Source organism: Salvia splendens, chromosome 15 (genome assembly GCF_004379255.2).
Source record: "Salvia splendens isolate huo1 chromosome 15, SspV2, whole genome shotgun sequence".
NCBI lineage: Eukaryota > Viridiplantae > Streptophyta > Magnoliopsida > Lamiales > Lamiaceae > Salvia > Salvia splendens.
In genome coordinates, this window is record NC_056046.1 from 30,545,827 (window position 1) to 30,617,915 (window position 72,089).

Here is a 72,089-nt window from a genome sequence, read left to right on the forward strand (position 1 = left end):
TATCTCCTTGACTGCCCAATATGCTCTATGCTCTACTCCGACGGGCAAATGGCACATTTTTCCGAACACCAGCCTGTAAGGCGACATCCCAATCGGCGTTTTGAATGCAGTCCTGTAGGCCCAGAGCGCATTATCCAACCGTTTACTCCAATCTTTCCTTGACGCGTTAACTGTTTTTTCCAGTATGCCTTTTATCTCTCGGTTGGAGATTTCTGCTTGGCCATTTGACTGGGGATGGTAAGGAGTGGACAGCCTATGGTGAACTCCATACTTCCTCATCAAAGCTTCGATAGTCCGGTTACAAAAGTGCGTTCCCTGGTCTGATATGATAGCTCGGGGCACGCCATACCTGTTGAAAGTGTTAGCCTTTAGAAACTTTGCCACTTCCTTTGATTCACAAGATGTGGTCGCCTTGGCTTCTATCCATTTTGAGACATAATCTACGGCCACCAAGATGTATGAATTTGTGTAAGAAGATGGGAATAGACCCATGAAGTCCATTCCCCAGACGTCGAAGATCTCGCAGACAATCACTGGACCTGGGGCATCTCATCCCTTTTCGAAATTGCCCCAGTTTGCTAGCATCTCTCACAACTTTGACATAATTCGAAGGAATCCTTGTTCAGCGTGGGCCAGTAAAATCCACTGTCTAAAATCTTCCTTGTCGTCTTCCTTGGCCCAAAGTGGCCTCCACATGCCAATGCGTGACAGTGGTTAAGTACATCTCTCTGTTCCCACTCGGGAGACATCTCCTTATCACTTGATCTGAACCCATCTTCCATAAGTAGGGATCGTCCCAAAAATAGTATTTGACCTCGCTCTTGATTTTCATGTTCTGGGCCCGGGAAACGTCCTGCGAACTGGGTACCTCTCCCGTGACTAAGTAATTTGTCAGGTCGGCGAACCAAGGCTCTGTATTTAGGTGGGACTCCCCTCTATCCGAGTCTCCTGGGCCAGTTACAGCCATCACTCTTTCCCATTCAATGGGTCTGGAGGATTCTCCTGTATAGTAGAGATGCTCCTCGGGGAATGCATCTGGTATAGCTTCCTCTGTATCTCCTTGAAAAATCCGGCTCAGATGATCAACCACCTTTTTCTCTATTCCCTTCTTGTCTCTTACCTCCCAGTCAAATTCCTATAAGAGTAGTACCCATCGGATCAACATGGGCTTGGACTCCTTCTTTGGCAATAGGTACTTGATAGCTGCGTGGTCGGTAAAAACTATCACCTTCGACCCTAGTAAGTATGGCAAGGATGTATGAATTTGTGGTAAGAAGATGGGAATAGACCCATGAAGTCCATTCCCCAGACGTCGAAGATCTCGCAGACAATCACTGGACCTGGGGCATCTCATCCCTTTTCGAAATTGCCCCAGTTTGCTAGCATCTCTCACAACTTTGACATAATTCGAAGGATCCTTGTTCAGCTGTGGCCGTACCAGTCTAAAAAATCCACTGTCAAACTCTTTGTCGTCTTCCTTGGCCCAAAGTGGCCTCCACATGCCAATGCGTGACAGTGGTTGTGTTAAGTACATCTCTCTGTTCCCTCCGGGAGACATCTCCTTATCACTGATCTGAACCCATTCCATAAGTAGGGATCGTCCCAAAAATAGTATTTGACCTCGCTCTTGATTTTCATGTTCTGGGGCCCCGGGAAAACGTCCTGCTGAAGCCGGTTTCGGCTCTCTCCGTGACTAAGTAATTTGTCAGGTCGGCGAACCAAGGCTCTGTATTTGGTGGGACTCCCCTCTTATCGAGTCTCCTGGGCCAGTTACAGCCATCACTCTTTCCCATTCAATGGGGTCTGGAGGATTCTCCTGTATAGTAGAGATGCTCCTCGGGGAATGCATCTGGTATAGCTTCCTCTGTATCTCCTTGAAAAATCCGGCTCAGATGGGCTTGGACTCCTTCTTTGGCAATAGGTACTTGAATAGGCTGCGTGGGTCGGTAAAACTATCACCTTCGAACCCTAGTAAGTATGGCCGGAATTTTTTTCAAAAAACGAGTACCGACAGCTAAACATTTCCCTCTCCGTTGTATCGGTAGTTCTTCTCTTCGGGCCTGGTTGAGTGATCATTGGAGGCGTAGAAGATCACATAGCTCTTTTCATCAATCCTCTGACCCAGTACCGCTCCGACCGCAAAGTCACTTGCATCATACATAACTTTGAAAGGATGACTCCAGTCAGGCGCTCTGATGATGGGGCAGACACGAGCTTATCCTTTAAGACTTGGAAAGCCTTTTGGCAAGCTTCGTCGAAGCCGAAGTCCACCTCATTTTGCAGGAGGCGGGTAAGTGGCTGTGCGATTTTTGCGAAATATTGTCCACCTTTGCTTTATCCACATGAATTCCACTTTCTGAGACTACGTGACCCAGGACAATCCCCTCTGGCACCATGAAGTGGCACTTTTCAAAATTGAGGACCAGATTCTTATCTTGGCACCTTCTCAACACTAGATCTAGGTTGGCCAGGCAAGAGTCGAAGGAATTCCCATATACGGTAAAATCGTCCATGAACACCTCGATGCACACTTCCAGCAGGTAGGCATGCACAACGGTTCGGAACCGCCGGTTCCGGTTCATGAACCGGCGGTTCCCGGTTCATCATATGCATGAACCGAAACCGGCCCGCCAAGGGTCCCCGGCGGTTCCGGTGTTCCAGTTCAAAAAACCGCCGGTTCACGAGGCGGTTCAAAACCGCTGGTTTTTTGCCTGAACGGCGGTTCAACCGATATTTTAAAAAATATATTTATAAAAATTGTTTTTATATATTCAAAAACAAATTTTACAAATTAATGAATACAAGAAATTCATAAAAGCCCATATATATTTGATGGGCTTGCGAATTTATGAAACCATTCTTGGTTGTTTCTCTTTTATAGAGACATCCTTGAATGTTTTATATTTCACTTTCGATGTGGGACAAAAACATTCTTGGTAGTTTCTCTTTTATAGAGATATCCTTGAATGTTTTATGTTCACTTTTGATGTGGGACAGAAACATTCTTGGTTGTTTCTCTTTATAGAGACATTCTTTTTTTTTTTTTTAAAAAATTAATTCATATATTTATATCATATATATGAAGGAGGAAATTACAATCAACTCCTATAACAAGGAGGAAAGACAAATACACCACCCCAGGGTCGAGACCTCCAGGATGGACGCGGTATCCAGCACCCTTTACCGCTAGGCCAAGGGGCTTGGATTTTTATAGAGACATCCTTGAATGTTTTATGTTTCACTTTCGATGTGGGACAGAAACATTCTTGGTTGTTTCTCTTTATAGACACATCCTTGAATGTTTTATGTTTCACTTTCGATGTGGGATAAAAACATTCTTGGTTATTTCTCTTTTATAAAGATATCCTTGAATGGTTTATGTTTCACTTTCGATGTGGGACAAAAACATAATTGGTTGTTTCTCTTTTATAGAGACATCCTTGAATGTTTTATGTTTCACTTTCGATGTGGAACAAAATATGTTGAAGTATTTTCTTTTATAGCTACAATGTGGGATACAAAACATATTTTGTCCGACATCGAAAGTGAAACATAAAACATTCAAGGATGTCTCTATAAAAGAGAAACAACCAGGTATGTTTTTGTCCCACATCAAAAGTGAAACATAAAACATTCAAGGATGTCTCTATAAAAGAGAAACTACCAAGAATGTTTTTGTCCCACATCAAAAGTGAAACATAAAACATTCAAGGATGTCTCTATAAAAGAGAAACAACCAAGAATGTTTTTGTCCCACATCGAAAGTGAAACATAAAACATTCAAGGATGTCTCTATAAAAGAGAAACAACCAAGAATGGTTTCATAAATTCGCAAGCCCATCTGATATATGTGGGCTATTATGAATTTCTTGTATTCATTTATTTGTAAAAATTGTTTTTAAATATAAAAAATCAATTTTTATAAATAATTTTTTTTTAAATACCGGTTGAACAGCCGGTTTTGAACTGCCGGTTCACGGTTCAAGGTATCCCCTACCCTGAACCGGCCCGCCTGAACCGTGAAACCGCCTGCCGGTTCAAACCGCCGGTTCCGGTTCATGAACTAGCGGGCCCGAACTGGCAGTTAACCGCCGGGCCGGTTCGGTTTGTGCATGTCTACCAGCAGGTCTGAAAAGATGCTCATCATGCATCGTTGAAAAGTGTCTGGCGCATTGCACAGTATAAACGGCATCCTCCTATATGCGTACGTCCCAAAGGGGCACGTAAATGTAGTCCTCTCTTGATCTTCCGGGTCCACGTAAATTTGGAAGTGTCCGTTGTAATCGTCCAAAAAACAGAAGAATTGCTTACCTGCTAGCCTCTCAAGCATCTGGTCAATGAAGGGTAACGGGAAGTGATCTTTTTGGGTAGCCTTATTCAACTTCCTGTAGTCAATACACATCCTCCAACCTGTTACAAGCCTTGTAGGCACAAGCTCATTCTTTTCATTCTTCACCACTTGTATCCCTGATTTCTTCGACACCATGTGGACTGGGTTCACCCACTCGCTATCTGGGATCGAATCGATGATTCCCAGGGACAGTAATTTCAACACCTCTTTCAAGACCACTTCTCTTATATTCGGATATAACTTCCTCTGTAAATCCCTGTGGGCTTTCGCACCTTCCTCCAGCCTAATGTGATGTATGCAAAGATCAGGACGGATCACTTCCAATAATCTTCCTTCCTGCTCTTAGGTCAAGTTGCTGTTCAAAATTACTGGGAACGTCTCGTTCTCCTCCAGATATGCATACTTGAGGCCCGGTGGGAGGGTCTTCAATTCTTTCTTGGGTGTACTTGTTTCCTGGGGCTAGGGATTCTTTTCTATCGCTTCTATCATCAATCCTTCGGACCTCAGAGCATTTTCCACACTAGCTACTTGGGCTGATTCCCTTGGCCTGGGATAATCCAGACTCTTACAAAACTTTACAATCACTTCGGCCAGTTCCTCATCTGTTAACTCAAGAGTGTGCATGGCTTCACACCAACCTGCTACCTCTCTGTCAATAGAGTGACTTAACTCTGAATTGTCCATCCGTTCCGGCATTAATTCAGTCTCAAGATATTCCTGGACCAGGGGGTTAATGTTACTTTTTCCTCTCTTATACTTTACTCTCTCCACTTTAACTCAATACATATCAATTTTTTTAATTCCCGTGTCTAAAAGAATTCCATCACTTGTAGTGGGACGAAGAGAGTAGAAAATAAACAAATATAAATAAAATAATAGATAAATACTCCCCCTATGACTAAGACGCCATCCTCTAAAAAGGCCACAACATAAGTAGTTGAACTAAACTTCATTTCTGAACACCGCAAAAGTACATAGCAAAGCCTTATCTATAACACCTAGATAAAAGACTCCAACTTCAATAAAACTAAAAGCTAAATACTGCTATTTAACTCTAGGATATAAGCTTATCTCTAACAAACTAATAGTAACAATTACATAAGTAATGCTATCTCCGCTAGCTCGGGTTTTAAGAAATGTAAAGAAAAGTGATTGGATAAAATTACTGGAATGTGGGTCATACTTTTATATATTAGTTTTATAATTAAATATGAGTTGAATGTGGAGTCCATTTACCAAATTTAGTTAAAGATAAATGAGACGTGTATTTGTGGACTGACCGAAAAGGAAATATGAGACAAGTAATTGTGGACAGAAGGAGTACTTGATTTCCTTCTTTTGCATGAATTAGATTCTTTGTCAGGGGTTTTGAAGGCTGGATGTGGAAGGTCTTAATCTTATTATTGTCATTGTCTTAAATTAAGAATCTTATTATTGTCTCAATCTTATTATTATCACTAAATCTTGTACTCCCTCCGTCCCATTAAAATAGAGACATTTGGAATGGCACGGATTTTAATGCATAATTGGTAAAGTATGAGAGAGATAGAAAGGAAAAGTTATTGGAGTATGTTAGTGAAGAATGGGATCCACCTCATAAGAGAGAGAGAAGTTACCAAAAATAGAAGTGGATAGGACGGACCAAAATGGAAAGAGTGTCTATTTTTATGGGATGGAGGGAGTATTTGAGTTATTCAGCAAATTTTTCATAATCATAACATGATATCAGTCCAGCAGATCCAGTTTATGACCTGTGGCATTGCTCTCTGTATTAGTGGTAGGTATTGAAAGTTTAGCATTTTCAAACAATGTGCCTACTGATTACTTTGTTTGGCAGAATGCTACCAAGTGTCTTATCAGAGTCTTCCAGTAGATTGGCCCAGATTCAACTGCATTGTATGTTCTGCCAAAACTAAAGGAGTTATTCGACGAGTTTGCTTTTTCTCAGAAGAACACATATTCTGTTAATTTGACTGGGAACATGTCAGGGTCTAAAGTGAAGGTGGGTGAGGAAGATTGCATTGAAAACCGAATGGACTTGGTGTGAGTCTCTGTCTCCTTCTAATAAATTGTTGATTAAAGATGCCGATGCGTAAGCTTAGATACAAGTATAAGAAAGCGACTCTCGGCAGGTTACTTTTAAATCCTCAATTTGCTTCTCTACTTGGAATAGAGAGACTCCGCCAGTGCTGTGCTACATGGTTGCTCATTGAGCAGTTCCTTTTACGACATCATAATTGGAGGGTATGATATTTTTTTCTAACTACTTTTGTTCGTATACTATAATATAATCTAAATTTTTTAGCCATTGCCCGAAAATACTGTGTGCCCAAGCTGAAGAGGGAATTTTAACTTATAGTAATCTATTTGTTCAAAGTAGAGCAACTAACCACTAAACCAGTATGGTAATTCTTCAACAAACAGTGCCAGATTTTGAATAACTAATGCTACTAAATCAACTTCTGTTATTTGCACTTAGACCTTTGTATTTCAGTGGGAATGTGCAGGGGATTCCTATCGAAGTGTTCCAGATATCCCAAGTGGTAGAAGACTCTCTCAGAAGGGCTCAGCATCAGAAAATACATCTGCTAAACACTTACTCAATGGGGTTGGATGGTCAAGACCACAATCACATGGTAAAAAGAGTACCAAAACCATCACACCGAGTAAAAGTATGTATGAGTTGTACCAGAGTCCGGCTGAGAGGATTGGAACAACTTCAAGTTTAGGAGTGCAGGAACCTTGGTATTGGTTTCCTAGTCCTGCATCTAATTGGAATGGGCTTGATTTTGCAACTCGTGCTGGAGGTCTGAAGGTTGAACTTCCATGGAAAATCAGAGCATCTATCGTACAATCTGTTCGTGCACATCATGGAGCTCTGAGATCTTTTGTTGTTTGTCAGAATGAGTATACTGTTTTCACAGCAGGAGTTGGGCCAGGATTCAAGGGAAATATTCAGAAGTGGGATTTGTCAAGGGTGGACTGCATGTCAAGCTATAATGGTCATGATGAGGTTTGTGTCAGTGATACCGATATGCATCTTAATAGTTTATTAGTTTTTCAGATGTCATTAGTTTGTTAAAGATAAGTTTATCTCTTAGAGCTTTATTTAGATTAGGAGTCTTTGTTTGATTAGGAGACTAGTATATATCTTTATAGTTTTATTGAAGTTGAACTCCTTTATAGAGTCTCTACAATAGGGCTTTGCTCAGAATTAAAGTTTGGTTCAACTATTTTTACTGTGGCTTTTTCGGAGGATGGTCTCTTAGTCACAGGAGGAGTATTTAACCTTTACTATATTGATCTTATTTTTTTCGTTCCATGTCTTCTTCCTTGTTATTGTGTCACTTATACAACATGCTTCGTATGATGAGATATTAGTGAATGCTTATGGTAAGCCAACCTATCACTCTGTGTCAAATGGTGTGGTGAACATACCTTGCGGGAGGGAGTATGTAGTATGTACCTTGCATGAGGTAGAACATTGACGGATCAGAGAAGACGATTGAGGATCTGTACGCAGACGTGCGGGGAGACATCCAGATGGTGCTCACTATATGCAAGCGCATGCAGTGGCACCTTGCCACATGGTCTAACCATCCGCCCCACCATTGCTTGCGAAAGTAGCCCCTGCCCATGTCTTTTCCCATAGAGATTTCAACTTACAATGCAAAAAGTGAACTAGCCACTCTTTTGCAGTCATGCCCTCCGCCACCACCACCACTACCACCTCAGCGCGGGAAATTCCATTACTTGTGGTTCCATCTCCTGACATTGCGCTAGCACCCCTGCAGTCCAACCCTCCTCAACCATCACCACCACAATTTGGGACAACACCTTAGATCTTGTCGCCACAGCCTGCCGCAATCGTGGTTAGTTTTGGTGCAATTGTGCCTCACTGTGCCACAACCACTACCCCAACCATAGACATTGTCGCTACCTCCATTCTATCCATTGTCTTCCATCCAACTGCCCACGCCCAACGGGCTTTGGCTCATTGTGCAGTTTTTGTTCCTTGCTCTTTTGAAGTTTCAATGGATATAAACATTGATTCATGCTACCAAGCATGAGCCTCTTCAGTCAGTTTTCACTGCAGCCTTGAGGCAACGCTGTTTCGACAGCAGGAGTAATGATACTGATATGAATCTTACTAATTTATGAGTTATTTAGATGCCATTAATTTTTATGCTAAGTTTATAACTTAGACATTTTTTTTGTTTTCGCGTCTCTGTTTGACCAGGAGCCTAGTATTTATCTTTTAGAGATTTATTCAATTGCAATCTTTTATAGTCTTATAAGGCTTTGTTCCCTAGTTTTGCATTATTCAGAAATAAGGTTTGGTTCAGCTATTTTTTTGTGGCCTTTTCGAGGAGTATATATCTTTTATTATATTATTTGTTTATATTTCGTTCAACCTCTTCTTCGTTGTTATCATATCTATTTTGCGATATTCTATTAGAAATGGGCCACTCACCCCTTAAAAGGCCTTATAAGGGAGAGGGTTATCCATACTTATATACAGGAGCTAGGATCGTTACCAAGTCGATAAGGGAAAAGATATTAGGAATTTTAATAGTTACTTTTTTGTGTTATAACTTGATATCTAGACAACAACTAAGAGGTCAACCATTATGCAACATGAATGCAGCATTAACTTCTTCAATCTGTGTATTCACAAGTTTCCCTTTCTACTTTCTTTTCCTTATTCAAGCCTTTAAAATAAATAACCTGAAATCTGTAGTGTAAATTATTTTGAAGTAAACACAACCAATCCCTAAACCCTGAACTATTGAAAATTTGCATCATTTCCACAGTAACCGGTTTATAAAAGACAATTGAACTACGTGCTCCCAGATTCCATCTAGTTCCAATTTTCTCTGCCTGGATGAGATATGGTGTGTGCATTTTCTGTTTATCCTGCTTCCTTTTTCCAGATGGTTCTGTTGTCAAATTATGTGTAAAATTGCCATATGTCTATTTTGGATTGCATTGTCGTTTACCTGTAGAGTTAATATTAACTATTCTTGGTAGGGTATGTTCTTTGTTGTGAATTTTGCTTAAGATTCTACACATTATTTAATGCATAATGGTTGGAATGATGGTTGACATTTGCATGGTCTGTTACAGAGTTGCTTCATCTAATAAACTCCTTTAGCTTTGGTGACCCATGTGAATCCTAAAAAGACACTTGCTAGCTGGAAATTCTTATGCCTCTGTTACTGCCTGATTCCTTTGACAGGTTGTAAATGACATTTTTGATTTGGCATCCTTTGGACGTGTAGCTTCTTGTGATGGAATAGTACATATATGGAATGGACAGACTGGAAGACTGATTTCCATGTTCTCTGAACGGTCTTTGGCATCCTCGACACAATTGGCAGAAAGATATGAAGATAACATGCTTCATTTTAATCCATTACCAAGTGGAATGCTAAGTAGTGCTTTTCACGGGAATTCTTACACTACTATGGACTTTCTGGGGTTCAGTGATAGACTTATTGTGGGTACTGGAAATGGATCTCTAAGGTACTTGAATAATTTGACCACAAATTCACGTTGTATCCACCACATTCTTATCTAATTGACTATTTTGGGCACAGATTCATTGATGTCAATCAAGGTCAGAAACTTCATCTATGGAGGAGTGAATCTGTTGATTCTGATTTCCCTCCCCTTATATCATCCATTTGCTCGTCTAGCTCTAATAGAATGTCTCCCGAGGAAAGTATGGCATTTCCGTCGTGGATTGCGGCTGCGTCCAGCACTGGGCAATGTAGGTTGTTTGACTTGAGAAGTGGAAAGATTATTTCTTCTTGGCAGGCTCATGATGGATATGTGACAGAGGTATGGACAGGTATGAGTATCCAAATGCTTAAAAGATAATAGTGTTTTGACATGAGATTTTGAATTGTTGCAGTTGGCTGCAACTGCAGATTATCAGCTTGTTTCTAGTTCTCGAATATGGGATTTGAGAAGGTAATCCTTGAGCTTAAGTAATTGTGTTGCTTACAGTAAGATGTTGTTTGCTTAGGGGTATAGCTAATGTATGTTGATAGGAATTGGAGCGCGGAACAGAGAGTATTCAGAGGATACAGCGACGGGGTTTCTGGTTTCTCTGTGTGGGGGCAAAACATAATCTCAATATGTAGAAATAAAATTGGCCTTTCTTCTTTACAAAGCCCGGCCGATGAAGTAAATCTCTCTCTCCCTCTCTCTCTGTGTGTCTCTGGTGATGGATTTGATTTGATTAGTATGTAATGCAACAGGATGGGCAGTATCGTGCGAGCCTTCAGCATGTGTACATGGCAGATGAGGAAGCAAAGAATGCATCGGTGCTGTCCGCAATTGCTATTCTACCCTTTTCGCTCCTTTTTCTTCTAGGAACAGAAGACGGCTATTTGAAAATTTGTTGTTAGTACCATTTTCATATACGAAACACCCTGGCCTCGTATTTATTAGGAATTTCTGAGCCCACAGCCTACTTTTATCGTGTACAAAATTGTAAAACAACAACTAAGAAAACTACATTTATTGTTATTCACTACTTGAGTTAAACACAATTATTTTGAATGTTTTTGGGAATTTTGTTACGACTTTACCATGTGATTTCCCTATCTTAGCTCGTAACACACAAGTCCACCAATACTTCAGCGAATTCACATGCAATAAGCAACACAATAATGATCGAATAAGAGAAATGTATTGATCGAAGTTCAGTCGGAACGATTACAACAATAATGCGTAAGAAAGTAAGATAAACGCTCTAGATCCACGATCTAAGCACAACAACACTCATCATTCAACAACACATGAAATGGCTGTGACTTCTCTCTTTTATACTTTGCTCGTCATGCATCTCGCGCGTCTTTTCCATGTCTTCTCCACGTCACCTCTACTTATCACGTGTTCACACCCTTTCCACGTCACTCCCACCACGTCACACCGCCACCTCAGCATTTTACTTAAGATGTCGCATGCACCAATTATTGATCTAGCATGGCTTATTAACTCTTCACTACTTAAGTTGTTGCCTGCATGTATGGTAGCATATAGTATAGTCATGCATGCAACAAATTTCACTTAATTATATTGCGCTTTTATGTTTATGATTCTTACCTTCGACCAAAAATGAAGGAGAAACAAGAGAATTATTGCGCTTTTATGTTTATGATTCTTACCTTCGACCATCGTCGTTGGGGTTTTGCAAAAACTGAATTAGTTTATATTTCCTCCGTTTCAAGAAATATGACCTCTTTATTGAGCAGTACAGGTTTATGCAGCTTTATTTTGTTTATTAATTGGGGAGAGAGTAAAATATTCCCTCTGTTCCTCTGTAGTAGAGACATTTATTTTCGGCTCGGGATTTAAGAAAAGTTGTGTTAGGTGAGGTAAGTAAATGAATAATAAAGTAGAAAAGGAAAGGGGTAGAGAGATGAAGAGACAATAGAGTAAGAGAGAGTAAAGTAAGAGAGAAGAAAAGTTGTCGCTTTTTTGCCAAAAAAGGAAACGACTCAGCTACAATTTGACAACCCAAAAAGGAATACGACTCAGCTATAGAGGGACGGAGGGAGTACAATAGTAAATAAAGTAAAGATAAAAATGTTTCTATTTTTAGTAAGAGTAATCTTAATTGGGACAAAAAAAATAAGTCACCTTCGAAATAGATTAGTAACTAGATTAATTTGTAGCTTCTCAAAAAAGAAGTGACTTGGACAAAAAGAAACGAAGTGGTTGGGTAGTTAAATGTTGGGATTTTTGCGATTATTTTTTAACTGGGGTTGCTAAACATGAAAAGCTTATTACACGAAATTCGAAAACTTCTGGATAGGTATCCTACATCTGTACCGAATTCTTTCTGGTTAAAGAATCTCTTTTCTAGTTGCCTTGGAACAATTAGGAATAAACTTCTTCATCATTAATATGTTTGCTCGCGGCGTCCGCGTTCGAAGGCTCCCCTCTCTTTCAAGAGGATTCGCGGCATGTGAAGCTTTGGTAAGGTTGTTCGCTTTGCATCGAATTAAACAGTATTATGCCTTGAAGAGGACTCGGAGCTCCACGCTCTTTAGCACGAGATTTTGAGCCTCCTCCAATAAAATAAGAACAACCCCCATATTCAAACCCCTTTTCTTACCATTAATTAGCAAGGACTTGTGAAAATTGTAACAGGTGTCCCTGAGGCTATTCATATAATAGGATCGCCACAAATATAACTATTGCACTGAAGTACATGTGTGGGACAATCCAACTTAACTCATTTTTATGGGCTGAGGAAATAATACTCTATAATGAAAGTAAGAACATGAGTTGTGTATTTTCTCATGGGCTTTGGCCACAACAGGCGACGCGCATGACAGCGAATACGACGACATGGCCCTTTCAATCTCACTCTCTCTAATTAATTAATGTGTCACACGAGGGCTATAAACTTATTTATAAGACGACATGACCCTTTCAATCTCTCTCTATATCATTAATTAATGTCTCAAACGATGGGGCTATAAGCTTAGAAATGTAATCAAATACAAACTTTAAATATTGTAAAAACCCTAAATGGTGATCTGGACCGTTAGAAAATGTCAATAGATGAAAAAATAGTAGCAACAGAAAATGTCAACATAGTCTCAACGGTTGATGCTGTGTTGATATTGTGTTGACATTTTCTATTACTACTATTTTGTCATCAGTTGATATTTTTTAACGATCCAGAGACTGAGTAACCAACCCGTAACCCTTAACCCTTTCAACCGAACAATTCGCTGAATTCATGAGACTGAGTATGTCTCAGAAAAACCCAAACCAGCAGCCTTCATCTGTTGAATCACTAGGCGAGGTGCGCCTGGCAGAAAAACTCAACGGGGATAACTATCCCTTATGGGCGAAACTGATGAGAAGGGGGATCTGTGGGAAATGTCTGGCATCTGACATAACTGGAGTTACAGATCCTCCCCCACCAACAGAACCAAACTACAACCGATGGCAACAGCATGATGATTGCTGCTTCAACTGGATCATAAACAACATCGACGCCAGCCTCGTCAATGAGGTCTCCCAATACGAAACGGCCTACGACTTGTGGGATAGTATGGCCACAACGTATGGAAGCGGCGCCGACCAATTCTAGTTTCAGACCTGCACAGACAAGCATACAACATCAAACAAGAAGACTTATCACTGGAGAGTCTATGCCAAAAACTTAAAGATCTCTGGATTTCAATCGACACCAGGGATCCAAACCCGATGGACACTCCGTCCAGCAAAAATACAACCAAAACACATAGAGGCACAGATTGTACCAGTTCGTATGGGCATTAGATGACCACAAATACGACAAAATCAAGAGAGAGATCCTAAATATGGATCCAATTCCGACAGCAAGGAAGGCATACGGACTAGTCAGACGAGAGTCTGTCAACGAGAAGTTACTCAACCCAGAAACCAAGGAATCTGGAATCGGAGTAGGCCTCACCGTATTCGACAGAAATCGAGCACCCACATCACAACACCACCAACCAACGAGAAATCCTAGCTACCGAAAGGAAGAAGACAAGAGCAAATTAGTATGCAGCCACTGTGGAGCTCATTCTACATGACAAGGAATGCGGCCGCAAACCAGGTCACTAGACCGGCCAACCCGTACGCTGACACACGGTCTAACATTGGTGTACACTAATCCAAGTAGGGTTTGCTGCCCTACGAGGATCCGAATTCGATTTAATAATAGTGGCAAGGCCACAACGGATAGGCACGACAAAACAAATCACGGCATGATAAACACAAATTTCATTCTCAACGATAAAGATTTAGGGCGTTGTCCTTATTTTAAAAGAAAGCCCACCTCGACTGCTTAGATCTCAAGTACTTTCTTACCTTTGCTATCACGCTTTGAGCGCGAGTTATCACATTTAAATAATACTCCCTCCGTCCCGGGCTACTCGCTCATTTCCTTTTCGGCTCGGAGATTAAGGAATGAGTGTATAGGAAAGTCAAAAATGACGGCTGTAGGTGAAATTTTTACTAAAAATGGAAAGAGTGCAAGTAACTTGGGACGCCCAAAAAGGAAATAAGTGCGAGTAGTGCGGGACGGAGGGAGTATGTATCACAAATCAGTCTCGATTAACGACTCAAAATCATGCATGTCCCCAAACGTTTCCCTTTTCCCATTGATTTGTTTTATATTAGTAATCACAATCAAGACATGCTCTTCATATCAATTTATTCATACTACAACACCAGATCTATCATCAAAACATGGTCACGCATGAGTGTTCTTCACACAACACATATCACACGCACACACACGCACACACGCGCGGCACACACACACGCACAACACTTCTAATTCACCAATTGTTTCCCCTTTTCGCTCGATCTATATGCATGAGGGTTCAAGAACACCAATTAATCGGTTAGACGAAAAAAGATAGATCAAAAATACCTTTTCTTGATAGAAATGAACGGTAGAACAATGTATTAGCCTTGATTCTTCAACAATTCTTGAGTTTCAACTTCAATTCTTTGCAAAGAATGAAGAATTCTTGGAGAAAAGTAGAAGAAAAATTGAGAGTGAGAGGGAGAGTGGACAGTGGAGTAAGGGAGAGAAGTAGGCGTGTATTTAGTGGGGGTTAGGGTGAGGTTTTCTCTCTTATTTATAGAGTGCAAGAATATATTCCCATAATTAATTAAATAAAGATTTGGGAAGATATGGGAGAGAGAAAGTGGCGTTAATTCTGGTAGAGAAATAAGGGATTTCGAATTCTACGTTGTTTAATCAACATATGAATTAACTTGGAATTTACTTGGAATATCACAAAGTAGAATAAAATATCACGTAGCAGAATAAAAATAAAAATTTCCACTATTAAAATAGGGAAGTAGGCGATTTTTATTCCTCTCCCACAAGGAATTAAATTCAAATCCTAATTTAAATAGGATATGACAAGATCTCCTTAGATATGGTAAGATTTGCTAGGATATTTATATTTATTCTTGCAAGGGAATAAATAAGGGATCAAATAATATAATAAAATAATTCCTTCTCCCATAAATAGGAGATTTTCGAAATCTCCATAGTATAAGCATAGGGGTCAAAAGTTTCATGGAGGAAATGGAGAATAATCGGACTTTGGATTTAATTTGGATGAATATCCCAAGCAAATAATTAAATCCAAGAAAATAGAATTCCTTTCCCATAAATCATAGTGGTCGAAAATTCCAAGAAAAATATGTATGATATTTATTGATGAACAAATTTAATCTCACTCGCCCTTAGGAAATAATTCGCCACAATATATTTCACCCCGCATCATAATTCACACGGTCACGTCACATATTCAACGATATTGACCATACAACGGCCACGTCATTTCTTCAATAGTATTGACTATTCAACTGCCACGTCATATACTCAGTGGATTTGACTATTCAAACCAAATCTCAACTCCAAATTGCAATTAGGTCACAAAGAATTCATGCAATTAATTCACTCATCATTTAATCCACATACTTCACGGCATTAAAAGCATTTAATGCAAAAATTTTATGGTTCGAAAATTAGGGTTCAGAGAGTGGGGCGTTGCAAGATCTCACTTGCATATGTTCCGACGACGTTCGGATGATGAAATTTGATGATTTTTGTTTTAGTTTTCGTATATGTTGATAAGCATATTTTTTATCAACAAATACATAAAAAAATCTCAATATAATGCATATAAAATATCAATATATTGCATGTAAAATTTCAATATAATACATGTGAAATCTCAATAAAACTGTGTTGATATTTTGTCTACTATTTATTGAGAATCGTAAGATTTAATCTCATCCACTCATTTTAAAATCTAAGGGTGGAGATTTGGTCTTGATTTTGGATTATGATGCTATAAGCAATAGAAGAGGACCCCATCCCTATAATAAATATATGTATGTATGTGAATGTAAATACAAAATATGGGGTGTTACAACAATTGATCTATGTCAGTAGGTGAAATAATTCTGCGACACGTTCTACCATCACACTAATAAAAATATGAAACATCTATGTCAAAAATAATTCCGTTGGTGGATAACTTCGACCTGAGCTCGATTAGGATGGTTCTGTCTGGGGCGGTGCCGCTGGGGAAGAAGCTGGAAGTCGCAGACGGTTTTGGACAGGTGAAAAGTGAAAAATAACTTATATTCCTCACTTCATTTTTCATGTCCTTTAAATGATCATTTAATACCGGAAACACTAAATTCAATTTAATTAGTCTCTATATTTGTGTAGAGATTATAAGAATTATACTACTAATTGATTTACTTTATTTTACTCCAAATTCAGTGTTAGGGAAATTAGTTGGGTAGGTGGAGGAATGTGAAGTTAAGTCGGATTAACTTGTCATTACTCCCTATTGATGTAGTGCATATATAACTAAATGCACAGTTCGTAGAGAGAGATATTGCACCGAATTTTCAACAAATTCAACATTTATTTATTGAACAATAGAATGGCATACTTAATTTGATTTCATTTTATTTAACCCTTTTTTTTATAGTGATGCTCCCATCTTAGTCTGCCAATATCTGCAGTTGCTACCACGTAACATGCATGTTAAAAATTTGTACAAGAAGTTATGTACTTAGCCATGTATGATAATAATAATAATATTATCATAATTTATATCCTTTTTTATTCTAGGTGGGTTAGATAGACCACGCGGAATTCAAAGATATTGGACAAAAATAATAAATTCATGGGCCGACTAATAAACATAAATTTCCTAGCCCGTTTGTCCATTATTCTAGGTGGGTTAGGTAGACCACAAGGAATTCATGATATTGGACATAAATAATAAATTCATGGGCTGACTAATAAACATAAATTTCCTAGCCTGTTTGTCCATACTATATTTTTTCGTAAGTTAATTTAGTTATATTATAATTCAAAATTGTCAAAGTATTAGATGCAAGTGGTACCATGATAAAGATTCGAATCGATTAGATATATATACATCACATCAATGAGGAGTAATGACAAATTAATCCGACCTAACTTCGCATTCCTCCACCTACCCGACTAATTTTCCTAACACTGAATTTAGAGTAAAACAAAGTAAATCAATTAGTAGTACAATTCTTATAATCTCAACACAAATATAGGGAGTAATTGAATTGAATTTAGTGTTTCTGGTATTAAATGATCATTTGAAGGACATGAAAAATGAAGTTAGGTATATCAGTTATTTTTCACTTTTCACCTGTCCAAAAACCGCATGCGACACGCGGCTCAGCATAGCCGCTTCCAGCTCCTTCCCCAGCGGAGCCGCCCTCGGCATAACCATCCTATTCGAGCTCAGGTCGAAATTATCCACCAGATTATTAGTGACATAGATGTTTCATATTTTTATTAGTGTGATGGTTGAATTTGTCGCATAATTATTTCACCTATGAAAATATATCAATTATGTCTTGAACTAGTCTTTTCAAGTGATGTTTAAAAGATAATAAAGATGATTTTTATATTTCTACGGCCGAGGGCTATATTTGTAAATTCTATGTAATTTAAGATTGAAATAGTGTTGCACATATTATTATCACTGAATTTTTCATGTTAATAAAACACTCATTTTCAGCCTTAATTCAACGGGCCCTTGCCCATTAAACGAGTCACATAGAAAATTTAACCAACAAATCAAACACTATAGCGGGCCGCCGTTAAATGCACTATGAATGCCCCTATTTACCAATTCAACCACGCCCTTATTTTATAAATAATAACCCTCTCAATCTCAACTCCTCTTTGTAGTGCATAGACATCACATCCGCCACAACCAGAAATCGAAGATGTATGGGACAATGTCCGCTGAGATGACGGTTGATGTACCGGCAACTGAAGCGTGGAAGCTCTACGGCACTCTACAGCTCCCCAAAGTGGCGGAGGAAGCCAACTCCGACTTTATCAGCCAGGTCGACGTCGTCCAAGGGGACGGCGGCGCCGGAACCATTCTCGAGGTCGTTTTCCGTCCAGGTACCATCCACATTCAGTTCAATCAACTTCCGCTATATTTATGTAATTATCCTAATTAATTTAATTGATTAATTGAGCGGGGATGGGAGGGGGAATGAAGTCGTTCAAGGAGAAATTCATGGTGGTGGATAACGAGAAGCGTGTGAAGGAGGCAGAGGTTGTGGAAGGTGGATTTCTGGATCTAGGGTTCACGGTGTATCGTATGAGATTCAATGTGATAGAGGTGGAGGGAAACGAGAAGCAGTGTATAACTCGATCTACTATCGAGTACGAGCTCAAAGAAGAAGCTGCAGCTAATGTTGAAATCGCTTCCATTAAACCATTCACTGGCCTCATGCTACTTTGTGCTAAGTATTTGCTCCGCAACAATGACAATTGATCAACTATAGCCGCAACAATGACAATTGATCTACTATTAACTTGGGACTGCGTGTTTTACTTTCATGTTTGCTAAAATAAATTTCTATCCTCCTACTATATATCTCTGTATTTCATTTTCTCTTTTTCCATGCTTTTAATAACAACAATCAATATGAATCTACATATTTTATCAACTCATAACTATGAAATCTTGAAAAAGCTGCCACAAGAAAATCCTGCTCCCTACGTTAGCTATTAAAAGTCACACTTTATCCGCCACGAATTTTAAAAAATGTTAATAGAAAGTGAATTGAAAATATTAATGAAATGGGAGTCATACTCTTTGATACGCTCGGTTTTTGCACTATTTTAGGGCCTTTATTTGGTCCATTTTGAGTATCAATGTTGCATTACATGTCCAATAATTACATATTTTATCTATTTTGGTGTTTTGACGTGTTTTGTGAGAAATGTGCAAATTTGAGCCTAAAAAGATAGCTAAAACTCGAAGATGAAAATCTGGAGCATTCGACCCGCCCAGCGGACCGCTGGCGGCCAACGATTGTTGAACAAATAGCAGTCCGCTTCGAAAAAGTTGTGCTGAAAAGACTAGTTCAAGACATAATTGTAACATACCAAATCAGGGTTTAGTTGGAAAATTCCTTTCTACACAAATTTGTCAATTTAGGCTGAAATTCTTATAATTTGTGCACAACACTGAATGTTATTTTATATAGAATTGGGGTTACACAAGTATCACGTCAGTAAGATTGAGCAAGAAAATAGAATTAAATCGGAAATTATATAGCGTATACAATAGAAGGGAGAAATGGACATTTTGCATAAAAGATGCTATGTATATTTTTATCGCCAAAACCCTTCGAGAGGCACGATTTTTTTAGGTTTGTAAAATTTTTTTTACTACAATCAAGACAATTATACATGGAATCATCTAGAAAGAATATGCATGATCAAAATAGTGTCATTTGTCATTTACTATTCATAATTAATTAAATAATGTGGCTCTTGCTATAAAATCAAATATAGCTACTAGCCTACTATTCACCCCACTTTGGAGAATCAACTGATTAGTAATCAAAGGAGGAAGAAGAAGTTGCAATCTATGAAAGTTTCACTTAATTTGTGTTGACGCTTTGAACCAGTCGAACCAACGTATGGTTATCAAGGTAGGGCTCTCTTTTATCCTATTTTTCTTTTATTTGAAACTTATGATAGGTTATGAGGTAAAAATTTTCCGACCTCGTTTGGTTGTCAAATAAGGTGTGTTACGTTTTGAGTTTATCTATCAATCCTTGTCCGTAGACGTCAGAAACATAAGTTTTTCCATTGAACTAAATTGAGTTGAACCTATGTATGATTTTGGGTATGAACTGACTATCTTAATGCATTAATCCATGAATCTTAATTGGTCAAATTGTTGTTGAAAATGAATAATATATCTTATTTAGTGAATAAAATAAATTTATTAGAATTTATAATGGTCATTTGATATATTTTGGAAAATTGATTGGAATATTGAAGTGAAAGATCATTTTTTGAGTAAGGAATTGAATATGGTAATGACTAATAACTAAGTGTGATTATGTGAGTGGATTAACCATAGAAATGAGACTAGAATTGATGATTGAAGCATATTCTAACGATTGCAAATAATTGAGATTAAAGAAATTTAGTTGATAAGGTTAATGAGTTTTATTTATAAGATTTGGTAAAAGAAATATGATTTAGAATGACTATGGATGTTAAACTAAATTTGAGGATTTACTAAGTAAGATTAGTAATTACGGAGTATAAAGTACCTAGTGGAAATAGTAACTTAGAATTTGATTAAGGGAATAAAAGACATGAAACAAACATGGAATGGATAGATAAAATGAGTAGTATATGGAATGCATTTAATTGATCTTGAAATTTATCTGTGATTATTAATATTTTTAAATTAGTATTAAGTTGACGAACATAAAACTGTGAATAGTAATAGAATATTTGGTGATTTTTTTATTGGAGGATTTAATTAGGAGTAATTACTGCAATCTATATATATATATTGTTAGGGTTTGTATGCTAGAAATCACCTTTCGAGTGATTGAATACTGTAAAACTCTAATTATTCTTTTCCAAGTAATGCAACAGATTATTTTTGTCATAATGTTGTTATGTTTTACATTTAATGGATGTTTATTGCATATTTAAATGTATAAGCGAACATAATAAAGTTTAAGTCTTTGTTTTAGTAGACCGGTTGTGGGCTGCGCTCAATTTAAGGTACGCGGTCAGTTCTGAACAAAGAAAAATAATAATTTCACAACCTAGATAGGGCTAGACTACCTATCGTGAAAGGTTGCAATGTCAGTCCGATTATTTCTAAGCCTTATTGAAATAAGATGACGTTGGTGTGGTATAGCACTGAATGGATCTAACAGCAAGACGAGTCTTTATGCTATCTACTGAAAGACGAGGTCTTGATAAATAATTTCTTAATCAATGTACGTTGGCATTGAGCATACAATATTGAGTATCTACTACTTTGACTTACCAAAGGTGCGGGTTTTTCGTCACCCAACGATCCAGGTATATTGGGTAGTGGTGATCATTATCTAGCGGTGCTAGGATTGCTATTATGTTGAATCATGCGCGAGGAGAGTCTCGTTTGATAACATCCACAAGAGGAGCTCGAAACGAGGTTTTATTTTTCGGAACCTAGCTAGTTGGAGTTTAATTACTCTATGAATAATAAATAAGAGTTTCTTGCTAAGTCCACTCTTGGAGATTAAAAATATGTTAATTAATTAATCCCATAGCAGACATTAATTAATTAATGGATGTTTCTATTTTAAGCGCGGGAAATGAATTAAACAAATTAAAGGAAACCCGGAATACTTGTAATTTTGGATTTGGAAAGACAGTGCAATATTACTTCTGTAGTGGCTGCTCGTAATATTCCAATATAAGCTTGTTTTAAATTGTGGGTTCAATTTAATTAGTAAAAAGCTAATTGGATGAGGCCATGTCCAAATTCTTCCTTAGATCCCTGACTGGGCCCAATATGCGACTTAATATAAATAGGAGAATAAAGGAGACAGAAGACAACTTTTTCATTATTGTTTTTAGTCAAATTTTCGTCCCCCCTTATCCTAGAGGGAGTCGAAATTTTGCTCTCCTTCCATGAGCATAATTCTGTCTGTCTTCTTTATTTAAGTCCTAGTATTCTGGTGAGATTTGCCCACACAAATATCAGTTTACAGTCCGGGACACCAGTCAGAAGATCCGAGGTCTAGTACTCAAGATCTTTACGTGGAGAAGACGCAAGCCATCTTCGACTCTCAAGAGAATCAACGAGGTAATTTGGCTAACTCCGTAGTAATGCTTTTAGGAATTATTTGTGCTAAAGCATGTTTAAATTCAAGTTATGAGCATGATACATGTGATAATTACGCGAATAGAATTTATCTAAATAATCTGCTAAATAGATCAGTTTATGTGATCCGTTACAAGCGCAACGCTTCCGCTGCCAACCCCTTCAATTGGTATCAGAGCCAGTCTTTGGCTCTGTTATTTGGATTTAAGTTTTGCGAAATTCATGTATGCATGTATTAATTGATTGCAAAGCATGTTCTTGGTGACCGAGACACCGAGACGCCGAGCCACAACCCTAGGCGGAAGGTCCGGCACCACCCGACTGAAAGCCTGGCCGAGAGCGTCGCGCTTGTGCGCATGACGCTGGCTCGGGCAGAGGGAGGAGCTGGAGCGAGATGGACCGAGACGGGCGGTCAGAGCTGGCCGAGAGCAGGTGCGCCACCGCGCTCGCTGCAGGCCGAGAGGAGCCGCGCCACCGCCCACGCTCCTGGCCGAGATGCCTGCGACACCCGACGAGCCGTTGGTCGAGACGCTGGCGGGCCACCTGCGCGCCGGTGGCTGTGACGCCGCGTGTGTCGTGGTCCGATGAAGAACTCATCGGATCTTCGTCGTTCATCGTTCATGCACATCTTGATCGATGAGATAACGATGAAAGATTATTTTAATGATTATTTAATTCATTAATTAAAAGATATCATTAAAATATTATTATTTAATGGAAATAAAATCTTTTTGGAAGATTTACCTAGATTTTAGGAATATTTTTATTATTATCTATATCTATGGAAATAAATAATATTATTTTATTCCTAGATGATATGGATGAGAATAATTTAATAGTTTCTTAATATTTTCTTAATATTTATATATCTAGAATCCTAATTAGGATAGATATGTATGAATACATTAAATAATATAATTTCTCTTCCTAATCTTGAACATGGAAATAATTTGTATTTAATATTTCATGTCTAATTAAGAATTAAATACTTTGTTTATTTTAGATATATCTTATAGAAGACATGAACAAGAATTAAATTCTAGAATAATTATTTTCCTAAGATGAGATAATAAAATACATTATAAGATTTAATTATCCAGTCAATTAAATACTAATAGAATTTAATTAAGCCTTTTTCCTCCTTAAGGCTAAGGATAATTAAATAAAAACCATAACCCAAAATATCTATGCTATAATTACGAACTCAACGTTTGTATATGGTCTCCATCAATTGGTCTGCAATTTATGAAGCTTTTTTCTAATATTATCGTCACCTGCTCTGTGGGGACAATAATCCTAAGAAAATAGCGAGTTCGTAAGGGCGGACTTCTCAAATATAAATAGTATGAACTAGAATGTGGTTTCCAATATTATCGCCACCTGCTTTGTGAGGACAATAATCCTAAGAAACTACGAGATTCAGAAGTTCACACAGAATTTATGAGATAGCTTGATCTTGTTAGCAGCACATAAGCATTGTTATGTGAGTGTGTTGTAGGAATGAGATTCTGTAATGCTAAATTCGGTGGTCTTGTTTAGGCAACATTAGGCGGCCATGCTACTCTGTGTCTCTGGACTATGCGTCGATGATTGTGATCAGTAAAATTGTAAGATTTTAATGCGTATTGACCTCATCTGGAGGGTACAAAATTTTAATTTTGCAGTTGTAAGATTTTGAAAAGTTTTATGGTTAATCTAATCAAACTTCTTACATAAGTTTATGACAAATAAGTTAAAACTCTGTTTTGCAATGCAAATCAAATCGTCAAAATGTCATTCTATCCTCTTTCTGCAATTCTTAAAGAAATTAAACTCGAGGGCCAAAATTACATAGAATGGAAACAAAATTTGGACATCGTTCTTACAGCTGAAGAGTACAACTTTGTGCTCACAACCCCGCGACCTCCAGTGCCGGCGGCTAACACTGCGGCAGGAGTTAGAGATGCACACAAACGGTGGCATAAGGCGAATGAGATGACTAAGTGCTACATGTTCGCTTCTATGTCTTCAGTACTCAAGCATCCGCATTCTGCCATAGAAACTGCCACCGAGATCATGCAGAATCTCAAGAATCTTTTTGGTACTCAGAATCGAACGGCCAAGTCTCAAGCCTTTCGGAGTATCATGTCGAAGACAATGAAGGAAGGCTCCTCTGTGAGGGACCATGTCCTCGAGATGATGGGCAACCTCAACCAAATTGAGGTTTTGGGAGGGACGATCGATCCCTAGTCCCAGGTAACAATTATCCTTCAAAGTCTTCCCCCTAGCTTCCAGCAGTTCAAGCTCAATTTCGAGATGAACAAAAGGAATTACACCTTGGCACAACTGTTGACTGAACTTCAGTCGGCAGAGGACCTTATGGTTCAGGCTAAGGCTGCCATGATGACTTCGGCGCCTCGTTCCTCTGGCTTCAAGCCTAGCAAAGGAAAAAGGCAGGCACCGAACACAGAATCGGGCAAAGTGGCCAAGGGAAAGAAGAAGAAGAGGGCTAACAAGAAGCCCACGGGGAAGTGTTTCAAGTGTGGAGAGAAGAGGCATTGGAAGCCAGACTGTCCTAAAAAGGGCAAGGCTACAGGTATGCACCAAGCTCTAGTAGTCGAGTCATGCTTGGCTTCGACATCTACATGCACTTGGGTTATTGACACAGGAGCAACTGATCATATTTGTTTTGATCCTGACTTAATGCAGGTGACAAGACGGCTACATGATCGTGAGATCGAAGTCCAGCTGGGCGACGCTACAAAAGTGGCGGCCGTTGCAGTGGGAGACATTTATTTGCATTTTAGTAGTGATAGATTTTTTATTTTGAAGAATGTTTTGTTGATACCTACTTTTAGAAGAAATTTAATTTCAGTTTCTAAATTAGTTTTTGATGGATATTCGATTTCTTTTAATGACAATTGCGTTATTAAGAAAGATGGTTCTTATATCTGTCGTGGTATCATGGAAAACGATCTGTACACAATCACATCTACACAATATAATAATCGCAAATTAGAACTCAATACAACATCGAAAATTTCAAAGAAACGAAAAGAACCTTCAAGTTCAATGAACGAAACGTACTTATGGAACTTTAGACTTGGTCATGCCAATGAAAGGATGATCCATTCTCTTGTTCAACAAGATCTTATTAAAGGTCTAGAGGAGGAACCCTTTCATAAGTGTGAGTCATGCTTAGAAGGCAAGATGACCAAGAGGCCTTTTCAGGCTAAGGGCAATAGGGCCAAGGAAGTACTTGAGCTCGTTCATTCCGATGTATGTGGACCAATGTAGACTTCTCAAAAATTGGATACGTCTAATTGATGACCCACAAGTCAGAGTCTTTTGACAAGTTCAAGGACTTTAAGGCTCAAGTGGAGAAGTATCATGGTAAGAGTATCAAATGCCTGCGATCTGATCGTGGAGGCGAATACCTCAGTGCTGAGTTTTTGGACTACTTATCGGAGTCTGGAATTCAATCCCAATTGACTGTGCCGGGCACGTCCCAGCAGAACGGTGTGGCTGAAAGAAGGAACATGACCTTGTTGAACATGGTCCGATCGATGATGAGTTATGCACGGCTACCTACTTCATTTTGGGGACATGCCTTGCTTTCTGCAAGCCATATATTAGACAACTTACCGTCAAAATCCGTACCTACTACTCCTTATGAGTTGTGGACTGGGCGCAAGCCCAATCTAGCACATCTCAAGATTTGGGGTTGCCCGGCTCATGTATTGGAAAAGGATCCAACTAAGCTAGGATCAAGGACAGAGGTATGTTTGTTTATCAGATACCCCAAAGGAACGAAAGGTTATGAATTCTTTAGTCTCCGAGATAAGAAAGTTATTGTGAGTACTCACGCAACATTCTTAGAGGAAGACTATGTAATGAATCATAAGCCCAGCAGTGAAGTGGCTCTTGAAGAGCTAACTTCTGTCACAAATTCCATTAACCAAGAACAAGTACCAAGTGTACAAACAATTCCCGAAATTTCAACTTCTACTCCAAGTATTGTAGTGCCGCGTCGCAGTGGGAGGGTCTCTAATGAGCCCGATAGATACATTGGTTTGGGGGAATCTATGGATCACTCCTCGGACAGCAATGTATTAGATCCCTGGAACTTTGCAGAGGCGCTGGTGGATATCGATCATTGCGAATGGGTGAAAGCAATGGATTCGGAACTACAATCTATGATAGACAAAGTCGTCTACGATTTATCCGTCCTACCCGAAGGCTGTACTGCCATTGGGAGTAAATGGATATATAAACGTAAACGTGGAACCGATGGACGAGTTAAAGTCTTTAAGGCTAGACTAGTGGCTAAGGGGTATACCCAAAAGGAAGGTGTCGATTACGACGAGACCTTTTCTCCGGTGGCCATGCTCAAATCGATCCGTATACTATTGTCTATAGCAGCTTATATAGATTGGGATGTATGGCAGATGGACGTTAAGACTGCGTTCTTGAACGGTAGTCTTGAGGAGACCATCTACATGGAACAACCCGAAGGATATGCCATAAAGGGCAAGGAACACATGAAACCAGTGTTTCGATCAAACTGTTCGAAAGTTTGGATTCGAAAAGTGCCCAAATGAAAGCTTCGTTTATAAGAAGATTGAAAAGGGGAATGTGGTGTTCTTAGTTTTATATGTAGATGACATTCTTCTTATTAGAAACAATAAAAAGATGTTGTCATCAGTACGAACTTGGTTATCAAACCAGTTCGAGATGAAGGATATGGGAGACGCGGGACACATCCTCGGGATCAAGGTTCTTCGGAATCGAGAAAAGAAGATGTTGTGCTTATCTCAAGAACCTTACATCAACACAATACTTAGTCGTTTTAGCATGCAGGACGCCAAGAAAGGTTTCTTACCTTTGAGACATGGCATCCATTTATCTCAAGAGATGTGCCCTAAAACGCCGTCTGAGATAGAAGCAATAAGAAGGATTCCATATGCTTCGGCGGTTGGAAGTCTCATGTATGCTATGCTTTGTACAAGACCCGATATTTGCTTTGCCGTTGGCATGGTAGCAAGATATCAGTCCAATCCGGGCTAAGGACATTGGACTGCCGTAAAGAACATACTCAAGTACCTTAAACGGACTAAAGACTATGCTCTAGTTTACAATGCAGTCGAGCTCTGTCCTTTGGGATATACTGACTCAGATTTTCAAGCAGATCAGGACTCGAGAAAATCTACTTCAGGATTTGTGTTCACCTTAGGAGATGGAGCCGTAATTTGGAAGAGTGTGAAGCAGAAATGCATCGCGGACTCAACCATGGAAGCCGAGTATGTGGCCGCTTCGGAGGCTGCAAAAGAGGCAGTATGGTTCAAGAACTTCCTTGTGGATTTAGGTGTGGTTTCGAATCTGCCCAAGAGCATCACTATTTATTGTGACAACTCTGGTGCTATGGCAAACTCGAAAGAACCAAGAGCTCACAAAGCAAGCAAAAACATGTTCTTGCATCCATTGGAGTTGGAATTTTCAAGAGTTCCCGATGAATCGCATCAATCCTTGCTTCTACCGTTTGATTTTTGATTCAAGAAGGTATAACTAAAATCTTTTCCTCATCTTCTCCATTGAAACCTTGTTCTTGATTCTCTCATGCATATAGTGAGTGTAGGAATCTTAGATCGCATAATTAATCGGTGGGAATTTGTGTTTGTATGAGAACAATTGTGAATATGCGATTTTGAATGAATATGTGTGAAGTTTGAATGAATCATTGATGAATGATGTGTGATTATATGAGAACATGATTGTGAAACCCTTTTTGAGAATGATTGTGTGTGGGAAACATAAAAAAAAATTGTGATGGGATTAATGAGGAAGAAACCCTAATTTCGAAATCGTGAAGCCTGAAAACTGTGGTCTTCGGACAGTGGATTCCGACGTGTGTTTGACCAACCAAACGATCGATTTTTGACACACAATTTTAACTGAGTAAACTTCAAGGTGTTTTATGTGTTGTGTGTGAATTTCAGCCCCTTTTTAATAAATTCTTGAAGTTGACTGCGCAATTCTGCCAGAAACTTGTATTCTCGCCCAGAAAGTTTCGTTTTCTATTTAACCGACCAAATGGCCTCCTTTTGATGTGAATTTGAAGTGTCTTCTGAGTTGTGTGAAAATTTCAGCCTCATTGGACATCGGATGAATTTTTGGTGAATTTTTCAATCGAACTGCACAGTGCTGCCAGAATTTTTGTGTTCCGACCAGAGAGTTGCATTATTGTTCTGACAGACCAAATGACGTGATTTTGGTGTGAAATTTTAACTGGATGAACTTGAATGTGTCTACTGTGTTGTGACCAAATTTTAGCTTCATATGAGGTCGGATGGATATTTTGTGATTTTTACAAACCAACCGCGCAGTTCTGCCAGATTTGTTGTTATGTGGAAATATCACTTGTTGCCAAGTTTGAGTGAATTATATGATGCATGTATGATTTAGGAATGTATCCTATGACGTGATTATGTGTGACACGTTGAGAATATTATGGCATGTTTTCCTTATGTTGATGAATGTTGGGATGGGTAATTTAAGAGAATGATAAAAGGAACGATAGGACATGCATGATAATGTGAATTGATGGAAGGCTGTTTGTATTGTGGGTTGGCAAGGGTTTTTGTGTGTACGTGAGCACAAGGAACGAGGGTTGCCTTAAGTGGATATTGAATTGTTTAAGCAAACGAGGTGGGCTTTCTTTTTCAAATCTCTTTATTTTCCGAAAATATGTTGTGGTGTTATAAGGGTGGTTTAACTGTTATGTCATGCCATGATGTTTTGTTTATGAGATTGTTGCCTGATGCCTAGTTCGTCTGAGCTTACTCCGTTAGGCTATATGACTGTGTTGTGAAACGAATTCGGGTCTGAGTAGGGCCACAAACCCTATCAGGCGGTGTACACTGGTGGGATCGTGAGTCGTCCTTGCTAGTCGGCCGGTCTCATGGGCGAATAGTGTGGCCACACTTTCGTCGCACTGTGATATGATGATTGTGATTGATGGATCGATGAGAAAGTGGGGAGAATAATTGTCTATCCAGACTTTGAAATATTTTTGTGTTCTCATGATATTTCTTAACTACACTTAAAACTCGAGATCACTGGTATGGATGACATAACTGTATAAAATGTTTTCGACATGAGCCCATTGAGTACAACAAGTACTCAGCCCTGCATATGTTTTCCCTATGTGCAGGTCGAGCGGGATGTTGCGGTGGATGTTGAGTCGGCCTAGGAAATGTTGGATGCGTTGTGTCTTCATACATCGGCGTCAACGTTGACTATCTTTGAAACCTTATTTCCGTTGCTATATTTTTGAACTATGCCTCAAGACCTTACTTTATTTCGTACTGTTTTGAGTATGTCAATTTCTGTTAGACTTTAATCCGTTGTTTACTTCATTACTCTAAAATGGTTTTTCGTAAACAAAAACAAATGTTTTCTTTTAGAAGTTAATTGGATTTTTGATGTTTATTTTCCCCGCTGCATCTTTGAAAAAATCGTTTGCTAAGTCTTTGCTAATTAATAATGAATTTTCGACATTAAGTTTCTTTAAACTAAAAACTTGTTGTTTAACAGTTGATGAGCTAAATTTTTTTTTCTTTTAAGCTAATTGAGTCTTTCTTATGAACTGTTATCCTTAAATGCCGCCCTTAATGTTTGTCCCTTGGTCCCGATCGCCTCGTTTGTAGTACCCCTAGCATGGGCGGTCGTGACATATATATATATATATATATACATATATATATATATAATGTACATATATATATATAGAGTTGTGATCATATCATAACCCTCAATTTATGTGATAACCCTATAACCAAATCTGGACCACACATATTTTCTAATCTTGTGGCTGAGATTCAAACTTAGATTTACTTCACCTCCGCCATTTTCATTACTCACCAACGAATTTTCCTGATTATTGTATTTTTGTTTCTCTTCCCCGTCGATCGCCGCTGCACAATCACCCAGAGCCTTGTTCACCTCCGCATCATTCTCCGATATCTTCTTCTCCACCACCTTCTTCAGCTCCGCCGTCACGTCGGCGATATAAAAGTACTTTTGCATCTGAAGAATCGGAATCCAATTCAACCTCCGGTGGTGAATCGCCGCGAAAGCCGATTCGTACGCCGCCCTGTCCTCCAGCTGCGTCAGGTGGTCGCAGAGAGGAGTGGGGATTCCGGCGGTCAGCTCTGCCCGTGTCGGACAATTTGGCGTACATAGATAGCAGCGAGTTCGATACGGTGAAATCTGAAATGAAGCCGAGTTTGACGGCGTTGCAGTGGAGATGGCGGCCGAGGATGCAGGGGGATTGGGAATCGGCGCATGCTTTGGTGATGGAGGGGACGAGGAAGGCGGTGTCTGTGGTTAATTGGGAATGTTTCTGTAAATTATAAGTACGTAATCATTAACAAGCAATATTAATAAAATAAAAATAGTAGTTGGAGAAAAATTAGTCCTTATTTTTCACGACTTTCGAGGCCAGATTCAATTGTACCAATGATTAATTAGTAGTTTATGTAATAATTTTGCAATAATAGTAATAGTAGTACATAAAATGATAGTTTTGGCGGATAGAATGATAGTTTTGGCGGATAGAATGATACTTTGAGTTGATACAATGATACTTTTACTAATTTGTAGGTATGTACATAAAATGATAGTTTTGGCGGATAGAATGATAGTTTTGCCGGATAGAATGATACTCTGAATTGATAAAATGATACTTTTGGCTTATATATGTTAGGTTTACTGCATACAATGATAGTTTTGCCAAATAGAATGATACTCTAAGTTGATAAAATGATACTTTTGACTGATAAAAATGATAAAATGATACTTCTGACCTATATAATGATACTCTCAAGCATGTCTGTACATTTGCTAATACGTAGTATTTTTTTAGTTTAGTTTGTTAAATTAGTTCAGCTAGATTCGATCTGCAACATTATGTATTTAATTGTGATTGACTGAGGCAGATCTGTGATGATGCAGGTTAATGATATATTGAGGTTGATCAAGACAGAGTTGAACGGTGGAAGATCTTCGAAACAAAAATCTCAAATTGCTGATATTTCAAGCATTTCATCAAACAGTTTTCGAACTTCAGCAATTAAACAATATTAAATTTTTACCATCGATCTTTGTTCCCAAACTTTAATCTTACAAACTGCAGATGGAAATAGATGACTGGCTTCCAATCACATCTTCTTAATCACATCTCGGCGGTAGATATTCCATTCCATTTGTCTTGATTTGTAGGTATGTATATAAAATGATATTCCATCAGACTTAAATAATTGAAAAACCTCGACAGCAGATGGCAACGACCACCAAATATTACTCCTAAACTCATCTCATTTGTATTTCACCACCAAGATTTTCTTTATCTGGAAACTGAAAGCTATTAGCATCTGCTCCACTGATCTTGTATACATCCTTCGATATCATTAGTGGTTCAGTTTCTTCATCAGAATCACTATGGGCACTTACTTCCTGATTTATTCCTGTTTACATTTTATTAATCCCACTTTGCTCAATCAAAATTCTGCGTTTTGAAAATGATAGTTTCAGAAGGTAAAATGATAGTTGCATTATATACAATGATGCTCTAAGGGGATAAAATGATAGTTTCAGAAAGTAAAATGATAAGCATTAACTATTTCACATGACATTTTAATTATTCAAAATATTGATTAAATATGATATTGAAAATGGTGAGTTGTGTGGACTCACTAATTCAAACCTCCATAATTTCGCGTGCCAGACTTTAATTGCATAGCAAAATATATGTAAACAAACTAACGAAATAGTAGTATATGTGTAATGCCGTATTATGCTTATTTATATTCATAGTAGTATTATGCTTCATTTTATCATTTGGAACTATCATTTTATCATTTCAAACTATCATTTTATCCACTGAAACTATCATTTTATCATTTTATGCAAAAGTATCATTTTATCATTTGAAACTATCATTTTATCATTTGAAACTATCAGTTTATCTCCTGAAACTATCATTTTATTCCCTGAAACTATCATTTTATCAAGTGCAATTATCATTTTACCTTCTGAAACTATCATTTTATCCCCTGAAACTATCATTTTATCCCCTAAAATAAAAAGAAAAAACGTATACTTCCATTACAAGAGCACAAATGAAGATGTACATATCAATGATTCAAGAAACAGACGACACTGACCACAGTTATCGATCCAACATGTCATAACTTTTACTCACAGTAGATAACTTTTGCTTCAGAGTAGATAGCACCCCCGCATCATCTGCCAATAAGTAAAATAGAACCATTCAGTGCTCATCTTGTTTCATTTCTGGCTATGAATATCCATTATAAACTCAACCCAAAATAAACGTTGCACAAAATGAAAATGAGGTACCTGCAATTCTGGCCAATTGATACTCACGGGGACGGTGCTCTCTGTTTCAACGGCCCCTTTTGCCGCTGCCATCCCAACTGCTACGCTCTGCATTATATCTAAACCAACGCAAACCGAAGCTAACGTAGCACCAATTATCATTTTATCCCCTGAAACTATCATTTTATCCACTGAAACTATCATTTTATCAAGTGCATCTATCATTTTACCTTCTGAAACTATCATTTTATCCTCTGAAACTATCATTTTATCCTCTGAAACCATCATTTTATCAAGTGCAACTATCATTTTATCCCCTGAAACTTTCATTTTATCCCCTAAAATAAAAAGAAAAATACTTCTTGATGGTGCTGAGGCCCTTGGTACCCATAACCAATGAATCAAGCTTTATACCTTTTGAAACTATCATTTTATCCCATAAAACTATCATTTTATCCCCTGAAACCATCATTTTATCAAGTGCAACTATCATTTTACCTTCTGAAACTATCATTTTATCCTCTGAAACTATCATTTTATCCCATGAAACCATCATTTTATCAAGTGCAACTATCATTTTCCTTCTGAAACTATCATTTTATTCCCTGAAACCATCATTTTATCAAGTGCAACTATCATTTTATGTCCATATATTACAATCATGATCTTTATAATTACAATTTATCAACCTGAAATATATATCAATGGCGTTCATGATGTCTGCTCACATGTACTAATAAGATATCTCACCTAATCTATAATATCTTAAAGGTGACTAACTTCCAAAACTATGATAATAATGCATAAATAAAGAATTAAGTTTTGTTTCAGAGGCGTTCTTGATTACGACCATGACGATAAGAATTTATTAAACTGAATAATTAGGTGATCAGAATAATTAATAAGATAAATAATCAAATTGATATAATGGGGAAAGTTGACCTTGTAGTAGTAGAATAGCTGGGCCTCACCTTTTATTTGAAGTTGAACACGCCATCGGATAAGATAGATACCGAAACCACATGTTTTAAAAATGTGTGGTGGAGATTTAGTTATAGGGTTATCACATAAATATGGGTTATCATTATAACGCACCCATATATATATATATATATATATATATATATATATATATATATGTATGAGAATGTAAATACAAAATATGGGGTGTTACAACAATTGATCTATGTCAGTAGGTGAAATAATTCTGCGACACGTTCTACCATCACACTAATAAAAATGTGAAACATCTATTGACACTAATAAAAATGTGAAACATCTATGTCAATAATAATTCTGTTGGTGGATAACTTCGACCTGAGCTCGATTAGGATGGTTCTGTCAGGGGTGGTGCCGCTGGGGAACGAGCAGGAAGTCGCAGACGGTTTTGGACAGGTGAAAAGTGAAAAATAACTTATATTCCTTACTTCATTTTTCATGTCCTTTAAATGATCATTTAATAGCGGAACCACTAAATTCAATTTAATTAGTCCCTATATTTGTGTAGAGATTATAAGAATTATACTACTAATTGATTTACTTTATTTTACTCTAAATTTAGTGTTAGGAAAATTAGTTGGGTAGGTGGAGGAATGTGAAGTTAATTCGGGTTAACTTGTCATTACTCCCTATTGATGTATTGCATATATAACTAATCGATTTAAATCCTTATTATGGTACCACTTGCATCTAATACTATGTCAATTTTGATTTATAATATAACTAAATGCACGGTTCCTAGAGAGATATTGCACCGAATTTTCAACAAATTCAACATTTATTTATTGAACAATAGAATGGCATACTTAATTTGATTTCATTTTTTTAACCCTTTTTTTTATAGTGATGCTCCCATCTTTGTCGGGTAATTTCAATAAATTGTTTAATTAATTATAGAATGACTGCCAATCTCTGCAGTTGCTACCACGTAACATGCATGTTAAAAAATTGTACATGAAGTTATGTACTTAGCCATGTATGATAATAATAATATTATCATAATTTATATCTTTTTTTATTCTAGGTGGGATAGATAGACCACGAGGAATTCATGTTATTGGAAAAAATAATAAATTCATGGGCTGACTAACAAACATAAATTTTCTAGCCTGTTTGTCCATACTATATTTTTTCGTAAGTAATATTTAGTTATATTATAATCCAAAATTGTCAAAGTATTAGATGCAAGTGGTACCATGATAAAGATTCGAATCGATTAGATATATATGCATCACATCAATGAGGAGTAATGACAAATTAATCCGACCTAACTTCACATTCCTTCACGTACCCAACTAATTTTCCTAACACTGAATTTAGAGTAAAACAAAGTAAATCAAGTAGTAGTATAATTCTTATAATCTCAACATAAATATAGGGAGTAATTAAATTGAATTTAGTGTTTCTGGTATTAAATGATCATTTGAAGGACAAGAAAAATGAAGTTAGGTATATCAGTTATTTTTCACTTTTCACCTGTCCAAAAACCGCATGCGACACGCGGCTGAGCAGAGCCGCTTCCAGCTCCTTCCCCAGCGGCGCCGCCCCTAGCATAACCATCCTGATCGACCTTAGGTCGAAGTTATCCACCAGCGGAATTATTAGTAACATAGATGTTTCATATTTTTATTAGTGTGATGGTTGAATTTGTCGCAGAATTATTTCACCTATGAAACATAAATCAATTATGTCTTCAACTAGTCTTTTCAAGTGATGTTTCAAAACTAATAAAGATGATTTTTATATTTCTACGGCCGAGGGCTATATTAGTAAATTCTATGTAATTTAAGATTGAAATAGTGTTGCACATATTATTATCACTGAATTTTTCATGATAATAAAACAATCATTTTCAGCCATAATTCAACGGGCCATTTCCCATTAAACGAGTCACACAGAAAATTTAACCAACAAATCAAACACTATATTGGGCTGTCAAATGCTATATGAATGCCCCTATTTACCAATTCAACCACACCCTTATTTTATAAATAATAACCCTCTCAATCTCAACTCCTCTTTGCAGTGCATAAACATCACATCTGCCGCAACCGGAAATCGAAGATGTACGGAACAATGTCCGCTGAGATGACAGTTGATGTACCGGCATCCGAAGCGTGGAAGCTCTACGGCACTCTACAGCTCCTCAAAGTGGCGGAGAAAGCCAACTCCGACTTTATCAGCCGGGTCGACATCGTCCAAGGGGACGGCGGCGCCGGAACCATTCTCGAGCTCGTTTTCCGTCCAGGTACCATCCACATTCAGTTCAATCAACTTCCGCTAGATTTATGTAATTATTAATTAATTGATTAATTGAGCAGGGATGGGAGGGGGGATGAAGTCGTTCAAGGAGAAATTCGTGGTGGTGGATAACGAGAAGCGTGTGAAGGAGGTAGAGGTTGTGGAAGGTGGATTTCTGGATCTAGGGTTCACGCTGTATCGTGTGAGATTCAATGTGATGGAGGTGGAGGGAAACGAGAAGCAGTGTATAACTCGATCTACGATCGAGTACGAGCTCAAAGAAGAAGCTGCAGCTAATGTTGAAATCGCTTCCATTAAACCATACATTGGCCTCATGCTGCTTTGTGCTAAGTATTTGCTCCGCAACAATGACAATTGATCAACTATAGCCGCAGCAACGACAATTGATCTACTATTAACTTGGGACTGCGTGTTTTACTTTCATGTTTGCTAAAATAAATTTCTATCCTCCTACTATATATCTCTGTATTTCATTTTCTCTTTTTCCATGCTTTTAATAACAACAATCAATATGAATCTACATATTTTATCAACTCATAACTATGAAATCTTGAAAAAGCTGCCACAAGAAAATCCTACTCCCTACGTTAGCTATTAAAAGTCACACTTTATCCACCACGAATTTTTAAAAATGTTAATAGAAAGTGAATTGAAAATATTAACGAAATGGGAGTCATACTCTTTGATATGCTCGGTTTTTGCACTATTTTAGGGCCTTTATTTGGTCAATTTTGAGTATCAATGTTGCATTACATGTCCAATAATTACATATTTTATCTATTTTGGTATTTTGACGTGTTTTGTGAAAAATGTGCAAATTTGAGCCTAAAAAGATAGCTAAAACTCGAAGATGAAAATCTGGAGCATTCGACCCGCCCAGCGGACCGCTGGCGGCCAACGATTGTTGAACAAATAGCAGTCCGCTTCGAAAAAGTTGTGCTGAAAAGACTAGTTCAAGACATAATTGTAACACCCCAAATCAGGGTTTAGTCGGAAAGTTCCTTTCTACACAAATTTGTCAATTTAGGCTGAAATTTTTATAATTTGTGCACAACACTGAATGTTATTTTATATAGAATTGGGGTTACACAAGTATCACGTCAGTAAGATTGAGCAAGAAAATAGAATTAAATCGGAAATTATATAGCGTATACAATAGAAGGGAGAAATGGTCATTTTGCATAAAAGATGCTATATATATTTTTATCTCCAAAACTCTTCGAGAGGCACGATTTTTTTAGGTTTGTAATTTTTTTTTACTACAATCAAGACAATTATACATGGAATCATTTAGAAAGAATATGAATGATCAAAATAGTGTCATTTGTCATTTGCTATTCATAATTAATTAAATAATGTGGCTCTTGCTATAAAATCAAATATAGCTACTAGCCTACTATTCACCCCACTTTGGAGAATCAACCGATTAGTAATCAAAGGAGGAAGAAGAAGTTGCAATCTATGAAAGTTTCATTTAATTTTTGTTGACGCTTTGAACCAGTCGAACCAACGTATGGTTATCAAGGTAGGGCTCTCTTTTATCCTATTTTTCTTTTATTTGAAACTTATTATAGGTTATGAGGTAAAAATTTTCTTACCTCGTTGGTTGTCAAATAAGGTGTGTGTTACGTTTTGAGTTTATCTATCAATCCTTGTCCGTAGACGTCGGAAACATAAGTTTTTCCATTGAACTAAATTGAGTTGAACCTATGTATGATTTTGGGTATGAACTGACTATCTTAGTGCTTTAATCCATGAATCTTAATTGGTCAAAGTGTTGTTGAAAATGAATAATATATCTTATTTAGTGACTAAAATAAATTTATTAGAATTTATAATGGTCATTTGATATATTTTGGAAAATTGATTGGAATATTGAAGTGAAAGATGTTTTTTGAGTAAGGAATTGAATATGGTAATGACTAATAACTAAGTGTGATTATGTAAGTGGATTAACCATAGAAATGAGACTAGAATTGATGATTGAAGCATATTCTAACGATTGCAAATAATTGAGATTAAAGAAATTTAGTTGATAAGGTTAATGAGTTTTATTTATAAGATTTGGTAAAAGAAATATGATTTAGAATGACTATGGATGTTAAACTAAATTTGAGGATTTACTAAGTAAGATTAGTAATTACGGAGTATAAAGTAACTAGTGGAAATAGTAACTTAGAATTTGATTAAGGGAATAAAAGACATGAAACACACATGAAATGGATAGATAAAATGCGTAGTATATGGAATGCATTTAATTGATCTTGAAATTTATCTGTGATTATTAATATTTTTAAATTAGTATTAAGTTGACGAAAATAAAACTGTGAATAGTAATAGAATATTTGGTGATTTTTTTTATTGGAGGATTTAAATAGGAGTAATTACTGCAATCTATATATATATATACATATATATAATGGGGTGCGCTAGGGTCCTTACATCATCTTAGTGCAAAACACAACACAAATCACAACCCTTGGATCATTAGATTGGATGATTGTGATTAGTTACATTATCATACTAAAAATCTACATTATTAGCCGAGGTACATTAGACTAGAAATTTACATTATTAGACTAAAACTGTACATTTTTAAACAAAATGCTAAATTATTAGCCGAGGTACATTATTAGGCTAAAAATCTACATTATTAGATGACACGTGGCATTAATCTAACCGTTAGATCACAAAACCAATGGATTGCATGTGTTTTGTGTTTCACTTATACTTAGCATTTGGATATGAATACATCCCTATAATATATATATATATATATATATATATATATAGGGTTTTGATCTATGCAAAACCATATTTAAATACAGAAACGCAGAATAATATCATGCGTAGGGCATTTTTAGGTCATGGTTAGTGTATTTTTAGGTCATACTAACCAAGTATGACCTAAAATGATCTTAACATGACATTAAACTCAAATCTTATAATATGACCTAAAAATGCTTAATTATGACCTTCCGTGTTTTTGGTTAATTATTGACCATTAGATCATCTAATCGTAGGGCTAAGATTTGGGCTGCATTTCTGGATTTAAACACATACTTATTTTGATCATCTCCCTAAATATATATATATGTATGTGAATGTAAATACAAAATATGGGGTGTTACAACAATTGATCTATGTCAGTAGGTGAAATAATTCTGCGACACGTTCTACCATCACACTAATAAAAATGTGAAACATCTATGTCAATAATAATTCCGTTGGTGGATAACTTCGACCTGAGCTCGATTAGGATGGTTCTGTCAGGGGCGGTGCTGCTGGGGAACGAGCTGGAAGTCGCAGACGGTTTTGGATAGGTGAAAAGTGAAAAATAACTTATATTCCTTACTTCATTTTTCATGTCCTTTAAATGATCATTTAATACCGGAAACACTAAATTCAATTTAATTAGTCCCTGTATTTGTGTAGAGATTATAAGAATTATACTACTAATTGATTAACTTTATTTTACTCTAAATTCAGTGTTAGGAAAATTGGTTGGGTAGGTGGAGGAATTTGAAGTTAAGTCGGATTAACTTGTCATTACTCCCTATTGATGTATTGCATATATAACTAATCGATTTGAATCCTTATTATGGTACCACTTGCATCTAATACTTTGTCAATTTTGATTTATAATATAACTAAATGCACGGTTCCTAGAGAGAGATATTGCACCGAATTTTCAACAAATTCAACATTTATTTATTGAACAATAGAATGGCATACTTAATTTGATTTCATTTTATTTAACCCTTTTTTTTATAGTGATGCTCCCGTCTTTGTCGGGTAATTTCAATAAATTGTTTAATTAATTATAGAATGACTGCCAATCTCTGCAGTTGCTACCACGTAACATGCATGTTAAAAATTTGTACACGAAGTTATGTACTTAGCCATGTATGATAATAATAATATTATTATCATAATTTATATCCTTTTTTATTCTAGGTGGGTTAGATAGACCACGAGGAATTCAAAGATATTAGACAAAAATAATAAATTCATGGGCCGACTAATAAACATAAACTTCCTAGCCCGTTTGTCCATTATTATAGGTGGGTTAGATAGACCACAGGGAATTCATGTTATTGGAAAAAAATAATAAATTCATGGGCTGAATAATAAAAATAAATTTCCTAGTCTGTTTGTCCATACTATATTTTTTCGTAAGTAATATTTAGTTATATTATAATCCAAAATTGTCAAAGTATTAGATGCAAGTGGTACCATGATAAAGATTCGAATCGATTAGATATATATGCATCACATCAATGAGGAGTAATGACAAATTAATTCGACCTAACTTCACATTCCTCCACCTACCCAACTAATTTTCCTAACACTGAATTTAGAGTAAAACAAAGTAAATCAATTAGTAGTATAATTCTTATAATCTCAACACAAATATAGGGAGTAATTAAATTGAATTTAGTGTTTCTGGTATTAAATGATCATTTGAAGGATATGAAAAATGAAGTTAGGTATATCAGTTATTTTTCACTTTTCACCTGTCCAAAAACCGCATGCGACACGCGGCTGAGCAGAGCCGCTTCCAGCTCCTTCCCCAGCGGCGCCGCCCCTAGCATAACCATCCTGATCGACCTTAGGTCATCCACCAGCGGAATTATTAGTAACATAGATGTTTCATATTTTTATTAGTGTGATGGTTGAATTTGTCGCAGAATTATTTCACCTATGAAACATAAATCAATTATGTCTTCAACTAGTCTTTTCAAGTGATGTTTCAAAACTAATAAAGATGATTTTTATATTTCTACGGCCGAGGGATATATTTTGTTTATTTATGTGGCTAGCCAGGGCCATATGGGCTATATGTATATATATATCTTTGGATTGGACCGGCCCGACCCGACCCAATATCTTGTTGGCCCATAATCTATATGATCAGATTAGTTAATTATATATGTAAAAGAAATTAATTAATTTTGTCACTTTATATATATACCTCTTTATGGCTTCATTCAGGTACGATTCTTCATTGTAGTTGAATGCATCATCAAACCCCAATATGTTCTTCAAAAGGTCAACCTTGAACAAAGTAATATATATAAATAAATTAACTCTAAAAAATATAAAGTAATTACAACCCCAAAAAGAAAATTGCTGCTTCAGTATGAAGATAATTGCTGAGGTTATTTTTATTAATATTTTTTATTAAAGATAATGCTTATTGAATATTTTAAACCTTGAATTAGAGTTGACTTTTGACTGTATGGTTATTTATGTTAATTATTACTATTATGTTCCATATTCATTTAATCACCAACAAATTATGCAAATTCAAATTGAAAAAAGAAGTTGGTGAATGGATTTTTATAAATTAATTTAAAAGAGTAATTAAAAGAAATTATGTTGTGATCCTGCGCTTCCAACGACATAACACCTAAATAGCTTAGCAAATTGGCCAACAAGCTAACCTACACCTCCTGATGCAGCCGATATAAAGACGAGTTCACCCTTTTTTTGGAGAGCAAATCTCGTAAAATCCAACATATGCAGTGATACCGGCCATACCTTCACAAAATGATCGTCAAAAAATGCAGTGATAGACGCAGAAAATTTCATTTAAAGATTATTACTTAAGTCTAATACTTTTGTTAGCGATGCGTGTATGATGTGGTTATGTGTTATTATTGTTAACATTTTAAAACACGTATTTCACAATTGATTTATTCTGATTTTGCTTCCGATTAAGATTTTGAGTTTAAAATGGTTTGATATAATTCTATAACCATAATTCAACCAATGAATTATTTAACTATAAAATTTAACATTATTTTGGTTGATGTCACATTTAATAGTTAAAATGCAAAATCAAATCGAATCAGTAATTTGGTTGCAAAATCAGAACAAATTAATAGTTTGATCGTTTACATGTGAATTTAATAGTTTGGTTGCAAAATAGAACAAATTAATAGTTTGATAATTTACATATGAATTGTAAAGTCTGTATGCAAAAACTATATTTTGATGAAAATTTATAAATTTATAGGCAAATTATCCTACAATAATATGCACTGACACGATACATACAGCGGCTAATTTGACAAACAAATTTACCTAGAATTCCAGTGTAATAGGAGAGAGGCACATCCATAGAAGGGATTTTTAATAAATGTGATGTATTATAAATTCAACCCTACTTATATTTTTCTTTTGTTTCTTGAACTTTGTTTATAGTTTGCCGTTTTTATATATTAAATTAAGTGAAAGATATGAATTAAAATCCCACTAGTCACGAATAAATATATTATTTTCATACGGTTAATTTTTGCCGTGAATTATCTAAGTTTATACATTCAAAATATTATTCTCGATTCTCACATAAAATGTGATTTTCACATTAATCCATGAAACAGATAAAGTGATGTAATTATGTTATGACTACGAAAAAAAATACACTAGAACAGTTAGTGTCTTAATACCTTCATAAATAACTTTATAGCGCCTAAATTAACACTTTATTAAGCCATAACGTGTAGTTTCTTCATAGCCTCCAATAAATATTGTATAAATTCTCAATTGATCCTTGATTAACACTCTCCTTTTCATTAGCCGTTGCATATCTGCTATTCTTTCTACATCGTTGGGTCGAAGACTTGAAGCACAACCAAATTAATCCGACCTAACTTCACATTCCTCCACCTACCCAACTAATTTTCCTAACACTAATTTTGTTAATAATTTATGTTAATAATCCCTCGACCCCAATCGCCGTTCATTCCTAGATCTGGTTATATGTCTTGGCCATATTAAAATACTAATTTTGTTAATAATTAATGGTTAATTAATCTCATTTTGACTTTATGAATGAGTTAAATATGGATTGACTTGATTAACATGTTAAATATGAATTGAACTATATAGGTTAGGACCAGAAGCGAGGACACTTAATTGATTATTATTGTATAGGACAAAATATGTTTTTTTAATATACGAGCCTAATTTTGGACTTTAAAATACAAGTACTCTACTAATTATTAATGTATAGGATAAAATATGTTTTTTAATATACGAGCCTAATTTTAGACTTTAAAATAAAAGTACTCTACCTAATTGACAAAATCTATTAATATATAGGACATAATATGTTTTTTTAATATACGAGCCTAATTTTGGACTCTAAAATACAAGTACTCTACTAATTATTAATGTATAGGATAAAAATGTTTTTTTAATATAAGAGCCTAATTTTAGACTTTAAAATAAAAGTACTCTACCTAATTGACAAAATCTATTAATGTATAGGACAAAATATGTTTTTTTAATATACGAGCCTAATTTTGGACTTTAAAATACAAGTACTCTACTAATTATTAATGTATAGGATAAAAATGTTTTTTTAATATTGGAGCCTAATTTTAGACTTTAAAATACAAGTACTCTATCTAATTGACAAAATTTAGTAATGTATAGGACAAAATATGTTTTTTTAATATACAAGCCTAATTTTAGACTTTAAAATACAAGTACTCTACCTAATTGACAAAATCTTTAAACACTGGATCAAAATATCTTTTTAAATAAATATGCGAGACAAAATTTAAACTTTAGTCAAACTAAATAAATAATAAGTCTAATATTGTGTCGCATTTTTACGAAAAATTGAAAGTATTGAAACAACTTTACAAATGTTGTGCGTGAATTAGTCAAATGTAGTGAACTTAATACCTAATGACCTATAAATACAATAAATTTTGCCAGCCATAACCTAAAGTCATAAAAGAAAATACAAACTGAGACTCGTTCAGTTTCCCTTATATGGCCTGGTGGGCCCACGTAATTGGATCTTTTTTCAAGTGTTCAGTGTTGGAGAATTGCGGCTGGTTAGGGGCTTTAGGTGTTAATATTTGTTTTTTAATTAAATGGTTGCTGAAGAAAATACCCCCGCCTATTATAGAGTAGAAGGAATTTTTTTTTAGTCCACGAACTTTGTCAATGTATCATTTTAGATCTGTGAACTTTAAAAATATCATTTGAAGTCTGTCAACTATGAGTTAATATCAATCGAAATATTTTTTTACTATTTTCAAGTTTTTTTGATGAAAATACCCTCAATACCGGGTACATATTTTTAATAAACTTATCACATACCCATATTTTTTTATACATATTTTTACTACTCCCTCCGTCCCTGAAATTTTGTCACATTTCATTTTCTGCACTCATTTTGAACAAATGATACTTCCTCCTTCCGCAAAATGTTGTCCATGTTTGATTCGGCACGTGTTTTGAGATATGTAAAGAAAAGTGAGTGAAATAAGTTAGTGGAATGTAGGTCCCATATTTATATATTGAATTTATAATAGAATGTGAGTGTAATGAGTTAGTGGAATATGAGAACCATTTACCAAAAAAGTAAAATAATAGCAAAGTGGACAACATTTCACGGACGGACTAAAATGGAAAAACTGGAAAACGTTTCATGGACGGAGGGAGTAATAAATAATTAATGAATAAATAAGATAGAGAATAATGTAGATAAGACTCTCTTCTACGTTATTCTCTCTCTTACTTTATCATATGTCCACTTTAGCTATTTATTATCATTTACAAAAACCATATGAGTATGTGATAAGTTAATTAAAAATATGATTGAGGGTGTTCTCGTGATATTTCTTAACTGCACATAAAACTCGAGATCACTGGTATGGATGACATAACTGTATAAAATGTTTTCGGCATGAGCCCATTGAGTACAACAAGTACTCAGCCCTGCATATGTTTTCCCTATGTGCAGGTTGAGCGGGATGTTGCGGTGGATGTTGAGTCGGCCTAGGAAATGTTGGATGCGTTGTGTCTTCATACATAGGCGTCATCCTTGACTATCTTTGAAACCTTATTTCCGCTGCTATATTTTTGAACTATGCCTCAAGACCTTACTTTATTTCGTACTGTTTTGAGTATGTCAATTTCTATTAGACTTTAATCCGTTGTTTACTTCATTACTCTAAAATGGTGTTTCGTAAACTAAAACAAATGTTTTCTTGTAGAAGTTAATTGGATTTTTGATGTTTATTTTCCCCGCTGCTTCTTTGGAAAAATCGTTTGCTAAGTCTTTGCTAATTAATAATGAATTTTCAACATTAGGTTTCTTTAAACTAAAAACTTGTTGTTTAACAGTTGATGAGCTAATTTTTTTTTTCTTTTAAGCTAATTGAGTCTTTCTTATGAACTGTTATCCTTAAATGCTTCCCTTAATGTTTGTCCCTTGGTCACGATCGCCTCGTTTGTAGTACCCCTAGTATGGGCGGTTATGACATATATATATATATATATATATATATATATATATATATAGGTGAAATAATTCTGCGACACGTTCTACCATCACACTAATAAAAATGTGAAACATCTATGTCAATAATAATTCCGTTGGTGGATAACTTCGACCTGAGCTCGATTAGGATGGTTCTGTCAGGGGCGGTGCTGCTGGGGAACGAGCTGGAAGTCGCAGACAGTTTTGTACAGGTGAAAAGTGAAAATTAACTTATATTCCTTACTACATTTTTCATGTCCTTTAAATGATCATTTAATACCGGAAACACTAAATTCAATTTAATTAGTCCCTATATTTGTGTAGAGATTATAAGAATTATACAACTAATTGATTAACTTTATTTTGCTCTAAATTCAGTGTTAGGAAAATTAGTTGGGTAGGTGGAGGAATGTGAAGTTAAGTCGGATTAACTTGTCATTACTCCCTATTGATGTATTGCATATATAACTAATCGATTTGAATCCTTATTATGGTACCACTTGCATCTAATACTTTGTCAATTTTGATTTATAATATAACTAAATGCACGGTTCCTAGAGAAAGATATTGCACCGAATTTTCAACAAATTCAACATTTATTTATTGAACAATAGAATGGCATACTTAATTTTATTTCATTTTATTTAACCCTTTTTTTTATAGTGATGCTCCCGTCTTTGTCGGTTAATTTCAATAAATTGTTTAATTAATTATAGAATGACTGCCAATCTCTGCAGTTGCTACCACGTAACATGCATGTTAAAAATTTGTACACGAAGTTATGTACTTAGCCATGTACCATAATAATAATATTATCATAATTTATATCCTTTTTTATTCTAGGTGGGTTTGATAGACCACGAGGAATTCAAAGATATTAGACAAAAATAATAAATTCATGGGCCGACTAATAAACATAAACTTCCTAGCCCGTTTGTCCATTATTCTAGGTGGGTTAGATAGACCTCAGGGAATTCATGTTATTGGAAAAAAATAATAAATTCATGGGCTGAATAATAAACATAAATTTCCTAGCCTGTTTGTCCATACTATATTTTTTCGTAAGTAATATTTAGTTATATTATAATCCAAAATTGTCAAAGTATTAGATGCAAGTGGTACCATGATAAAGATTCGAATCGAGTAGATATATATGCATCACATCAATGAGGAGTAATGACAAATTAATCCGACCTAACTTCACATTCCTCCACGTACCCAACTAATTTTCCTAACAATGAATTTAGAGTAAAACAAAGTAAATCAATTAGTAGTATAATTCTTATAATCTCAACACAAATATAGGGAATAATTAAATTGAATTTAGTGTTTCTGGTATTAAATGATCATTTGAAGGATATGAAAAATGAAGTTAGGTATATAAGTTATTTTTCACTTTTCACCTGTCCAAAAACCGCATGCGACACGCGGCTGAGCAGAGCCGCTTCCAGCTCCTTCCCCAACGGCGCCGCCCCTAGCATAACCATCCTGATCGACCTTAGGTCGAAGTTATCCACCAACGGAATTATTAGTAACATAGATGTTTCATATTTTTATTAGTGTGATGGTTGAATTTGTCGCAGAATTATTTCACCTATGAAACATAAATCAATTATGTCTTCAACTAGTCTTTTCAAGTGATGTTTCAAAACTAATAAAGATGATTTTTATATCTCTGTATTTCATTTTCTCTTTTTCCATGCTTTTAATAAAAACAATCAATATGAATCTACATATTTATCAACTCATAACTATGAAATCTTGAAAAAGCTGCCACAAGAAAATCCTACTCCCTACGTTAGCTATTGAAAGTCACACTTTATCCACCACGAATTTTTAAAAATGTTAATAGAAAGTGAATTGAAAATATTAACGAAATGGGAGTCATACTCTTTGATATGCTTGGTTTTTGCACTATTTTAGGGCCTTTATTTGGTCCATTTTGAGTATTAATGTTGCATTACAGGTCCAATAATTATATATTTTATCTATTTTGGTGTTTTGACGTGTTTTGTGAGAAATGTGCAAATTTGAGCCTAAAAAGATAGCTAAAACTCGAAGATGAAAATCTGGAGCATTCGACCCGCTCAGCGGATCGCTGGCGGCCAACGGTTGTTGAACAAATAGCAGTCCACTTCGATAAAGTTGTGCTGAAAAGACTAGTTCACGACATAATTGTAACACCCCAAATTAGGGTTTAGTTGGAAAATTCCTTTCTACCTAAATTTGTCAATTTAGGCTGAAATTTTTATAATTTGTGCACAACAATGAATGTTATTTTATATAGAATTGGGGTTACATAAGTATCACGTCAGTAAGATTGAGCAAGAAAATGGGAAAGTTGACCTTGTAGTAGTAGAATAGCTGGGCCTCATCTTTTATTTGAAGTTGAACACGCCATCGGATAAGATAGATACCGAAACCACATGTTTTAAAAATGTGTGGTGGAGATTTAGTTATAGGGTTATCACATAAATATGGGTTATCATTATAACGCACCCATATATATATATATATATATATGTATGAGAATGTAAATACAAAATATGGGGTGTTACAACAATTGATCTATGTCAGTAGGTGAAATAATTCTGCGACACGTTCTACCATCACACTAATAAAAATGTGAAACATCTATTGACACTAATAAAAATGTGAAACATCTATGTCAATAATAATTCTGTTGGTGGATAACTTCGACCTGAGCTCGATTAGGATGGTTCTGTCAGGGGCGGTGCCGCTGGGGAACGAGCAGGAAGTCGCAGACGGTTTTGGACAGGTGAAAAGTGAAAAATAACTTATATTCCTTACTTCATTTTTCATGTCCTTTAAATGATCATTTAATAGCGGAACCACTAAATTCAATTTAATTAGTCTCTATATTTGTGTAGAGATTATAAGAATTATACTACTAATTGATTTACTTTATTTTACTCTAAATTTAGTGTTAGGAAAATTAGTTGGGTAGGTGGAGGAATGTGAAGTTAATTCGGGTTAACTTGTCATTACTCCCTATTGATGTATTGCATATATAACTAATCGATTTAAATCCTTATTATGGCACCACTTGCATCTAATACTATGTCAATTTTGATTTATAATATAACTAAATGCACGGTTCCTAGAGAGATATTGCACCGAATTTTCAACAAATTCAACATTTATTTATTGAACAATAGAATGGCATACTTAATTTGATTTCATTTTTTTAACCCTTTTTTTTATAGTGATGCTCCCATCTTTGTCGGGTAATTTCAATAAATTGTTTAATTAATTATAGAATGACTGCCAATCTCTGCAGTTGCTACCACGTAACATGCATGTTAAAAAATTGTACATGAAGTTATGTACTTAGCCATGTATGATAATACTAATATTATCATAATTTATATCTTTTTTTATTCTAGGTGGGATAGATAGACCACGAGGAATTCATGTTATTGGAAAAAATAATAAATTCATGGGCTGACTAACAAACATAAATTTTCTAGCCTGTTTGTCCATACTATATTTTTTCGTAAGTAATATTTAGTTATATTATAATCCAAAATTGTCAAAGTATTAGATGCAAGTGGTACCATGATAAAGATTCGAATCGATTAGATATATATGCATCACATCAATGAGGAGTAATGACAAATTAATCCGACCTAACTTCACATTCCTTCACGTACCCAACTAATTTTCCTAACACTGAATTTAGAGTAAAACAAAGTAAATCAATTAGTAGTATAATTCTTATAATCTCAACATAAATATAGGGAGTAATTAAATTGAATTTAGTGTTTCTGGTATTAAATGATCATTTGAAGGACATGAAAAATGAAGTTAGGTATATCAGTTATTTTTCACTTTTCACCTGTCCAAAAACCGCATGCGACACGCGGCTGAGCAGAGCCGCTTCCAGCTCCTTCCCCAGCGGCGCCGCCCCTAGCATAACCATCCTGATCGACCTTAGGTCGAAGTTATCCACCAGCGGAATTATTAGTAACATAGATGTTTCATATTTTTATTAGTGTGATGGTTGAATTTGTCGCAGAATTATTTCACCTATGAAACATAAATCAATTATGTATTCAACTAGTCTTTTCAAGTGATGTTTCAAAACTAATAAAGATGATTTTTATATTTCTACGGCCGAGGGCTATATTAGTAAATTCTATGTAATTTAAGATTGAAATAGTGTTGCACATATTATTATCACTGAATTTTTCATGATAATAAAACAATCATTTTCAGCCATAATTCAACGGGCCATTTCCCATTAAACGAGTCACACAGAAAATTTAACCAACAAATCAAACACTATATTGGGCTAATGCCCCTATTTACCAATACAACCACACCCTTATTTTATAAATAATAACCCTCTCAATCTCAACTCCTCTTTGTAGTGCATAGACATCACATCTGCCGCAACCGGAAATCGAAGATGTACGGAACAATGTCCGCTGAGATGACAGTTGATGTACCGGCATCCGAAGCGTGGAAGCTCTACGGCACTCTACAGCTCCTCAAAGTGGCGGAGAAAGCCAACTCCGACTTTATCAGCCGGGTCGACATCGTCCAAGGGGACGGCGGCGCCGGAACCATTCTCGAGCTCGTTTTCCGTCCAGGTACCATCCACATTCAGTTCAATCAACTTCCGCTAGATTTATGTAATTATTAATTAATTGATTAATTGAGCAGGGATGGGAGGGGGGATGAAGTCGTTCAAGGAGAAATTCGTGGTGGTGGATAACGAGAAGCGTGTGAAGGAGGTAGAGGTTGTGGAAGGTGGATTTCTGGATCTAGGGTTCACGCTGTATCGTGTGAGATTCAATGTGATGGAGGTGGAGGGAAACGAGAAGCAGTGTATAACTCGATCTACGATCGAGTACGAGCTCAAAGAAGAAGCTGCAGCTAATTTTGAAATCGCTTCCATTAAACCATACATTGGCCTCATGCTGCTTTGTGCTAAGTATTTGCTCCGCAACAATGACAATTGATCAACTATAGCCGCAACAACGACAATTGATCTACTATTAACTTGGGACTGCGTGTTTTAGTTTCATGTTTGCTAAAATAAATTTCTATCCTCCTACTATATATCTCTGTATTTCATTTTCTCTTTTTCCATGCTTTTAATAACAACAATCAATATGAATCTACATATTTTATCAACTCATAACTATGATATCTTGAAAAAGCTGCCACAAGAAAATCCTACTCCCTACGTTAGCTATTAAAAGTCACACTTTATCCACCACGAATTTTTAAAAATGTTAATAGAAAGTGAATTGAAAATATTAACGAAATGGGAGTCATACTCTTTGATATGCTCGGTTTTTGCACTATTTTAGGGCCTTTATTTGGTCAATTTTGAGTATCAATGTTGCATTACATGTCCAATAATTACATATTTTATCTATTTTGGTATTTTGACGTGTTTTGTGAAAAATGTGCAAATTTGAGCCTAAAAAGATAGCTAAAACTCGAAGATGAAAATCTGGAGCATTCGACCCGCCCAGCGGACCGCTGGCGGCCAACGATTGTTGAACAAATAGCAGTCCGCTTCGAAAAAGTTGTGCTGAAAAGACTAGTTCAAGACATAATTGTAACACCCCAAATCAGGGTTTAGTCGGAAAGTTCCTTTCTACACAAATTTGTCAATTTAGGCTGAAATTTTTATAATTTGTGCACAACACTGAATGTTATTTTATATAGAATTGGGGTTACACAAGTATCACGTCAGTAAGATTGAGCAAGAAAATAGAATTAAATCGGAAATTATATAGCGTATACAATAGAAGGGAGAAATGGTCATTTTGCATAAAAGATGCTATATATATTTTTATCTCCAAAACTCTTCGAGAGGCACGATTTTTTTAGGTTTGTAATTTTTTTTTACTACAATCAAGACAATTATACATGGAATCATTTAGAAAGAATATGAATGATCAAAATAGTGTCATTTGTCATTTGCTATTCATAATTAATTAAATAATGTGGCTCTTGCTATAAAATCAAATATAGCTACTAGCCTACTATTCACCCCACTTTGGAGAATCAACCGATTAGTAATCAAAGGAGGAAGAAGAAGTTGCAATCTATGAAAGTTTCATTTAATTTTTGTTGACGCTTTGAACCAGTCGAACCAACGTATGGTTATCAAGGTAGGGCTCTCTTTTATCCTATTTTTCTTTTATTTGAAACTTATTATAGGTTATGAGGTAAAAAATTTCTGACCTCGTTGGTTGTCAAATAAGGTGTGTGTTACGTTTTGAGTTTATCTATCAATCCTTGTCCGTAGGGCTCTCTTTTATCCTATTTGTTGACGCTTTGAAACAGTCGAACCAACGTATGGTTATCAAGGTAGGGCTCTCTTTTATCCTATTTTTCTTTTATTTGAAACTTATTATAGGTTATGAGGTAAAAATTTTCTTACCTCGTTGGTTGTCAAATAAGGTGTGTGTTACGTTTTGAGTTTATCTATCAATCCTTGTCCGTAGACGTCGGAAACATAAGTTTTTCCATTGAACTAAATTGAGTTGAACCTATGTATGATTTTGGGTATGAACTGACTATCTTAGTGCTTTAATCCATGAATCTTAATTGGTCAAAGTGTTGTTGAAAATGAATAATATATCTTATTTAGTGACTAAAATAAATTTATTAGAATTTATAATGGTCATTTGATATATTTTGGAAAATTGATTGGAATATTGAAGTGAAAGATGTTTTTTGAGTAAGGAATTGAATATGGTAATGACTAATAACTAAGTGTGATTATGTAAGTGGATTAACCATAGAAATGAGACTAGAATTGATGATTGAAGCATATTCTAACGATTGCAAATAATTGAGATTAAAGAAATTTAGTTGATAAGGTTAATGAGTTTTATTTATAAGATTTGGTAAAAGAAATATGATTTAGAATGACTATGGATGTTAAACTAAATTTGAGGATTTACTAAGTAAGATTAGTAATTACGGAGTATAAAGTAACTAGTGGAAATAGTAACTTAGAATTTGATTAAGGGAATAAAAGACATGAAACACACATGAAATGGATAGATAAAATGCGTAGTATATGGAATGCATTTAATTGATCTTGAAATTTATCTGTGATTATTAATATTTTTAAATTAGTATTAAGTTGACGAAAATAAAACTGTGAATAGTAATAGAATATTTGGTGATTTTTTTTATTGGAGGATTTAAATAGGAGTAATTACTGCAATCTATATATATATATACATATATATAATGGGGTGCGCTAGGGTCCTTACATCATCTTAGTGCAAAACACAACACAAATCACAACCCTTGGATCATTAGATTGGATGATTGTGATTAGTTACATTATCATACTAAAAATCTACATTATTAGCCGAGGTACATTAGACTAGAAATTTACATTATTAGACTAAAACTGTACATTTTTAAACAAAATGCTACATTATTAGCCGAGGTACATTATTAGGCTAAAAATCTACATTATTAGATGACACGTGGCATTAATCTAACCGTTAGATCACAAAACCAATGGATTGCATGTGTTTTGTGTTTCACTTATACTTAGCATTTGGATATGAATACATCCCTATAATATATATATATATATATATATATATATATATATATATAGGGTTTTGATCTATGCAAAACCATATTTAAATACAGAAACGCAATGCGTAGGGCATTTTTAGGTCATGGTTAGTGTATTTTTAGGTCATACTAACCAAGTATGACCTAAAATGATCTTAACATGACATTAAACTCAAATCTTATAATATGACCTAAAAATGCTTAATTATGACCTCCCGTGTTTTTGGTTAATTATTGACCATTAGATCATCTAATCGTAGGGCTAAGATTTGGGCTGCATTTCTGGATTTAAACACATACTTATTTTGATCATCTCCCTAAATATATATATATATGTAAATGTAAATACAAAATATGGGGTGTTACAACAATTGATCTATGTCAGTAGGTGAAATAATTCTGCGACACGTTCTACCATCACACTAATAAAAATGTGAAACATCTATGTCAATAATAATTCCGTTGGTGGATAACTTCGACCTGAGCTCGATTAGGATGGTTCTGTCAGGGGCGGTGCTGCTGGGGAACGAGCTGGAAGTCGCAGACGGTTTTGGATAGGTGAAAAGTGAAAAATAACTTATATTCCTTACTTCATTTTTCATGTCCTTTAAATGATCATTTAATACCGGAAACACTAAATTCAATTTAATTAGTCCCTGTATTTGTGTAGAGATTATAAGAATTATACTACTAATTGATTAACTTTATTTTACTCTAAATTCAGTGTTAGGAAAATTGTTTGGGTAGGTGGAGGAATTTGAAGTTAAGTCGGATTAACTTGTCATTACTCCCTATTGATGTATTGCATATATAACTAATCGATTTGAATCCTTATTATGGTACCACTTGCATCTAATACTTTGTCAATTTTGATTTATAATATAACTAAATGCACGGTTCCTAGAGGGAGATATTGCACCGAATTTTCAACAAATTCAACATTTATTTATTGAACAATAGAATGGCATACTTAATTTGATTTCATTTTATTTAACCCTTTTTTTTATAGTGATGCTCCCGTCTTTGTCGGGTAATTTCAATAAATTGTTTAATTAATTATAGAATGACTGCCAATCTCTGCAGTTGCTACCACGTAACATGCATGTTAAAAATTTGTACACGAAGTTATGTACTTAGCCATGTATGATAATAATAATATTATTATCATAATTTATATCCTCTTTTATTCTAGGTGGGTTAGATAGACCACGAGGAATTCAAAGATATTAGACAAAAATAATAAATTCATGGGCCGACTAATAAACATAAACTTCCTAGCCCGTTTGTCCATTATTATAGGTGGGTTAGATAGACCACATGGAATTCATGTTATTGGAAAAAAATAATAAATTCATGGGCTGAATAATAAAAATAAATTTCCTAGCCTGTTTGTCCATACTATATTTTTTCGTAAGTAATATTTAGTTATATTATAATCCAAAATTGTCAAAGTATTAGATGCAAGTGGTACCATGATAAAGATTCGAATCGATTAGATATATATGCATCACATCAATGAGGAGTAATGACAAATTAATTCGACCTAACTTCACATTCCTCCACCTACCCAACTAATTTTCCTAACACTGAATTTAGAGTAAAACAAAGTAAATCAATTAGTAGTATAATTCTTATAATCTCAACACAAATATAGGGAGTAATTAAATTGAATTTAGTGTTTCTGGTATTAAATGATCATTTGAAGGATATGAAAAATGAAGTTAGGTGTATCAGTTATTTTTCACTTTTCACCTGTCCAAAAACCGCATGCGACACGCGGCTGAGCAGAGCCGCTTCCAGCTTCTTCCCCAGCGGCGCCGCCCCTAGCATAACCATCCTGATCGACCTTAGGTCGAAGTTATCCACCAGCGGAATTATTAGTAACATAGATGTTTCATATTTTTATTAGTGTGATGGTTGAATTTGTCTCAGAATTATTTCACCTATGAAACATAAATCAATTATGTCTTCAACTAGTCTTTTCAAGTGATGTTTCAAAACTAATAAAGATGATTTTTATATTTCTACGGCCGAGGGATATATTTTGTTTATTTATGTGGCTAGCCAGGGCCATATGGGCTATATGTATATATATATCTTTGGATTGGACCGGCCCGACCCGACCCAATATCTTGTTGGCCCATAATCTATATGATCAGATTAGTTAATTATATATGTAAAAGAAATTAATTAATTTTGTCACTTTATATATATACCTCTTTATGGCTTCATTCAGGTACGATTCTTCATTGTAGTTGAATGCATCATCAAACCCCAATATGTTCTTCAAAAGGTCAACCTTGAACAAAGTAATATATATAAATAAATTAACTCTAAAAAATATAAAGTAATTACAACCCCAAAAAGAAAATTGCTGCTTCAGTATGAAGATAATTGCTGAGGTTATTTTTATTAATATTTTTTATTAAAGATAATGCTTATTGAATATTTTAAACCTTGAATTAGAGTTGACTTTTGACTGTATGGTTATTTATGTTAATTATTACTATTATGTTCCATATTCATTTAATCACCAACAAATTATGCAAATTCAAATTGAAAAAAGAAGTTGGTGAATGGATTTTTATAAATTAATTTAAAAGAGTAATTAAAAGAAATTATGTTGTGATCCTGCGCTTCCAACGACATAACACCTAAATAGCTTAGCAAATTGGCCAACAAGCTAACCTACACCTCCTGATGCAGCCGATATAAAGACGAGTTCACCCTTTTTTTGGAGAGCAAATCTCGTAAAATCCAACATATGCAGTGATACCGGCCATACCTTCACAAAATGATCGTCAAAAAATGCAGTGATAGACGCAGAAAATTTCATTTAAAGATTATTACTTAAGTCTAATACTTTTGTTAGCGATGCGTGTATGATGTGGTTATGTGTTATTATTGTTAACATTTTAAAACACGTATTTCACAATTGATTTATTCTGATTTTGCTTCCGATTAAGATTTTGAGTTTAAAATGGTTTGATATAATTCTATAACCATAATTCAACCAATGAATTATTTAACTATAAAATTTAACATTATTTTGGTTGATGTCACATTTAATAGTTAAAATGCAAAATCAATTCGAATCAGTAATTTGGTTGCAAAATCAGAACAAATTAATAGTTTGATCGTTTACATGTGAATTTAATAGTTTGGTTGCAAAATAGAACAAATTAATAGTTTGATAATTTACATATGAATTGTAAAGTCTGTATGCAAAAACTATATTTTGATGAAAATTTATAAATTTATAGGCAAATTATCCTACAATAATATGCACTGACACGATACATACGGCGGCTAATTTGACAAACAAATTTACCTAGAATTCCAGTGTAATAGGAGAGAGGCACATCCATAGAAGGGATTTTTAATAAATGTGATGTATTATAAATTCAACCCTACTTATATTTTTCTTTTGTTTCTTGAACTTTGTTTATAGTTTGCCGTTTTTATATATTAAATTAAGTGAAAGATATGAATTAAAATCCCACTAGTCACGAATAAATATATTATTTTCATACGGTTAATTTTTGCCGTGAATTATCTAAGTTTATACATTCAAAATATTATTCTCGATTCTCACATAAAATGTGATTTTCACATTAATCCATGAAACAGATAAAGTGATGTAATTATGTTATGACTACGAAAAAAAATACACTAGAACAGTTAGTGTCTTAATACCTTCATAAATAACTTTATAGCGCCTAAATTAACACTTTATTAAGCCATAACGTGTAGTTTCTTCATAGCCTCCAATAAATATTGTATAAATTCTCAATTGATCCTTGATTAACACTCTCCTTTTCATTAGCCGTTGCATATCTGCTATTCTTTCTACATCGTTGGGTCGAAGACTTGAAGCACAACCAAATTAATCCGACCTAACTTCACATTCCTCCACCTACCCAACTAATTTTCCTAACACTAATTTTGTTAATAATTTATGTTAATAATCCCTCGACCCCAATCGCCGTTCATTCCTAGATCTGGTTATATGTCTTGGCCATATTAAAATACTAATTTTGTTAATAATTAATGGTTAATTAATCTCATTTTGACTTTATGAATGAGTTAAATATGGATTGACTTGATTAACATGTTAAATATGAATTGAACTATATAGGTTAGGACCAGAAGCGAGGACACTTAATTGATTATTATTGTATAGGACAAAATATGCTTTTTTAATATACGAGCCTAATTTTGGACTTTAAAATACAAGTACTCTACTAATTATTAATGTATAGGATAAAATATGTTTTTTTAATATACGAGCCTAATTTTAGACTTTAAAATAAAAGTACTCTACCTAATTGACAAAATCTATTAATATATAGGACATAATATGTTTTTTTAATATACGAGCCTAATTTTGGACTCTAAAATACAAGTACTCTACTAATTATTAATGTATAGGATAAAAATGTTTTTTTAATATAAGAGCCTAATTTTAGACTTTAAAATAAAAGTACTCTACCTAATTGACAAAATCTATTAATGTATAGGACAAAATATGTTTTTTTAATATACGAGCCTAATTTTGGACTTTAAAATACAAGTACTCTACTAATTATTAATGTACAGGATAAAAATGTTTTTTTTAATATTGGAGCCTAATTTTAGACTTTAAAATACAAGTACTCTATCTAATTGACAAAATTTAGTAATGTATAGGACAAAATATGTTTTTTTAATATACAAGCCTAATTTTAGACTTTAAAATACAAGTACTCTACCTAATTGACAAAATCTTTAAACACTGGATCAAAATATCTTTTTAAATAAATATGCGAGACAAAATTTAAACTTTAGTCAAACTAAATAAATAATAAGTCTAATATTGTGTCGCATTTTTACGAAAAATTGAAAGTATTGAAACAACTTTACAAATGTTGTGCGTGAATTAGTCAAATGTAGTGAACTTAATACCTAATGACCTATAATACAATAAATTTTGCCAGCCATAACCTAAAGTCATAAAAGAAAATACAAACTGAGACTCGTTCAGTTTCCCTTATATGGCCTGGTGGGCCCACGTAATTGGATCTTTTTTCAAGTGTTCAGTGTTGGAGAATTGCGGCTAGTTAGGGGCTTTAGGTGTTAATATTTGTTTTTTAATTAAATGGTTGCTGAAGAAAATACCCCCGCCTATTATAGAGTAGAAGGAATTTTTTTTTAGTCCACGAACTTTGTCAATGTATCATTTTAGATCTGTGAACTTTAAAAATATCATTTGAAGTCTGTCACCTATGAGTTAATATCAATCGAAATATTTTTTTACTATTTCAAGTTTTTTTGATGAAAATACCCTCAATACCGGGTACATATTTTTAATAAACTTATCACATACCCATATTTTTTATACATATTTTTACTACTCCCTCCGTCCCTGAAATTTTGTCACATTTCATTTTCTGCACTCATTTTGAACAAATGATACTTCCTCCTTCCGCAAAATGTTGTCCATGTTTGATTCGGCACGTGTTTTGAGATATGTAAAGAAAAGTGAGTGAAATAAGTTAGTGGAATGTAGGTCCCATATTTATATATTGAATTTATAATAGAATGTGAGTGTAATGAGTTAGTGGAATATGAGAACCATTTACCAAAAAAGTAAAATAATAGCAAAGTGGACAACATTTCACGGACGGACTAAAATGGAAAAACTGGAAAACGTTTCATGGACGGAGGGAGTAATAAATAATTAATGAATAAATAAGATAGAGAATAATGTAGATAAGACTCTCTTCTACGTTATTCTCTCTCTTACTTTATCATATGTCCACTTTAGCTATTTATTATCATTTACAAAAACCATATGAGTATGTGATAAGTTAATTAAAAATATGATTGAGGGTATTTTCATCCAAAAAACTTGAAAATAGTAAAAAAGTACTTCGATTGATATTAACTCACGGTTGACGGACCTCAAGTTATATTTTTAAAGTTCACGGATCTAAAATAATATAAAAAAAAGAAGTCCCTCCATAGAAAATTAGAGCTCCCTATGATTCTCACCTAGCAGAGGCGCCGCTACTACACACAACCCAAAACTTCTACTCCATTAGCCAAGAGCTTTTCTAGGGATTTTCAGATATAAAACAATGAAGCTGAACACCAGAATTCCACCAGAATCAACTGGCAAAATGGGTGAGGAAATTAGCAACAAGCAAGTGATACTCAGCAACTATGTCAAAACATCTTTGAAAGAATCCGATATGTCGCTGAGAACTTCCAAAATTCAGCTCAAAATTCCCAGCGGTTGCGAAGGCGCCGTTTTGGTGAAGAATCTCTACTTATCCATCGATCCTTTTATTCTTGCCCTCATGAAGAATCAGGAGCTCGAATTACCTTCTTTCACGCTGGATTCTGTAAGTTTAGTTTTTTTAAGTGAAATTTTTCTTGTTGAAATTAATTTTTCTTCTGGTTGGAATAGAATTTGTTATACATGTCTTGATTTAAATTGGGGCCCTTAATTTTTTATTTTATTAAAAAAATAGACTTATAATACAATATTGTGTAGATGATCTCATTGGAATATAACAGTAGTATTTTTTTCGTTTGATGAATAGTTTGAGATTTCGGGGAGAAAAATATAAACTGTATCTTTCTATTGATAAAATTTTGTTATGTCTTTTTGATGTTTCTGCAGAGGTCTTGTTTGATGAATAGTTTGAGATTTTGGGGAAAGAAATAAAAAATGTTATCTTTCCATTGATGCAATGTTGGTTGCATCTTTTTTGTGTTTGTTGACCTTTTTCTGGTGACAGCCTATTTATGGATTTGGAGTGTCGAAAGTACAGGATTCGTCTCATCCAAATTTCAAGACGGGCAAGCTAGTTTGGGGGTTTACTGGCTGGGAGGAGTATAGCCTTATTAAAGATCCAGACCAATTGTTTAAGGTTCAAGATAAAGATTTGCCCCTCTCTTATTATATATGGATTCTTGGTGAGTTTCTCGAGCCCCTTGTGATTATCGACTTCAAATTTCACGCTTGATTCCTGCTTCCTAGTGCTATTTGTCTGATCTAGAACTAGTTGTTTGTGATTCTGCAGAATTATGTATGCAGTTAAACTGTTAACGAAAACGAGTTGTTGATGAACTATATATGCTTGAATTAATAGATTGGGAAATGCTGGATTTGTAGCGTTTATCTTGATAGTTTCTGAAAAACAACAGTAGGAGATGTACTAACTTGAGACTGAAAATCAACGTGTTTAGCGTTATCATTTTAGGCATGCCTGGCATGACAACTTATGTTGGTTTTTTCAAGTTTTGCTCTCCCAAAAAGGGGGAAACTGTGTATGTCTCTGCTGCATCCGGAGCTGTTGGTCAGCTCGTTGGTCAGTTTGCAAAGATCGCAGGGTGTTACGTTGTTGGGAGTGGGGGAGCAAAGAAAAGGTCAGAATCTAATGGCTTATCGAAATCTTATTAGATTGTTGGCTAGATTGGTTGTCGATTTATGTGATATTTTTCTTCTGTGGCAAGTTTATGTTTCACATTTGATGAACAAGTCGGCTTTTGCATTGATGAAGGTCGATCTCTTGAAGAACAAATTCGGGTTTGACGAAGCATTCAACTACAAAGAAGAGCAAGACTATAATGCAGCGTTGAAGAGGTTCTATCATTGCTATAAAAATGTGTATACTTATTTAACATTGAAGAATAGTTAGTAATTTAACACACAATACACATATTTATGTTCTTATATAACAAAAGAATCCTTTTGTATTCAACACAAATTTCATAAAAACTAGCAAAAAACCTCGAAGTTTGGTAAATCAGCTGAGAAAACCACCAAGCAGAGGCGCCGCTACTACACAGACCTCATATTATATTTTTAAAGTTCACGGATCTAAAATAATATAAAAAAGAGATGTCCCTCCATAGAATATTAGAGCTCCCTATGATTCTCACCTAGCAGAGGCGCCGCTACTACACACAACCCAGAACTTCTACTCCATTAGCCAAGAGCTTTTCTAGGGATTTTCAGATATAAAACAATGAAGCTGAACACCAGAATTCCACCAGAATTAACGGTAAAATGGGTGAGGAAATTAGCAACAAGCAAGTGATACTCAGCAACTATGTCAAAACATCTGTGAAAGAATCCGATATGTCGCTGAGAACTTCCAAAATTCAGATCAAAATTCCCAGCGGTTGCGATGGCACCGTTTTGGTGAAGAATCTCTACAGTCTCGGAATATGACCGCGCACTTTGCGAGATGACTCGTTATGCACCTGAGTTGGTGGACACGAATGAGAAGATGGCCGCGAAGTTTCGCTCTGGCCTTAGGACTGAGATAAGAGTGGTCGTGGCTAGCTGACAAGGAGTTCCTTACGCCTAGCTTTTGAGTTGCGCCTTGGACGTAGAAGAGGCACTTCCTAAGAATGAGAGAGTGACAAATCCTACACCACCCACACAACAACAAAATTATCGGGACAAGAGGAAGTGGGAAGGAAACCGAGCCCAGTATGACAACAATAGACACCATCCTACTTTCCGCCAGCCTCAGAATTTTGGCCGACAGGTTGTGCCACAACAAAGAGGAAATCAGCCAAGGACACCTTACTGCAATCGGTGCTCCAAGTTCCACGTTGGGGAGTGTAGAGTCTGAGGTACCCGATGCTTTGCTTGTGGTGGGAATGGCACATGTCCCGAGAGTGCCCAAACAACAACAAGGGTGGAACGAGGAACGGGCAGGGACAGAGACCACCGTAGCAACCACAACCGATCCGGCAAGTCGCCCCACAACCAGCAAGGGCGTATGCACTGAAAGGGAATCCAACGCAGGAGCAACATGCCAATAAGGGCAAAGATAACTTGGCAGGTATGGGAAAGATCCAAAAACTCCCTATTATTGTGCTGTTTGATACGGGTGCTTCGCACTCTTTTATATCAATGTCATGTGTGAATGCCCTAGAACTTCCTACTGTTAAGCTTGAACCGATTTTGAACGTGTCTTCACCTGTTAGAGGTCTGATTGATATTGCACGAACTTGCTCGAACGTAGAGTTTGTGTTAGGAGAATTAGGAGTAGTAGCTCGACTTTTGCAGGTTATGCCTTTGGAGAACGTAGACATAATTTTGGGAATGGATTGGCTGACCGAGAACCACATAACGATTCACTGTAAGGAGAGGCAGATTTCTTTTCGAGCTCCTGGCGACGAGCCGACCATCTTGCATGGGATTTCCTTGAACCGGCGAACCTCCATAATCTCTGCTTTACAAGCAACCACGATGATAAGAAAAGGGCGTTCGGCGTATCTTGTGTACTTAAACGGAGAAGAAAAGAAGGAATTGAAAGTGGAAGACGAGGTAGTAGTGCGAGACTTTCCCGATGTGTTACCTGAAAACTTACCTGGACCGCCGCCCGACAGACAAGTGGAGTTTACAATTGACTTGGAACCCGGATCTGCGCCAGTATCAAAGGCACCATACCAAATGGCCCCTAAAGAGTTGGCTGAATTGAAGATTCAGTTGCAAGAACTGCTAGACTTGGGATTTATTCGGCCTAGTGTATCACCGTGGGGAGCGCCTGTTCTGTTCGTAAAGAAGAAGGATGGAACGATGAGGATGTGCATTGACTATCGCGAACTCAACAAGTTGACATTGAAGAATAAGTACCTACTGCCAAGAATCGACGACTTATTTGACCAACTTCGAGGAGCGGACGTATTTTCAAAAATGGGTTTGAGGTCGGGGTATCATCAACTAAAGGTCCGATTAGAGGATGTGCCTAAGACTGTTTTCGCACTCGTTATGGCCATTATGAGTTCGTCGTGATGCCATTTGGACTTACTAACGCCCCGACAGTCTTTATGGACTTGATTGATGATGTGTTGGTATACTCGAAGTTTTCCACGAGTATCTCGACAAGTTTGTTTTAGTCTTCATTGATGATGTGTTGGTATACTCGAAGAACGAGGAAGAGCATGGATGGCACCTGGAAACCTTGTTGGAGACGTTACGAAAAGAGAAGCTTTATGGCAAGTTCAGTAAGTGTGAGTTTTGGTTGACTCGAGTGAACTTTCTTGGCCACATCGTGACGGCTAATGGAATTCAAGTAGACCCCGCAAAGGTCGAGGTTGTACAGAATTGGAAATCGCCGAAAACGCCGAGTGAAAACCGTAGTTTCTTGGGATTGGCGGGATACTACCGACGTTTCATAGAGGGATTCTCTAAGATTGCGAGACCTATGACACAACTGTTAAAGAAAGGAATTAAGGTGGTATGGACGCCGGAATGCGAGGTGAGTTTCCAACTGTTAAAAGAGAAATTGACTACAACTCCTGTCCTAGCGGTACCAGAACCCGACAAGGACTTCGCCGTCTATACTGACGCGTCGAAAGTAGGACTAGGATGCGTGTTGATGCAGGATGGGAAAGTGATAGCATATGCTTCCCGACAGTTGAGACCGAACGAACTGAAATTTCCGACTCATGATCTGGAGTTAGCAGCTGTAGTGCACGCGCTAAAGATTTGGAGACACCATCTCTATGGAGTGAGATGTGAGATTTATACGGATCATAAGAGTCTCAAGTACTTCTTTGAGCAGAAGGAGCTAAACATGCGACAGCGACGTTGGTTAGAGATTATAAAAGACTATGATTATGGTATTCACTATCATCCGGGCAAAGCGAACGTAGTGGCAGATGCTTTGAGTAGGAAGAACCAGCCTCAATTGGCTTTGTTACTAACTCAAGAAGAAACGTTGATACGTGAGTTCGAGAGGATGCATTTGGAAGTAGTAAAAGCTCCCGAGACAGTAGGAGGAAGAATAGCGACGCTAGTGATCGAGCCAGACTTACGAACCAAGATCATAGAAGCGCAGCGACATGATGAGAAATTGGAAGAAACACATGTGAAAGTGAGAACCGAGAAACATGACCATTTTCGTGAAGAGGCGGACAATGCTTTGACGTTCGATGGACGTTTGTGTGTGCCGAACGACGAGGCACTAAAGGACGAGATTTGAGTGAAGCACACGACACACCTTATACAGCTTACCCTGGAAGCACAAATATGTATCAAGACTTGAAGCAACGTTTTTGGTGGAACGGAATGAAAGGAGACGTAGCATCGTTTGTGGAGCGATGCCTAGCTTGTCAACAAGTGAAAGCCTTACACCAAAGGCCGTATGGGAAACTAGAACCGCTCGAGATTCCCGAATGGAAGTGGGAACACATAGCCATGGACTTCGTGACGAGTTTGCCAAATGTCACAAAAGGGCAACACTGCGATTTGGGTGATCATCGACCGACTTACTAAAAGCGCGCACTTCTTACCGATTAGGATTACCTATGGATCGGACAAGTTATCTAAGATCTACGTGAGCGAGATTGTACGTCTGCATGGAGTGCCAAAGACCATTGTATCTGATCGCGATACGAAGTTCACGTCGAAATTTTGGATGAGTTTGCAACGGGAACTAGGCACGAAGTTAAACTTTAGCACGGCTTATCACCCGCAATCCGACGGACAATCGGAGAGGATGACCGACGATCCAAATGCTTGAGGACATGCTGCGAGCCGTTGTCCTAGATCGAGGAGAAAGTTGGGAAACTGTTCTACTGTTGGTCGAATTCGCCTACAACAATAGCTATCAAGCGACGATCGATATGGCGTCGTATGAAGCCTTGTATGGCAGGAAGTGTTGATCCCCACTCTACTGGGATGAAGTTGGCGAGAGGAAGATGTTAAGACCCGACGCCATCAAAGAAATGACTGAAATTGTGCATCAAATCTGTGCGAGAATCAAGGAAGCGCAAGATAGGCAGAAGTCGTATGCTGACGTGCGTCGAACAGAATTCAAATTCGATGTTGGTGACAAAGTATTTTTGAAAGTATCCCCGACGAGAGGAGTTGTGAGATTTGGAGTGAAGGGCAAGTTGAAACCGCGTTTTATAGGGCCGTACGAGATTATCGATGAAGAAGGTCCCGTAGCATACCGTTTAGCGTTACCTCCCAGTTTTGGGAATGTGCACAACGTGTTCCATGTGTCGCAGCTACGCAAGTACGTATTCGACCCCAAGCACGTGATTCATCAAGGGGAAGTGATCCTGACCCCCGACATGAGCTACGAAGAGAGACCCGAAGCAATCCTAGATCGAAAGGTACAGGGGTTGCGAAACAAGTCGATAGCATCTGTGAAAGTGTTGTGGAAACACAATGGCTCCGAGGAAGCCACGTGGGAACTAGAAGATAGAATGAAAGAAAAGTACCCCGAGTTGTTTATGTGAGACGATCAAATTTCGGGACGAAATTTCTGTTAAGAGGGGTAGGATGTAGCATCCGAAAAATTTTGTGACTTTTATTTTTTTTTAATGCGGATGTCAAGTGAAAACTTCTTTTAAGAAATTTATTGGTTTCTATGTGATTGAGTTGATTATGTGAAATAATTGCCATGAGTGATGTGGAATGAAGTGTTGTATATTTTTATATTTTTCAATGTGGGGAATTAATTAAGTGAGATCATGCATTTTTATTGTAGCCAATTTAGTGGGATATTTTTGGCCCCTTCAATTATTGGAATTAATATTCTCTTCTTGGATTTAGTTAATTGTTTTGGGATATTTATCCAAATTAAATCCAAACCAAATTATCCCTAAATTGTGTTACATGAAATTCGAACCCTAGCCTACTTCTTTCTGGAGTTTTCGAAAAATCCCCTATTCAATAGGAGGATGAATTATTTCTTTTGATTTAATTGGTGTCTTATTGATTCCCTTCTTTTATTTTAAATCCAATTAAATCATAACAAATTTTATTTCCACACCCTAATTAAATTGATATTTGAAATATTTCATTGTGGCAATTAAAGCCAAATTTTCGCCCCTTCCCTATTTGTGGAGAAATTGTATTTGTTTCCTATTGTTGTGGAATCCTTTATTTTTTTTATTCAAATAAATGCCAAATTAATACCTATGCCTAATAAATTGGGGATGTGAATATTTTCCTTCTATTTTGTCTCCATCCCACACGCCCCATATGCTTCTATTTTCCTTGTGGAAATTTATTTATTTGTTACCTATTTTATGGGAGTCTTTTCCTATAAAAAAAATTACCAAATTTAAATCCTATTCACATTTAATTGAGGATTTAAATATTATTCCTTCCATGCCTTCAAAATACACGCCCCCTCCCTTATTTTTCCTACTTGGAGATTTAAATTATTTTGTTCCCTTAATTGTGAAATACCCACTATTTTATTTCCTAAGTTGTGAATATATTTCTCTCCAAGTAAGTATTGCTATTTTTCCTTGCTAATTAAATCAGCAAATTTCGAAATCCTCCCACATTCACACGCCTATTTTTATTTCCTCCATATTGTGGGATTTTATTTTATTCCTTCCACAATTTAATTATTTTAATTGGGTGTGAATTAAACCTAGTACATAAAATAGACTAAACCCTAACCCTAGCCACTATTTTCACACGCCTCCCTCTCCCTCATTCTCTCCTCACACGCCTCTCTCCTCCCTCTCTTCATTCTCTCCAAAAATCCTCCATTCATCCTTGTTCTTGCATCAATTGGAGTTGAAACTTCAAGTTTCACCGAAGAATCGCATCAATCTTTGTTTCTACCGTTCGTTTTGATCAAGAAAGGTATATTTGATTCACTTTTCCTCGTCCCTTCCATTGGAACCTTGATTTTGATTCATTCATGCATATAGTGAGTGTAGAGATCGTAGATCTAAGTTTTAATCGGGGGGAATTGTTTGATTGCACGAGAAAAGATGTATGTATGCGTTTATGGTTGTATATGAATGAATTTGCGGATGATTTGTGGTAAATGCTATGTGAATATATGAGAATATGATTATGAAATCTTTTTGAATCATGATTATGTGTTAGAAGCATGAATATATGTGTTTAGATGAATATTTGAGAAACCCTAATTCGAAATTGTGAAGCATGAAAACTGTGGTGTTCGGGCAGTAGGTTCCGACATGTTTTTGACCGACCAAACGTTCGTATTTTGGTGCAAAGTTTTAACTGAGTACATTTCAAGATGTTTTCTGTGTTGTGTGAAAATTTCAGCCGTTTTGGACGAAAAATGAATTTTTAATGAATTTTTGAAGTTGACTGCGCAGTTCTGCCAGAATTTGTATTCTCGTCTAGTAAGTTTCGTTTTTGATTTGACCGAGCTAAAGATGTGAGTTTGATGTGAAATTTAAACTGTATGATATTTGATGTGTCTACTTTATTTTGGTAAAATTTCAGCCCCAACGGAGGTCGGATTAATTTTTAATAATTTTTACAAAATGATTGCGCTGTTCTGCCAGATTTCTATCTTACAAAAATAATCTTTGTTGTTAAGTCTTGAAGGATATACATGATGCATATGTGTTAAGGAACTCATTCTATGATGAAGTGATGTGTTGTTGTTGATGTATGCTATGGTGTGTTTCCTTGTATTGATAAACGTTTGGGATGGGTAAAAATTAAAGATACGATGAAAGGAACGTTAGCGCATGCATGATAATGGTTGTGATGAAGGGCTGATTTTATTGTGTTGTTGATAAGGGTTGTCGTGCGTACGTGAGCACAAGGAGCGAGAGTTACATTGAATTGTGTTTTGTGATATCTAAGCAAGCGATGTGGGCTTTCTTTAACTGAAAACTCTTTTATTTTTCTAAAGTATGATTGTGGAGCTATAAGGGTGGTTTAAAGTGTTATGTCATGCCATGGACAGTTTTGATGTTGAGATTGTGTGCCTGATGCCTAGTTCGTCTGAGTTTACTCCGTTAGGCTATATGGCTTTGTGTGAAACGAATTCGGGTCTGAGTAGGGCCGCAAACCCTATCAGGCTGTGTACACTGGTGGTATCGGGAGCCGTCTTAGCTAGTCGGCCGGTCTCGTGGGCGAATAGTGTGGCCACACTTTCGTCGCACTGTGGATGATGATGTGATTGTTGGTTTGTGATGAGAAAGTGGGGAGATTGTTTGACTGGCCAGTCTATGAAAATGTTTTGGTGATACTCGTGATATTTTCTTTTAAATAAACGTAAAACTCGAGTTCACTATGGTATGGATGACATAACTTATATAAAATACTTTGGCACGTGTTCACTGAGTATATCAAATACTCAGCCCTGCATATGTTTTCCTTATGTGCAGGTTGAACGGGATGTGACAATGGATGTTGAGTCGGCATAGGAAAATTGGATGCGTTGTGTCTTCATACTTAGGCGTCATCCTATGACTCTCTTTTGATAACTCTTTTCCGCTGCTATTTATTGAAACTGATGTCATAAGAATTTACTTTACGTCGTATGTTTTTGCCTGTGTAAAACACTTAGATATTTTGAATTCCGCTGCTTACTTTAAAAACTAAAACGTTTTGTGGTCTATACATTTATTCTTTTGGAAATTAATTGCCTTAAACGTCCATTTTTTTGCGTCCCCCATTTCTTCCCCGCTTCATAGTCCCTCCCTTAGTCGCGATTTCCCCGTCCTTGCTATCCTTAGTAAGGGCGGCCGTGACATAAAGAATATTCAGACTTGTATTTTTCTACTTTTAAAAGTGGAATATTCATAAATGGAACTAAATGTAATGTTTGATAGAGTTAAAAAGGGCTCACACCTTAGAATGAAAGGAGTGATGAATTGCACAACTTTCGAAACTCTAATAACATTAAAAGGTATTTCGGCCCATGAATTTATTATTTTTGTCTAATATCTTTAATTCCTAGTGGTTTATCTAACCCACCTATAATAAAAAAGGATATAAATTATGATAATATTATTATTATCATACATGGTTAAGTACATAACTTCGTGTACAAATTTTTAACAAGCATGTTACGTGGAAGCAACTGCAGAGATTGGCAGTCATTCTATAATTAATTAAACAATTTATTGAAATTACCCGACAAAGACGGGAGCATCACTATAAAAAAAAGGTTAAATAAAATGAAATCAAATTAAGTATGCCATTCTATTGTTCAATAAATAAATGTTGAATTTGTTGAAAATTCGGTGCAATATCTCTCTCTAGGAACCGTGCATTTAGTTATATTATAAATCAAAATTGACAAAGTATTAGATGCAAGATGGTACCATAATAAGGATTCAAATCGATTAGTTATATATGCAATACATCAATAGGGAGTAATGACAAGTTAATCCGACTTAACTTCACATTCCTCCACCTACCCAACCAATTTTCCTAACACTGAATTTAGAGTAAAATAAAGTTAATCAATTAGTAGTATAATTCTTATAATCTCTACACAAATATAGGGACTAATTAAATTGAATTTAGTGTTTCCGGTATTAAATGATCATTTAAAGGACATGAAAAATGAAGTAAGGAATATAAGTTATTTTTCACTTTTCACCTGTCCAAAACCGTCTGCGACTTCCAGCTCGTTCCCCAGCAGCACCGCCCCTGACAGAACCATCCAAATCGAGTTCAAGTCGAAGTTATCCACCAACGGAATTATTATTGACATAGATGTTTCACATTTTTATTAGTGTGATGGTAGAACGTGTCGCAGAATTATTTCACCTACTGACATAGATCAATTGTTGTAACACCCCATATTTTGTATTTACATTCACATATATATATATATATATAGAGAGAGAGATGATCAAAATAAGTATGTGTTTAAATACAGAAATGCAGCCCAAATCTTAGCTATGGATTAGATGATCTAATGGTTAATAATTAACCAAAATCACGGAAGGTCATAATTAAGCATTTTTAGGTCATATTATAAGATTTGAGTTTAATGTCATGTTAAGATCATTTTAGGTCATACTTGGTTAGTATGACCTAAAAATACACTAACCATGACCTAAAAATGCCCTACGCATGATATTATTCTGCGTTTCTGTATTTAAATATGGTTTTGCATAGATCAAAACCCTATAGATATATATATATATATATATATATATATATTATATGGATGTATTCATATCCAAATGCTAAGTATAAGTGAAACACAAAACACTTGCAATCCATTGGTTTTGTGATCTAACTGTTAGATTAATGCCACATGTCATCTAATAATGTACCTCGGCTAATAATGTAGCATTTTGTTTAAAAATGTACAGTTTTAGTCTAATAATGTAAATTTCTAGTCTAATGTACCTCAGCTAATAATGTAGATTTTTAGTATGATAATGTAACTAATCACAATCATCCAATCTAATGATCCAAGGGTTGTGATTTGTGTTGTGTTTTACACTAAGTTGATGTAAGGACCCTAGCAAACCCCATTATATATAGGTATATATATATATAGATTGCAGTAATTACTCCTATTTAAATCCTCCAATAAAAAAAATCACCAAATATTCTATTACTATTCACAGTTTTATGTTCGTCAACTTAATACTAATTTAAAAATATTAATAATCACAGACAAATTTCAAGATCAATTAAATGCATTCTATATACTACTCATTTTATCTATCCATTCCGTGTGTGATTCATGTCTTTTATTCCCTTAATCAAATTCTAAGTTACTATTTCCGCTAGTTACTTTATACTCCGTAATTACTAATCTTACTTAGTAAATCCTCAAATTTAGTTTAACATCCATAGTCATTCTAAATCATATTTATTTTACAAAATCTTATAAATAAAACTCATTAACCTTATCAACTAAATTTCTTTAATCTCAATTATTTGCAATCGTTAGAATATGCTTCAATCATCAATTCTAGTCTCATTTCTATGGTTAATCCACTCACATAATCACACTTGGTTATTAGTCATTACCATATTCAATTCCTTACTCAAAAAAATATCTTTCACTTCAATATTCCAATCAATTTTCCAAAATATATCAAATGACCATTATAAATTCTAATAAATTTATTTTAGTCACTAAATAAGATATATTATTCATTTTCAACAACAATTTGACCAATTAAGATTCATGGATTAATGCACTGAGATAGTCAGTTCATACCCAAAATCATACATAGGTTCAACTCAATTTAGTTCAATGGAAAAACTTATGTTTCCGACGTCTACGGACAAGGATTGATAGATTAACTCAAAACGTAACACACACCTTATTTGACAACCAACGAGGTCAGAAAATTTTTACCTCATAACCTATCATAAGTTTCAAATAAAAGAAAAATAGGATAAAAGAGAGCCCTACCTTGATAACCATACGTTGGTTCGACTAGTTCAAAGCGTCAACACAAATTAAGTGAAACTTTCATAGATTGCAACTTCTTCTTCCTCCTTTGATTACTAATCGGTTGATTCCCCAAAGTGGGGTGAATAATAGGCTAGTAGCTATATTTGATTTTATAGCAAGAGCCACATTATTTAACTAATTATGAATAGTAAATGACAAATGACACTATTTTGATCATTCATATTCTTTCTAGATGATTCCATGTATAATTGTCTTTATTGTAGTAAAAAAAAAATTACAAACCTAAAACAATCGTGCCTCTCGAAGAGTTTTGGAGATAAAAATATACATAACATCTTTTATGCAAAATGACCATTTCTCCCTTTTATTGTATAAGCTATATAATTTCCGATTTAATTCTATTTTCTTGCTCCATCTTACTGACGTGATACTTGTGTAACCCCAATTCTATATAAAATAACATTCAGTGTTGTGCACAAATTATAAAAATTTCAGCCTAAATTGACAAATTTGTGTAGAAAGGAATTTTCCAACTAAACCCTGATTTGGGGTGTTACAATTATGTCTTGAACTAGTCATTTCAGCACAACTTTTTCGAGCGGACTGCTATTTGTTCAACAATCGTTGGCCGCCAGCGGTCCGCTGGGCGGGTCGAATGCTCCAGATTTTCATCTTCGAGTTTTAGCTATCTTTTTAGGCTCAAATTTGCACATTTCTCACAAAACACGTCAAAATACCAAAATAGATAAAATATGTAATTATTGGACATGTAATGCAACATTGATACTCAAAATGGACCAAATAAAGGCCCTAAAATAGTGCAAAAACCGAGCATATCAAAGAGTATGACTCCCATTTCGTTAATATTTTCAATTCACTTTCTATTAACATTTTTAAAAATTCGTGGTGGATAAAGTGTGACTTTTAATAGCTAACGTAGGGAGTAGGATTTTCTTGTGGCAGCTTTTTCAAGATTTCATAGTTATGAGTTGATAAAATATGTAGATTCATATTGATTGTTGTTATTAAAAGCATGGAAAAAGAGAAAATGAAATACAGAGATATATAGTAGGAGGATAGAAATTTATTTTGGCAAACATGAAAGTAAAACACGCAGTCCCAAGTTAATAGTAGATCAATTGTCATTGTTGCGGCTATAGTTGATCTATTGTCATTGTTGCGGAGCAAATACTTAGCACAGAGCAGCATGAGGCCAATGTATGGTTTAATGGAAGCGATTTCAACATTAGCTGCAGCTTCTTCTTTGAGCTCGTACTCGATCGTAGATCGAGTTATACACTGCTTCTCGTTTCCCTCCACCTCTATCACAT

At 35.7% G+C, this 72,089-nt stretch overlaps 3 protein-coding genes and 1 long non-coding RNA gene across 4 annotated transcripts; 3 read left to right on the forward strand and 1 right to left on the reverse strand.

Annotated features, from left to right (window-relative positions):
• Positions 1-18,118: 18,118 nt before the first annotated feature.
• Positions 18,119-36,211, forward strand: LOC121768496 (norbelladine synthase-like). Its single transcript, XM_042165038.1, has 2 exons — positions 18,119-18,353; positions 35,790-36,211. Exons 1-2 carry the CDS (start codon positions 18,170-18,172, stop codon positions 36,086-36,088), a joined length of 483 nt encoding a protein of 160 aa, XP_042020972.1. The 5' UTR covers positions 18,119-18,169; the 3' UTR covers positions 36,089-36,211.
• Positions 32,211-32,617, reverse strand: LOC121768504. The gene is made up of 2 exons (XR_006043379.1): positions 32,491-32,617; positions 32,211-32,376 (listed from the first exon to the last, which is right to left on the reverse strand). It is a non-coding gene; the product is annotated as an uncharacterized LOC121768504 (long non-coding RNA).
• A 13,171-nt stretch (positions 36,212-49,382) lies between the features above and the next one.
• On the forward strand, positions 49,383-50,169 carry LOC121768492 (norbelladine synthase-like). The gene is made up of 2 exons (XM_042165035.1): positions 49,383-49,635; positions 49,709-50,169. The coding sequence occupies exons 1-2, from the start codon at positions 49,452-49,454 to the stop codon at positions 50,005-50,007; spliced, it is 483 nt and encodes a 160-aa protein (XP_042020969.1). The 5' UTR covers positions 49,383-49,451; the 3' UTR covers positions 50,008-50,169.
• Positions 50,170-58,728: 8,559 nt separating this feature from the next.
• On the forward strand, positions 58,729-60,405 carry LOC121767008 ((+)-pulegone reductase-like). The gene is made up of 4 exons (XM_042163226.1): positions 58,729-58,995; positions 59,395-59,572; positions 59,860-60,025; positions 60,160-60,405. The coding sequence occupies exons 1-4, from the start codon at positions 58,729-58,731 to the stop codon at positions 60,170-60,172; spliced, it is 624 nt and encodes a 207-aa protein (XP_042019160.1). The 3' UTR covers positions 60,173-60,405.
• Positions 60,406-72,089: the final 11,684 nt, after the last annotated feature.

Excerpts from the sequence above, each read along its gene's own strand:
- LOC121768496 (XM_042165038.1), top strand. The coding sequence starts at position 18,170 with ATGTATGGGACAATGTCCGCTGAGATGACGGTTGATGTACCGGCAACT. Across the intron at positions 18,354-35,789 it reads CGAGGTCGTTTTCCGTCCAG|GGATGGGAGGGGGGATGAAG; the intron begins GTACCATCCACA and ends TTAATTGAGCAG.
- LOC121767008 (XM_042163226.1), top strand. The coding sequence starts at position 58,729 with ATGAAGCTGAACACCAGAATTCCACCAGAATCAACTGGCAAAATGGGT. Across the intron at positions 58,996-59,394 it reads CTTCTTTCACGCTGGATTCT|CCTATTTATGGATTTGGAGT; the intron begins GTAAGTTTAGTT and ends TTCTGGTGACAG. Across the intron at positions 59,573-59,859 it reads TTATTATATATGGATTCTTG|GCATGCCTGGCATGACAACT; the intron begins GTGAGTTTCTCG and ends TTATCATTTTAG.
- LOC121768492 (XM_042165035.1), top strand. The coding sequence starts at position 49,452 with ATGTACGGAACAATGTCCGCTGAGATGACAGTTGATGTACCGGCATCC. Across the intron at positions 49,636-49,708 it reads CGAGCTCGTTTTCCGTCCAG|GGATGGGAGGGGGGATGAAG; the intron begins GTACCATCCACA and ends TTAATTGAGCAG.